At 35.7% G+C, this 72,089-nt stretch overlaps 1 protein-coding gene and 1 pseudogene across 1 annotated transcript; one reads left to right on the top strand and one right to left on the bottom strand.

Annotated features, from left to right (window-relative positions):
• Nucleotides 1-12,128: 12,128 nt before the first annotated feature.
• Nucleotides 12,129-13,794, bottom strand: LOC139842305 (uncharacterized). The gene is made up of 2 exons (XM_071832458.1): nucleotides 13,759-13,794; nucleotides 12,129-12,923 (listed from the first exon to the last, which is right to left on the bottom strand). Exons 1-2 carry the CDS (start codon nucleotides 13,792-13,794, stop codon nucleotides 12,129-12,131), a joined length of 831 nt encoding a protein of 276 aa, XP_071688559.1.
• Nucleotides 13,795-15,377: 1,583 nt separating this feature from the next.
• LOC139842304 (3-oxoacyl-[acyl-carrier-protein] synthase I, chloroplastic-like) lies at nucleotides 15,378-52,839 on the top strand (annotated as a pseudogene).
• Nucleotides 52,840-72,089: the final 19,250 nt, after the last annotated feature.

Below are 72,089 nucleotides of genomic sequence, written 5' to 3'. Positions count from 1 at the left end.
AAAAAATTGTGTTTGATGTGTTTTGCAGACTGAAAGGGGTGAATCTTCATCCCAAGCTCGCAATGCTCCTGCTGAGAATGCGGAACAACAGGAGGTGGATAACTACTACAAACAGGATATACCTCATCCAGTCATGACATTTTCTGATATGCACTTGGAAGAGTTGCACCCGAACCTGAGATTTGACAGACTTTGGATAGATTATCCAAAATATCAAAGGGGTTTGCATACTCTTCATTCTAAGGTTGTTGAGGTACCGAGGGTCATAGAATGGGGACCCTTAGAAGCTGTAGAATTGGCCGGGCCAATTAGGGAATTACTTGTACAGAGGTATGGTAATTCTACTTTTAATAACTGGGTACGTTTATTCACCATGCGTAGACCTGTATATAAAGTATGGTGTGAAGAATTGTTATGTAGTATAGAATTAAATGATCAGGTAGCCAGTTTAACCGATCGATCTTTTATTAGATTTTTGTTAGGAGGTTCGATGCGCCACATGTCTTTACTAGACATGGCTCAGGCTTTACGTATATATACGCCTGAGGAGTTAGCATCTGCCGATTGTAGAGGGTTGATACTAAAAGGTAGAAAGATAGATGAAAATTTTGATACACACGGTGTGTGGAGTCAAATGACAAGCCATCACCATTTCAAAGGGGGAAATTACTCTTATTTGGATATAGATAGAGCTGAATTAAGAGTGATTCATAGGTTTTTAGCTAATTCGATTACACAAAGAGGTAAGAACAAGGAAAAGGTAAATGAACAGGATTTGTTTTACCATATGTGTATTCGAGACCCACAAAGCGCTGTAAGTATACCTTATTGTGTGGGTTATTATTTATCAGCTATGGTTAGGGGGATGCGACCGCATAGCATAATAGGAGGTGGTATTTTTATTACTTTGATTGCTGAATATCTCGGTGTGGATATAAGTCGGGGGGGATTATTAGTAGAAGAACCAGAACCCCGCGATACTATAGGTTTAAATGTATACCATGGTGCGAAAGTTTTGAAAAGGCGAAATAACGCCGCAGTACAATACCATGGTAGACATCCACAGGTTGAGAGAAACCAACAGCAAGGTAATGTAGGAGGGGGAAATGAGATGCAAGAAATGCAAAGGTTTATAGCTTCATAGGAGTACGAAAATGCTAGACAGAGAGCATTTGAAGATTGGCAAGTTCATCAGAACCAAATCATAGCTCATTGCCAACATATAGGTAGAAACTATATTCCTACACCAAAACCCATCTTCCCTCCCTGGTCTATAGAGATGCAGCCACCGTATCCTACGTATAACCCTGCCGAAGCATTCTATAGCACCTATGGTTATGCTTGGAACCCCTATTGGTACCAGTATCATCCCTAGTCTACTTAGTTTTATTTATTTTGTAATTTGTAATATTGATACGTTTAATACTTATGTTAATATTGTAATAGTTGTTATAATTTTCTAACTTTTATTCTTAGATTTTAATAATTTTTGAATGTGGGGTAATATACCAAACTTCAAAAATATGTATATATGTTTGCAGTTTATCTTATGCACACAACAGGGTAAAACAACGCATTTTCAAAGACTGGCATTAAGTTCAGCAAAAGCAACTAATTTTGACGACAAGATGCAAAATATATGTGAAATAACAACAAGACGGAATGAACAAATGATGTGCACCATTTATCATTCATCAAACAAACGCCAATATATTTGGAAACTTTGGTAAAAATTTAATCATTTTCACACAAATCACCCTCAATAATTTAAATTGTTACTGATTTCTTGCAAATGAGGGCATTGCAAGATCTTAAGTGTGGGAAGAGGTTAAATTCTTTCGGATTTTTAAAAAAATTTTACTTTATACACTTGGTTATCATTAAAAATACTAGTAAAGCAGTAGTTGTATTAGAATCTAGTGGTTTCTGATAATAAAGAACATCCCTAGTCTTATATACTGACTACCTAATTCTAGTAAAAAATTTTAAAATTTTCAATTAAATGAACTCAAAATCATGTTTATACATATTTATGAACGATAAAACTAGGCTTTAACACCGAAATTATTGTTACCTCGGAAAGGACATAAATTGAGAAACAAACCAAAATGTTAAAATTCATTTAAAATGGAATAGAGGACGATAAAAAGGAAAATAAAAGCCAAGTGTGGGAAAATTTACCAAGTTATCTTAAACATTTATCACATATTTTTGTACAAATAACTAAAAATGCTTTTGCTTTGGACTAAACTAAAAAGTTTTACCCGATGAAAGAAAAGAAGAGATGGATCTACACGATGAATCAATTCCATCATTAAAAGGAAGTAAAGTCTTCCGAAAAAGACACGCGCTTCTTGATTTAGGTCATGAAGTTGTCGTCCAGACCAGCTGTAGGTTGACGAAAAATCTAGAAAAGTCATCACTAAAATCAGCAGGAAATCCATGGACCTCAGCATTAAACAGGGTCGCCAAGTGGTCAGATTTATCCTAACCATGAGAAGGATTTATCTCGTACAATGGAGGGGCACCATGCAAATTAGCTTGATAAGACTAATGAATCAGATCCCCAGAAAGGATAATCTCCTTAAAAGATCAAAAATCAGCTTTTAAGACTGATATTACTCAATCCTAGAGATTGACCTTAAAGATTGAGAATTACAAACTCATGGAATTCAATGATATCTAAACTCGAGCTTGAACGAGAAAATATTTTGATCAAAATTACAAACCGATTTGTTTTCTGAAAACCCTATTTTCAATGCGTTCATTACCATTGAACGTAAAATCCTAGGAATTCACCTGGAATTCATTAGGTCACCTGAACCAAATCGGGTGTCAACCGTAAGAACGGTAGTTGCATAGTGGTCAAAGACAGGACCTTGTGCCAGACCGAAAAATTATAAGGGTAAGCTTTACTATTGCTCCTACCAAGGATAGTAATTGCGTTCGACACGTTATAGACCATAATTAAAAGCATGTCAGGGGACATTGCCTTAACAGTTGCTTGTTCAACGCTTTCCTTTACAACCGGACGGTAGTTTACCGAAAGGTAATATACGGGACAAGTAAACTGGACGTGTTGCTTTCCTAATACAAGGTTAGCAAGTGGGTAACACAAAACAATAAGTGTTGAGCTAAAATTTTCAAATCTGAAACCCACACAACCCACAAAAATATTTTGCAAACACCGGTGAAGGGTTATTCTGGAAAACTTATCTAGGGTAAAAACTAGATTTAATTTTCAAAAGATCAAATGTTTTCATAAAGATCCAATTTCCTTAATGGATCTAAATTTTATAGTCATGTGGGACTGTAAACCATATCGTTACTACCATTGTTTATACCGCCGTATAGAAATCACTGATGTACAAAGTGTGAAGAATAAAGAAGTGATTCTAGTATTTCAAGACGATATTGCTTGAGGACAAGCAACGCTCAAGTGTGGGAATATTTGATAATGCTAAAAACGAACATATATTTCATAGCATTATTCCTCAAGAAAGACAAGCTTTTAGTTGCAATTGTTCTATTTACAAGTGATATTCGTTTAAATAATAAAAGGTGAAGACAAAAGACAGATTCGACGAATTGAAGACGCAAACGACCAAAAAGCTCAAAAGTACAAAAGACAATCAAAGAGGTTCCAATTATTGATAAGAAACGTCTCGAAATTACAAGAGTACAAGATTTAAAACACAAAGTACAAGATATTAAAATTGTACGCAAGGACGTTCGAAAATCCGGAACCGGGACCAGAGTCAACTCTCAACGCTCGACGCAACGGACTAAAAATTACAAGTCAACTATGCACATAAATATAATATAATATTTAAATAATTCTTATAATTATTTAATATATTATATTTATTTAAAACCGTCGGTAAACAAAGAGCCAAACTCCTCTGAGCTTTAAAAGCAAACTCCGCGACTCGCGGAGTTTGAAGGCCAAAAATGCCGCGAGTCGCGGAGCCCCAATTTCTGATAGTCCCTATAAAGCTCGCACATTCTGATCGTAAAAATTCATCTTTTTTCTTCTTCTCTCATAATACTACGTAAATATTTATATTTATATTTTAATTTTAATTTTAATTTTAATTTTAATCCTAATAATAAGGGTATGTTAGCGAATATTGTAAGGGTGTAAGTCGAAATTCTGTCCGTGTAACGCTACGCTATTTTTAATCATTGTAAGTTATGTTCAACCTTTTTACATTAATGTCTCGTAGCTAAGTTATTATTATGCTTATTTAATCCAAAGTAATCATGATGTTGGGCTAATTACTAAAATTGGGTAATTGGGCTTTGTACTATAATTGGGGTTTGGATAAAAGAACGACACTTGTGAAAATTAGACTATGGGCTATTAATGGGTTTTATATTAACTAAACAATACCTTGTTAATTTAATATACAAACTTATAATTTGACGTATTTATATATAACCACATACGCTTGACTGGGTACGGTGGGCGGGATATCTATAAATACCAATAATTATTCATTTTACCGGATACGGAACTGGATTAATAGTTAATAGACTTGTTGAAACATGGGTGAATTATATTCAAGGGTAATTGGTGTAATTGTTAACAAAGTAGTAAAACCTTGGTTTACACGTAGTCGATAACCTGGTGTATTCATTAAACAAAGTATTAAAACCTTGTTACAATTCGAATCCCCAATTAGTTGGAATATTTGACTTCGGGAATAAGAATAATTTGACGAAGGCTTTCGCTCTTTATATTTATGACTGATGGACTATTATGGACAAATCCGTATGGATATATTAAATAATCCAGGACAAAGGACAATTAACCCATGGGCTTAAAATCAACACGTCAAACATCATGATTACGGAAGTTTAAATAAGCATAATTCTTTTATTTCATATTTAATTTCCTTTATTTTATATTTAATTGCACTTCTAATTATCGCATATTTATTGTTATTATATTTAATTGCACTTTTAATTATTGTACTTTTAATTATCGCAAGTTTATTTTAGCGCACTTTTATTATTCGCAATTTCATTATCGTTATTTACTTTACACTTTAAATTAAGTCTTGTATTTATTTTTGGTATTTTACATTTGGTTTTAACTGCGACTAAAGTTTTAAAATCGACAAACCGGTCATTAAACGCTAAAAATCCCCCTTTATAATAATAATATTACTTATATATATATTTGTATTTTTATAAAAGTAAACTAATATAGCGTTAAGCTTTGTTTAAAAAGATTTCACATGGAACGAACCGGACTTACTAAAAACTACACTACTGTACGATTAGGTACACTGCCTATAAGTGTTGTAGCAAGGTTTAAGTATATCCATTCTCTAAATAAATAAATATCTTGTGTAAAATTATATCGTATTTAATAGTATTTCATTGTAAAAAATTAATAGCTATTTTATGTATACCTCGCACGACATCACATACCCGAATTCATCGATGCTCAACAATTAATCATAAGGCATATTTGTATTAAAACGAAACTACCCGAGGCAGCGTCGTTGGACTTCCGTGCTTCACTATCCATCGAATACTCGTGCTCTAACCTCTTAACCCGATCGGAAAACGATTCAGAACACTCTGACTTTCGGTGTCCCTCCTTCTGGCAAATAAAGCACTTGATCGTGCTCAAAGGTATACTCGCACAATCTCGTGCCAAATGACCTCGTTGTAGATAATTATAACACGTAGGCGCGAAATCTTCCAACTTACAAATCTGTCTAACAACCAATTCGAGACATTCTGACTTCCGGTGCCCTTCCTTCCGACAGTAAAAACATATTGTCTTGCCCGACGGACACTCGTGAGACTTATGTCCCTTTTGCCCACAATTGTAACATCTTGACACACTGGATCCCGACATTCCCTTCACCACACTACCCGTGCTCTCCACTACACTTTTACCTTGATCATTAAACAAATCGGGACACTCCGCCTTTCGGTGTCCCTCTTTTTGACACTTAAAACATGTCTCGTTGTTAGAAGGTGCATTTGGGCAATCACGCGACAAATGACCCCGTTGCGCACAATTATAGCACGAAGGTACGTAACCTCTCTTACTCTTATTTTTCATGTTTCCGACGTCTTCAGGCGCACTTCTCGTCCTCTTACCAAGAGCACTTAACTCTAACCTTGCAAGTACTTCTTCATCACCACTACCTCGAGGTTCGGAAAACCTCTTCTCAAACTTTTCCCTTACAATCTTAGTCACTTGGTCTCGGACTAATTCGGTTACTCGTCCTTCGATTGACTCCTTGACTACTTGTCTAACTTCGTTGGCCAAACCCGAGACATAACGTCCGAGTACGGCCCCAACCCTCACCGTTAACTCATCCTTCCTTTCATGAGTAGGCGCGTCTATTCCTATCCCATCTTCCGTCTTCATTCTAAAGAATGCACATCGATTAAACAACGAAACGTAAAGGAAACGACATATATACCACACCGCCCCATCTTGCTTGACACTCATCGTACATCGCTCGTTTGACACGATTTAAACCCGTAACAATGGTAGCTAAACATTGTTACGCGTGCACGTCACATTAACTTGCTAGTACAACGTCTATCTCGCTTGATGATTGCAACCACAACACAAAACAATTAGCGCAAGGTTAGTTCACATAAACCTAGACACTAACCACTCCCGGTCCGACCCGAAATACTACAAGTCCCGCATAAAGCGCACACACAATCAAGTCTAAATCTAGGCACCAATCTCAAGTCGCCAAAATCCCTTAGACCATGCTCTGATACCACTTGTAACGACCCAACCCAATATCCAACCAAATACATGAAATATTTTTTTTATTCAGCATAGGTGCGCGGCGCGCAGCACCCTAGGGTGCGCGGCGTGCACAAGCTCCAACAGCTTCTGTCCGGTTTGTCAAATTTCAATTAAATCCCACTTCCCGACATATTTAGACGAAACGCTTTTTACAACATGTTCTAATATGTAAAACTAACACGTTTCAATAATAAAACAAGTATTACAAAACCGGGCACATATATGCCGTAATACGAGTTTCGTACAAAGTATGAGTTTCGACCACACTAGTTTAAATTCCAAACGACACTATGAGCATGGTGTTTGGGGGTTAAACTACCTAAATGTCGGTCAAACTCCAAAAGCTATATGCCAAAAGCGTCTCTTATCAAAACAAAGTGGGGTCACTAATCCGAACGAACGCCCTTACCCTTGTCCACGCCAGAGCCTATAAAAAGGTAAACAATGAGAGGATAAGCAAAGCTTAGTGAATGCAATAATTATACATATACATATATAATATACCTACTTACATACACTTACACACACCGTATAATCGCTAGTAATAAAAATTAGCATACCAACTCCGAGTATAAGCTAATAACCTCCAAATATCACAACTAGCCTAATCAATAACATATTCACCGAAATAATATATTATGTTATACAACAACACATACACAAACTATATGGTTAACCATAAACGCTTCATGTTGCTACCGGCTCCGTGGTTCACACCATACGCAATGCTATGACGCTACCGGCTCCGTGGTTCACGTCACTACGCATTTGAGTCATACCCTTTTATAGTGCTACCGGCTCCGTGGTTCACACTTTGGTGTTACCGGCTCCGTGGTTCACACCTCATTTTATAGTGCTACCGGATCCGTGGTTCACACTTTGATGCTACCGGCTCCATGGTTCACATCACAACTCGAGTCATACTCTTTTATAGTGCTACCGGCTCCGTGGTTCACACTTTGGTGTTACCGGCTCCGTGGTTCACACCTCATTTTATAGTGCTACCCACTCCGTGGTGCACACTTTGACGACTCGTGCTATAGTGCTACCAGCTCCGTGGTTCACACTACAACACATGTACCATGATGCTACTGGCTCCGTGGGTCACATCATGTCACACTCGCACATTCTATGGCACTACCGGCTCCGTAGTTCATGCCATAGCATACAAATAAATAAACTATATACATACATGCATAATTATTCCACTCACCTTAACGCCTTCGGTGAATGTTTTATACTTCCGCAAGCTTCAAGGCAAAGTACCTAATACAATAAGTACTCAATCAACACACAAATTAGTTGGACTAAACACAAATCATTCACTCACGTGCATTTAATGACTTAAATGCATTAAATGCCCCCTTTTCACCAAAATCGTCCATTCAAGGTCAAGACCATCCCATATCACTAAAAGCTAGTGACTAAGGTCAAACAACACTAACTATTTCACAATTAGGGTATTCCATACCCATCTTTCCCAACTAGGTCAATTATTACCCATTTAACTATTTTAAGTCACACACCTATTTCGGGTCATCCACTAACCCCATTAACACCTATTTGCTTAATAACTAGGTGTGCTAGTAATTAACTAACCAATTATGACTCATAAGTTCATTTAACATTTTCAAAACCCTAGGTTAGTCATCCTTGGGTCCTCATGACCCAATCTTACCCAAGAACACCCAAAATCACCAAATATGGGTTTTATGTTCATCACTAACCCAAACCCTAACCCTTAAACAAATTAAAATAAGGAAATCAAAGTTAGAACTTACCACCACAATCACAACGTAGCTAGTGATTAGATGAACAACTTTAACACACGCGCTTTGACCCGAAATCAACTTCCTCCTTCTCGATTCGAGCTTTCTTTCTCTTAAATGGGTTTCTCACTCTAGGAATTCAACTTGGAGAGAAGAGGTGTTTGGTGGAGTGTTGAATGTATTTTTCAACCACACACAACTGGCCACTAATGCCCTAAACCGGCCTCAAGTGAAAAGACCAAAATGCCCCATCATTTAACTTAATTTAAAAAGCTGGAAAAACTGTACCCAGGTGTAGTGCGCCACGCGCACCCTTAAGTGTGCGCTGAGTGCACCATGGTCTGGAAAGCCCCAGACCTCTGTTTAATTACACCAAGTTACCCACACTTCATGTACCCTATTTATACTTCTGTAAAATAAATAATCGGGTCTTACATAGTGGCATAGCCTCTCCTTTGTATGGAGCAGAAACAACATCGATCTATTAACTATCCAGAGGCCAAAGGCAAAAAAAGAGCTGGACATCTAAAAAAGGACCAACGGCCAAAACAAAGAGCAAAAATAGAGGAGATGTATGATATATTATTTATGGTGCATTTGATAAAACATAATGATTAAATGTTGAATGGTTCAAATGGTTCAACGGTTCTCATTAAACTTAGTTCTGAATAACAATAAACTATTTGATAATTAGTTTGAATAAATTCTATAAATGGTGTAAAGTTAATATATAAACTTTTTAACTTAGTAACTAAAAAAATATAATTGCTTGATATTTCAACTTTGAATGGTTCAATACTCTTAGTATACTTGTGAACCTTCATCATTTCTCCAAACACTATAATACGTGTTGTTAGTATTATGTGAACCTTAGAATCCTTTGAGTATATTGAGATGTCATGTCATCCTGTGATGATCTACCACTACTACCAAAATCGCCAATTAGACGTATTAAATTTTTTTGTATAATCTTGAAATTAAGCATAAAATACCTTAAATTAAACATAACTGTATAATCAATAAAAAAACTCTAAAAATATAATCGACATAAAAGTATAATCAATAAAAAATACCTTAAATTAAACATAACTGTATAATTAATAAAAAAAAACCCTAAAAGTATAATAAACATACCAGGAGCAAAGACAGTAGCAATGGTAAGAACAATTGAGTCGTTCCTTTTAGGCTCCACGTTCAAAGCCTTAATCGCCATAACTCTAATTTTTTCCCAAACTGAGAAAATCTTCACAAAGATTGACAATTGGAAAACGTGAAACAACTACTAATAAGCAACAATTGTTCGATGGTTAGAAGAACCCAAAGAGGTGGCGAAGATGTGGGAAATGAAGATTAAAGAGGTGGTGAAGATGATGGAGGAGAAGCCTAATGTAAACAGGTAACGAAGAGAAGGGGGAGAGTTTTTTAAAAAACGCGTAAATGGATTGCTTTGGTGGGGCAGGTTTTGGAAAACGGTTTCTAAGCGAATCAGTAAGCTAGTTATAAAAATGGGTAATTAAATTAAATTAAACGTGTCAACACGTCTAAATATTTACATATTTAGACGTGTTCCTTCTTTTTGATCAATTAGATGTGTTCCTTCTTTTTGATTAATTAGACGTGTCAACACGTCTAAATAGTAATATATTTAGACGTGTTCCTTTTTATGGTCGTCAACACATCTAAATGGTAATGTATTTAGACGTGTTCCTCATTTTTTTCGTGTTAACACTTCTAAATAGTAACGTATTTAGACGTGTTCCGCCCTTTTTTTAATTAGACGTGTTCATTTGTTTATATAGACATGTTAATTTATTAACACGTCTATATAATGAGGTCCAAATGAGGATAAATGTAGTAGTGTACAACATCCTAAGCACGATTCAAGATTCCATGATTGCTCTTCCGTGATTCTTAAATCGATCTTCCTTTTATAAGATCGAGATCGTACCATCTTACTAATAGAGGATATCTGATTAAAATTTTATATTATTACTTTTTAGCTAACTTTAGTAGTAGTATAAGCAGCACGCATTGTAGCGACCAAACACATTCATTTATTCATGTTCGATGCTAATCGGACCTTACAACAAAAGTTATACCTAATCTAGAGGCGAAATTCACTAGAAAAGAGTTTAATCGAATAAACATTAACTTTCGAGTTTGAAGAAACAAACCTACAAGAGATTAGATCGACACCTAGAGTTGTTATTCGTATTGGGATTGAATGGAAACGAAAACCTCAAAGAATACTTGGCTAAGGTTTGTGCAAAGTGTGTAACATTAGAATGAAACCCGTAACCCTTATTTATATATTGTCAGCTATTTTTCGTGCGATAGACTCTGTCTGTTGTACGTCAGATTTATGCGATTAACAATATTATTTAATATTCCACCGACTTAACTCTATCGTGAAACAAAGTCACTCCATCATGTGACAGCCTCCGACTATCATGCGATGGACAAGTCAGTTTAACTTTGAATTAAACATTTCATCTCGTTACATAACCGACCAACGATTAAATATAAGCATGCGATATATACAATCATCTAAGTAACACAATAAACCAATAGTCAAAGTCCGTCGTTCGGTTACAATAGAGTATTGGGAAAAATGGCCCCAACTAGTTCACAAAACCCAGTCCAACAGTAGAGAAATTAACAACACAAGTATTTACGTGGAAATCCCGAAACGGAGAAAAACCACGGCCTCCCAAAGAGAAAATTTCCACTATATCACAAAATCGTTACAATGACATAGACCGACCACTCTCTTTAAACTGACTACACTCTCTAAAGATTCGACTCTACTCGACTTAAACTTAAAGTGTATTGTTTTTTTGGTGCATTTTGGAATGAAGGTTAACCTCCTTTTATAGCAAACTTGAACTTGGCCATCAAGTGTAACTTGACCATCAAGCACAACTTGACCACCAAGCACAACTTAGCCATCAATCACAAAATCACCCTACACCTTAATTTCCACATGTTAATCCCATATTAATCCCTAATTAATCAGTGTTTAACCCATAAAATTACATGTGCCTCTATACAATTGATCTCTGAAAACATTACGGAGCAAAAAAACCCTAACCCAAACCGTCGCTCCTACACCCACACCATTAACACCGCCCATTATTGCCTCCGACGCCTTTGATAAACCTCGCCGCCACAGCAGATTTAATCGCTGCAATTTTACGCACAAAACGGCACTAATTTTGTATAATATTTCCAGTACACAGAAACTCGTCGGCACGTTTTCCAGTTAAGGTTTTTCGATTTTGGGCGACCTTTTATATACTACGAAGTAATAAGTAGCGTGCTTAAAGCAGGTATGATTTTAATTGTGTTGAATCCATGTTATAATTGAACCCATATGATATTCAATTTTTTTTTTTTTTTTTTTTTAAAAAAAGCAAGAAGGACTTATATTAAACAATCACGAATAGTACATGGTTGACTGGGCAACCTTAACAACACGATACATCACGAAAGAAATAGAGAAAACAAATTACACCGCCCTAAGCTAATTGCAAAGATTGCAACTAACAAAAGGAGAAAAAAAACTAAGGGTGTGAGAACCATTGAAGCCAATCCATAATATGACCCTTGCAATGTCGTGAAATCCAATCGTATGAAAGAACTTGAACCTCGTTAAATAAAGATGGTACCGTCTCGAGCTTATTCTTGAACACCTTTGCATTTCTATTCTTCCATAGAATGTAGCAAACCACCCAACAAACCGCTTGCCATTGGTTCCTTTTGTGATCATGTGCTACGTAGCCGAAGGTACCATTAAAAATATCCTCATACCCGAATAAAGCCGAATTATACCCCCACCATTTAAGGACTTTAGCCCATATGTCTTTTGCCATTTGACAAGAAAAAAGTATATGCTCCACCGTCTCAATGTTACCATCACAAATCGGACATCTCACGCTGTTCAAATCGATGCCCCGTTTATCTAACTCGAACCTTACCGGTAGACGACCTAATCTCGCCCGCCAAATAAACACCTCTACTTTTTTTGGAACCAAACCATTTCGCAACGACTCAATTGAATTAACCGCACGTGGTAGGATGACTTTGTCCACTAGAACCGAACAGTCTTTGACCGTATATGTACCCTTCGAATTGAGATTCCAGTTCCAACAGTCTTTTTTATCTTCGACCAGCTGCAAGTTTCGAACAGTATCTCGCAACTCAATTAGTTCACTATTCGTTCGGCCCATAGGTGGATAGGCCCAATTGCTGAGCCCATCTCCCTTAAATTCTTCAATTTTGTTACTGATGTTGATATCTTTGTCAATCTCGAGCCTGTATAATCTTTTGAATCTGTCTTTGAAGCTTGCGTTCCCCACCTAAATGTCATTCCAAAAAGAGGTGCTGTTCCCGTCCCCGATCAAGCGTATGAACGACTTAGAGAAAGAAATCCCTAATCCGTCCACATGTTTTCCTGCAACACAAATAGAATTCCAAAGGCTAGCGTTTGATTTCCGAACAAGCCTGTTTCCAAGCACAAGACCACCATTAGAACCATAAATGCTACTAATTACGGTGACCCACAAAGTGTTAGTTTCGGTTTTAAACCTCCACCACCACTTACAAAGAAGAGCTAAATTTTTACTTTTTAAGGACATGATATTTAAACCTCCTTTTTTGTGAGGAAGAAGGATTTTTTCCCACTTAACCCATGACATTTTAGAGTTAGAACCCGTCCCGCCCCAAAAAAAATTCCGTCTCACACTCTCGAGAGAATTTAGCACACAAGTGGGGGCACGAAAGAGCGAGAAGTAATACAGAGGTAGGCTAGAGAGAACCGACTTAAGTAAAGTTAACCGTCCACCGAATGAAATCATTTTTGCTCTCCAATCCGCTAACCTCTTGTTAAATTTCTCGATCACCCGGGACCAATCATTCAATTTTTCATCTTATTACCCACGGGAATACTCAAATACATGAAAGGCAATCGACCGGCAAGACACGAACACCAAGACGCAAGAGCTTCCATGTTATCATTACTAATGCCTATCCCAAATAATTGACTTTTATTATAATTAACCTTCAACCCCAAAGCCCGTTCAAAGCATTCCAACAAGTACATTAAATTTCGTGTATTACGTCTACTCCATTCGCCAAAAAAATCATATCATCCGCATATTGTAAATAAGAAATGACGACTTTATCTTTACCCACCTCCACCCCTTTATACATCCCTCTCTCAACCGCCATTTATGAACTTTCGGGTTGTTGAGCTCAGATCGGTAGTAATAAGCATGAATTATGAATTATTGAATACCCATAAGAGATTTCAAACAAACGGGTAGCAATAAAAGATCTAAAGATTATTAAAAGAAATATAAGATCTAAAGATTATTAAAAGAAATATAATGAAAAAATAACACCTGACAGATCAAGAACAGCAAATTTGATGAGTTGATTTTAACATAGAGACAAACTTGAGTTGATTTGATGGTAGATCGGAGTTTTTGATTCACAAACAGGAAGGTGTGTCTCTACAATACCGAGTACATTAATTTGATATAGGGATGATTCCGATGATATATTGGATAACGATTGATTGTTATTTGATTTGAAGGGAGGTCTCATTAAAAATGAGGATTATTGGACACAAATTATGCAGCTTCTCAACGAAATGAAATTGATGTTCTCATAAAGAAAACATTTGATCGGATTCCGAATTGGAAAGAATAGATCAGAAGCTAAGAAAGCAGTTCCACCCATATGATATTCAAATCCATTGAATATGATTTGTATGATTTCCGTTATATTGATTGAATCCCTTATTTTCCGTTATATTGATTGAATCCCTTATTTTCGTTGTATGATTTCCGTTATCGCAACCCAAATCAACTTTATGATCAATTAACCTGAAGATACTATCGTGCAAACATCAGTTACACCAAGCTCTTCTTGCCCTTCAAACTTTTCTTGCTCTCCAAATCCACCTTGCTCTCCAAATTAACATGTAGAACCTTCCAGAATTCAGGATACTTTAAATTAATATCTAATAAAAACTCCATAACCAAATAACCGAATTATATATGTATATATTAAATTCGAATTAAGAACACTATAAATTTCTAGGTCCATAAGTGTAGAGGCGGGGTAGAATTCAGAATTAGTGGGGCTTGATCTTTAACGATATTGTATCTATAAATATTACTCCTAGTATCTTATACTTTAAAACGACAAACAAAATCATATAATCAAAAAGTGAAATGCATAAGTAACTAGAATAATTATGTTAACTAAGTTTAAGAAATCTATCTCAGTGTGAACTACAGTAGTACAGTACGTAATAAGCAAGAGGGGGCAGCAGTGGCGGTACCAGGTTTTTTTTTCATCGGGGGAAAAAAAAAAATTAAAATTGTAGCAAATTTTTTGGTCAAAATATGGAGGTTTTGGGGCAAAAAATGAAGTTTTTTAGGCAAATTATGGAGGTTTGAAGGCAAAATTTGAAGGTTTTGGGGTAAAATTTGGAGATTTTTGGGAAAAATTTGAAGGTTTTAAGACAAATTATGTATGTTTTTGGGCAAAAAAAAATTCACCGGGGCAAAGTCGAAAAATCCAAAACTTTTACACTGAAAATTGTAAATTCACGGGGGCACCTGCCCCCGCTTGTCCCTCCATAAAATCGCCCCTGAGGGCCAGCCTTCCTCAAGCTCCACTCCTTTCTAAGTAGTACTACTATAAATAAACCACTTAATATTTGGGTTTATTTATATGTTTCTAGTTTTACACTTTTTAAAACACACTAATGCCATGTTTATCATTACCTCATAAACACAACCATGCAAGCTAAAATCTTGACTAAAACCCAAATTTGGGTCTCCCCATATGACCCGGTCCGACTCCGACCCACTTCTTCATCACCCATGAATGTCAAATCCCACAGCACACTCACCGTAAAAATGTCCACAGTCGCAGTCCCGAAACGTGAAACGGACCCTAAAAAACGGGTTGTGATTACGGGTATGGGAGTGGTATCTGTATTTTGGAACGATGTGGAGACGTACTATGAGAAACTTTTAGCAGGGAAAAGTGGAATCGGGTTGTGTTAAAATATTATAATGTTTTTCTAGATTAATATAGATTAGTCTAGAATTAGTAAGTTGTAACGACCCTAGAATCTCCAACATTTATTTATTAATAATTATTATTATTAATACGTGTGATTAAACGAATGTACGTTATTACATTTACATGTTGCCATGATTGCCCGAACTTGACTTTAATGGCCCGAAACGTCTTTGTGACACCCGGAACTTTCACGAATAATATTTTTAGATATTATTTACATTCATGATTAAATTTATTAATCATTTTAATTAACTAAGGCTATTAGTTAGTTACTTGGGCTTTAATTGATTTAACTTGTGATTTATTTGAACTTGGGCTTTGATTAGTTAATGGACTCATGAATTAAGACTTGTAAGCCCACCCTACCTTTAAGTGGGCTTAGTTAGCCCACTCTTTCAAAGTGTAAGTATCAATTAAATGGTGACTAGTTAGTTTGTAAGGATTGAAATCTAGTTATGTCTTAATCCCCATGCACATACATCTAATATCCAACTTTTGTAAAGCTTTACATGTAAGTGACTAGAGTGTAATCTCCTTCCCTTGTTCCCATCCTAAGCCGCCGGCACCCCTTGTCTAAAGGGATTCAAAAATCTTATTTTTACTCACTTGTTCACTTGCTCACTCATTTCTCAAAAACACACACACAAAAACACTTTCAAGTTTCTCTCTTTTCTCTCTTGCTTTTCTCTCAAATCTAGTAAGTAGCAAGATAACTTTTCTCTCCTTTTTACTTCTAAAAACCGAAATCTACATCTTCATCATCATCATTCTTTTATTTAAATGTTACTTGTCTTTGATTACTAGTTATTTAAATCATGTTGTTGTTACTTACTTTGTAGTTTCTTGTTACTTAATTACTAGCTTTCAAGAATCAAACTTACTAGTTTGAATTCTTCATAATATCTTGTGTTTTCAAGAACAAACAAGAACTAAGCTTACTAGTTTATGTTCTACATATGTTGCATCAAAAGATTTAAGTTCATGGGTTTATAAAATCATACTTGTAAGTCATGGAAGTAAACTTAAAGTTTACTTTACTTAAAGATCAACTTTGGTTGAATCTTTAAAAAGTATGAACAACCATGAATCTTTTTCTTGTTTATTTAAGTTTACTTCTTCAATTTATGCACTTTAATTTCATGTAGTTAGTTATATGGTCAAGTACTACAAGTTAGTCTTGATCTCATATCTCTTGAACAAATTAAGTTAACTTTGAAAGTTCAAGAACACACAAATAAGTTTTCTTTAAATATAACTTTGGATCTAGACTTTTGAGTCTTGGATCTTCAAGATCAAACTAAGAACTATGTTCTACTACTTATGATCTTGATTAGTTAGTTAACTTTCAAGTTTATAGTTCATGTAAGTGTCAAACCTAAGACTTTGATGTAACTTTGGTTCATCAAACTACATGCAACTCTTAAGTGAGTTGTGCTTCATGTCTTAGACTTGCACTAGTGTTATGATGGTCAAGACTTGGTTAAGATGATGTAACCACATCCATGAGTTGTACACTTGAAGCTATATGCATCAAGGATGAGAACCATGATGAACATCAAGCACCAAGACCACCGGAACCCTTTTAAACTCACTGCTTCTGTCCAAAACCTACTGACCTGATGCTTCTGGAACAGACCAGTAGACCTGGGCTGTTCTAACCTTGATTTTTAGATAGAACTATTCGAGTAGATAACTTTTCATATAGGACTCGTCTTAATCCGAGTTACGGTTTAGGATTTATGGCCCTCCGATCGTTACTATGTCCTTTAACGTTGTGCATAAATTTCTGACCTACTCGCACTTAGACCGTCGCCACGGTCAAACCAAGACGATTTTGCTTCTGTAAATTTTACCACACTTAAGGGACTCATAGACGGAGCCATGGCCACTGGTCTAACCTTAATTCAGTAAGGGTAGAGGCCGTGGTGACTGACTGAAGTCAGACTTTGTTTTAAGCTACTTTCATAAACGAAACCTACTTTACGCCTTTTGTTTAATGATGATTGATGATGACCCTTAAGACCTTAAATACATACTTTTAAACCTATTAAGAAGATTTACTGACTTAGTACTATTTGACTTAGGTTGAGGACTTCGGACCATTTACTTGCACACCTTTCCCGACTACTACTTTACCACTACATATCATTGTGAGTTATAGCATTCCCTTTTTACTTTAACTTATTTTGGGAACTGAGAATACATGCGGATTTTATGTTTTACATACTAGGCACGAGTACTTAAACTTTATATATGTGTGGGTTATATAACGGCAAAAACATTCCCTTTAGCTCGGTAACGTTTAATCATTGGTTTATGAACCGGTGAACGCGAATCTTAGATATGGATCCATAGGGTTTGACATCCCCACTCGGGCTAGTAGCGCTAGCATTTAACGAGTGTTTAATACTTCGTAGACATACGCACTTGCCAAGTGTACTTTCAGGGGGTATAAACGTTAAGTTAGTTACCAAGTGCCCACGGTTAACATATACTTTATCATACTGCTTTGAAACGCTCTTTGTAGCACTGAAATCTCGTGGCCTACCTTACATACTGTTATACTTAAACTATAGCTCACCAACCTTTGTGTTGACGTTTTTAAGCATGTATTTCTCAGGTGCTTGAGGTTGCTTCCGCTGTCTTACTTGTTGTGCTGTAGACACCCGCTGCTTAGAGTTGTCCACGCATGAACTACTTTACTTTGCATTCAAACATTCGTACTTTTGAACTATGACTTGTAACGACCATTGTGGTCACATACACTTATTATTTGCTTCTACTTAGTGAAGCATGCTTTTGAAATGTAAAACATTTGATGTCGGTTATGACATCACCTTTTTATCGTGAATGCAACTCCTTTAATTACAGCATATAGTACTTAACCTTGTAATGATCCTGTTGTTGATGATTCGTACACGATGGTTTTGTACGGGGCATCACATTTGGTATCAGAGCATTGGTTGTAGGGAATTAGGTTGCATTAGTGAGTCTAAGACCGACCCGAGTAGGATTCACTAATAGGACTAATCTACAACTTGCTAGTTTACTTGTTTCCGCTGAATTTACTGCATGATACTGCTTACTTTTTCCGCTATATGCCGTATGCTACTACATGATTTCACTATTGCATGATGCTACTTGCTTTCGATTGCATGCTACCTTCATACGAATTACTGTTAATGCCATGCTAGTTACCGTTATACATGATTTAAACTGTTGGCCTATTATTTGCTTGCTTTATGACATACTGACATGAAAAATTTATTTTTCCTTGTTCAGATGTCGGATGTTCCACCTGCTGGCATTTCGGGCAGTACAGACTCAGACCCCGTCGCCCTACCTACTGCTACACCTGCTGCTGCTACTGCCGATACACCGGCCCCGACACCCACTAGTGATCCCGGCGTTTCTACTTCCGGAGCTGGTACTAGTGCACCTGCCCCAGTGTCTGCTCCCGGACCCTCGTGGTCACAGCCCCGCATTGGTGGTATTGAGATCCCCGCGGAGTTCGGGGAAGGGCCGTTTCGTAACCACATGCGCACGCCTTGCCGACGCACTCCCGACGGACGTTTAGTCGTGATTCCGCCAGGCAGACAAGACAGATGTTGGCCGCCTTCGGACGCTTCGGATTACCAGCTCAGCCACCAGTGTCACCACCACACGATTCGGATGACTCATCATCCGCCGATTCATCATCATCAGACGACTCCAGCGATGATGAGGATCCTGCTGATAGACCTATTCAGGCACCCTCCACCCCGCCGAAGAAGCGGTACCGTTCCGACGGCACCGTCATTCCAGGGGTGAATGGAGGTCGTGCTTTTACTGACGCTTTTGGCCATCGTCGTAGGGTTACTGCTCGTAAACGAGTTGTGCCTTACCCTGCCGACCCACAGATACGTAAGGTTCCCCGTTACGTATTGACTATTCCTGGAACCGTACCACCTAGATTTGGATACGGACCACTTACATCTAGGGACGTACCGTCTACATCCGGAGCCGGACCATCTACATCAGCACCACCGGCACCACCCGCCCCACCTGCACCGCCTGCCCCACCAGCTCCCTCTAACGAGGAACTGATGAGGGAGATTGAGACTCTCCGAGCTCGAGTCACTGAGCTCGAGGAGCAGTTGGCTCGAGGAGCAGTTCACCCGCCTTCACCGTAGGAATTTGTATTTAGATTTCATGATGTAATCTAGCTATCGTTTCATGTATTTCATATGTATTGGACGAACTTATTCAGATGTATGAAACTTATTATTATTAATGAATGGAACTTTGCGTTATTTAATTCTTGCACGATGTTCTATTTACATTACTGTACAATGATTCTGTGGTATTTGTACCTAGATGCATTATTTAATAACATGTGACGTTTTGATTCCATGTTGGTCACTATATACTGTATTATTACTACTTGCATATTGGATTTTGACTTGAGTCAAAAATTTTGTTTAGAATACCATGGCTAACGGAATATCCACACCTACCGCCGCCCAGATTGAGGACATGATCAATGAACGGGTCGCTGCAGCCCTAGCAGAAAGAAATCTCGAAGCTCCACCGCCACCACCACCGGTTATTCCACCCGTTCGAAATGGGTGTACATACAAGGAATTCCAGAGCTGCAAACCGCATAACTTCAGCGGCATCGAGGGACCAGTTGGTCTCACCAGATGGTTCGAAAAACTTGAATCAGTATTCCGAGTTAGCAACTGTTCGGAGGACAATAAGACCAAGTTTGCATCTTGCACGCTATCAGACGGCGCGCTAACGTGGTGGAACACGTTAGCTCAAGCGAAAGGTATCGATGAGGCGTATGCTACGCCATGGGAGGAATTCAAGGCGGCTATGATTGATGAGTATTGTCCGAGAACCGAAATTCAGAAGATGGAAATTGAATTTATGCAGTTAAAGGCCGTAGGGAACGACCTTAACAGTTACAACCGTAGGTTTTTGGAGTTGGCTCTTATGTGTCCTACCATGGTCACCCCCGAGTTCAAGCGCATGGAGAAATACTTCTCGGGACTCCCTAAGTCCATCAAAGGAAATGTCACCTCATCCAAACCGCCGAATGTTCCCGAAGCAATGCGCATGGCGCATACTCTCATGAATCAGATTCTTATTGATGAGCCGGAGAAGGCTAAGTTTGAAGCTGGTAGTAGCGAAAAGAGGAAATGGGATAATAACCACAACAACCACAACAACAACAATAACAACAACAGGGGGAGAAACTACGATCAAACCCCCGCCAAGAGGCACAACAATGGTGGAAACCCTAATCACAACAACACCAACACCAACCCGAACTACAAAGGAACCTTACCTCAATGCAAGCGATGTTACAAGCACCACACTGGGTATTGCAATGTTGTTTGTGAGAAGTGCCAACTGGCTGGGCACATCGGGAAGGACTGCAAGGTCACTACTCTGAATGGGAAGCCGAACACCAATGGACCTAAGAAGTGCTACGAATGTGGACAGACGGGCCATTTCAGAAACGCATGCCCCAACAAGCGAAAAGATGGCGGCCCACCCCGAGGTAGAGCCTTCAATGTTAATGCAAGGGATGCATGCGATAACCCCGACTTGGTGACAGGTATATTCACAATCAACAATCTTTTAGCTTCTGTCTTGTTTGATACTGGTGCTGATAGAAGTTATGTATGTAGACATTTTTGCGATAAGATTAATTGGTCATTAGTCCCGTTAAAAGAAAGTATGCTTGTCGAGGTCGCCAATGGAAAACTTGAAAAGGTTGACCATATTATTCGTGGAGCTATTATCAACATAGCTGGTGCAGATTTCGAAATTGATTTGATACCTATCAAAATGGGAAGCTTTGACGTGATCGTTGGTATGGATTGGTTGAGCAAGATAAAGGCCGATATTATCTGTGGAGATAAAGCACTTCGCATACCACAAGGAGATGGCGAACCACTGGTTATCTATGGAGAGAGATGTACCTCGAAGTTGAACCTCATTAGTTGCGTGAAAGCGCAAAAGATTATGAAGAAGGGACGTTTTGCTGTCCTAGAACATGTGAAAGCGGTAGAAACTGAGGTGAAGAGCGTGAACGACGTTCGAATTGTGAACGAATTTTCCGATGTCTTCCCAGAGGAATTGCCTGGATTGCCGCCGCAGAGAGCCGTTGAGTTTCAGATTGATTTAGTGCCAGGAGCAGCACCTGTAGCTCGCGCACCTTATAGACTCGCACCTTCCGAGATGAAAGAATTACAGAGTCAACTACAAGAGCTATTAGACCGAGCAGCACCTGTAGCTCGCGCCTGTAGCTCGCGCACCTTATCTTGAAGAAGTTATGGGTAAAACAAGATTGGATAATTTTTCTCATTTTAGCTACGTGAAAATTGGTAACAAATCTATTCCAACCATAACTTAATCAACTTGTATTGTATATTATGTAATCTTGAGATACCATAGACACGTATACAATGTTTCGACCTATCATGTTGACACATATATATATATTTCGGAACAACCATAGACACTCTATATGTGAATGTTGGAGTTAGCTATACAGGGTTGAGGTTGATTCCAAAATATATATAGTTTGAGTTGTGATCAATACTGAGATACGTATACACTGGGTCATGGATTGATTCAAGATAATATTTATCGATTTATTTCTGTACATCTAACTGTGGACAACTAGTTGTAGGTTACTAACGAGGACAGCTGACTTAATAAACTTAAAACATCAAAATATATTAAAAGTGTTGTAAATATATTTTGAACATACTTTGATATATATGTATATATTGTTATAGGTTCGTGAATCAACCAGTGGCCAAGTCTTACTTCCCGACGAAGTAAAAATCTGTGAAAGTGAGTTATAGTCCCACTTTTAAAATCTAATATTTTTGGGATGAGAATACATGCAGGTTTTATAAATGATTTACAAAATAGACACAAGTACGTGAAACTACATTCTATGGTTGAATTATCGGAATCGAATATGCCCCTTTTTATTAAGTCTGGTAATCTAAGAATTAGGGAACAGACACCCTAATTGACGCGAATCCTAAAGATAGATCTATTGGGCCTAACAAACCCCATCCAAAGTACCGGATGCTTTAGTACTTCGAAATTTATATCATATCCGAAGGGTGTCCCGGAATGATGGGGATATTCTTATATATGCATCTTGTTAATGTCGGTTACCAGGTGTTCACCATATGAATGATTTTTATCTCTATGTATGGGATGTGTATTGAAATATGAAATCTTGTGGTCTATTGTTACGATTTGATATATATAGGTTAAACCTATAACTCACCAACATTTTTGTTGACGTTTTAAGCATGTTTATTCTCAGGTGATTATTAAGAGCTTCCGCTGTCGCATACTTAAATAAGGACGAGATTTGGAGTCCATGCTTGTATGATATTGTGTAAAAACTGCATTCAAGAAACTTATTTTGTTGTAACATATTTGTATTGTAAACCATTATGTAATGGTCGTGTGTAAACAGGATATTTTAGATTATCATTATTTGATAAACTACGTAAAGCTTTTTAAACCTTTATTGATGAAATAAAGGTTATGGTTTGTTTTAAAATGAATGCAGTCTTTGAAAAACGTCTCATATAGAGGTCAAAACCTAGCAACAAAATCAATTAATATGGAACGTTTTTAATCAATAAGAACGGGACATTTTAGTTGGTATCCGAGCGTTGGTGTTAGAGAACCAGAATTTTGCATTAGTGTGTCTTATCTAGTTTGTTAGGATGCATTAGTGAGTCTGGACTTCGACCGTGTTTACTTGAAAAATGATTGCTTAACAAATTTTGTTGGAAACTATATATTTTTAACATGTGAATATTATGTGATATATTAATCTCTTAACGCGTTTGATATTATGTGATAGATGTCTACCTCTAGAACAAGTCCCATTGACTCACCTAATAATAATGAAGAGTCAAATGTAAATTGGAATGATTCGTGGACTGATTCACAAGTTCCCGAAGAGGAACCGGAAGAAGAGTCGGAACCGGAAGAAGAATCGGAACCGGAAGAAGAATCGGAACCAGATGAAGAAATAGAACCGGTGGGGGAAATAATAAAACGGTTAAGTAAAATAAAATCCTCAACCAACCGACCAAGGTTAATTATGGTCAATGGTGTTTCCGCCAAGGAAGCAAAATATTGGGAGGATTACCAATTCTCCGATGAATCAGATTCCGACGAGAATTCCGATGATGTTATAGAAATTACCCCAACTGAATTTAAAAAGACAAAAGAAAATAATAAGGGAAAGGGCATAAAAATAGAGAAATCTAATTCCAACCCCGATGAACTTTATATGTATCGTCAACCCCCGAAGTCCTTAAGTTGTAACAATGACCCGGGAACCTCTAAACCACCAGGTTTTTCTAAACCAATGTGGATAACGACGGCTCGTATTAGGGGAACATCATATATCCCTAGAAACTTGGCAAAACGAACCAAAACCGAAGAAGAAGAAACAAGCGAGTCGGAATAAGATAGTTGTATTCGTGTGGTGTAATATAAGTAATATAGTGTGCTTATGCTTTATGATATATGTAAAAATTGCTTGTATTAATAAGTATTTTTTTTATGAATCTAACTCTTGTCTATTTTACAGTATAAAAACACAAAATGGATAGACAACCCAATATTTTAAGAGACCTACCCGGAGACATGATTGATGAAATCTTGTCTAGAGTCGGTCAGAATTCTTCGGCACAACTATTTAAGGCGAGATCAGTTTGTAAGACATTCGAAGAACGTTCCAAGAATACCTTGGTTTATAAAAGGCTTTCGTTCGAAAGATGGGGGATATCACATTGGGAAATCCATAAGTTACGATGTGTTTACTTTGACGCATATATTGCGGGGAACCCAAATGCTATTTTACGCAATGGGTTAAGAAATTATTTTGACTCAATATATCCGAATATTGGACTTCGTGATTTAGAAAAAGCGGCTAACATGCAACATAAAGAAGCATGTTATGCTTACGGATTAGTAATGTTCGCTTCTCACCAAAGTGAGAACAAGAACATCGGCCTACAACTATTAAACAAAACGTTCTCACAAGTGACGGAGTCGGTAATTGGGGTAAGAAATGAGGTTTTTAGATTGTTACGGGACTGTTGGACATTACGTAACCCTCGTCCCTTTGACGACGTTACAACACGCTGTCTTATCAACGGCCATAGCGGTTATGTTCCACAAGACCAAGGATGGGAAGTAATCCTAGTAAAACCAGAATGCATGACTTGTTTCTGGACGTATGAATTACGTGTCTTTATTGCCTTTGCTGAACGACTTGTGTACTAGCTAGAATTATCTTCACAACCATCTTGTATCAAATTTATTGTGTGCTATATTTCATGCTATATGTAAAATAAGTGGTATTGTAAGTTTGTAAAATATTGTGTAAAAGTTTGAACGCGAAATATTATTATAATCAGTTTTTCATATAGAATTGTAGTAGTTGAATTGTATATTAGCTACTAAGTATGAACTTAACGGGTAGGTACTACCCGAATTTAAACTTATAAAACGCTAATATGAAGAAAAAGCTTTTATAAATGAGTTCATATTATGCTACGAAATACTATTAACTACTCTTAATATTCTGTATGATTAACTTGTTCCATTTGACTATTTTGAAGGAAATGGCACCGACTACTCGATACACCGTGAATATGAATGAAGAGGAATTCCATACTTTTCTAGCTTCAAACATAGCCGCAGTACAGGCTGCGCTACATACCAACAATAACCTTGGATCTAGCAGTACAGGAAATCGTGTAGGATGCACCTACAAAGAATTCACTGCCTGCAAACCTTTGGAATTTGATGGAACCGAAGGACCGATCGGATTGAAACGGTGGACCGAGAAGGTCGAATCGGTGTTTGCCATAAGTAAGTGTACTGAAGAGGACAAAGTAAAGTACGCTACGCATACCTTCACAGGTTCTGCGTTAACATGGTGGAATACCTATCTAGAGCAAGTGGGACAAGACGATGCGTACGCACTACCGTGGTCAGCATTCAAGCACTTGATGAACGAGAAGTACCGTCCCAGAACCGAGGTCAATAAGCTCAAGACAGAACTTAGAGGGTTACGAACCCAAGGATTTGATATTACCACGTACGAAAGATGATTCACAGAATTGTGCCTATTGTGTCCGGGAGCATTCGAAGACGAGGAAGAGAAGATCGACGCGTTTGTGAAAGGATTACCGGAAAGAATCCAAGAAGATATAAGTTCACATGAGCCCGCCTCCATACAACAGGCATGTAGAATGGCTCACAAACTAGTGAACCAGATTGAAGAAAGAATTAAAGAACAGACTGCTGAAGAGGCCAATGTGAAGCAAGTCAAAAGAAAGTGGGAGGAAAACGGTGATAAGAATCACCAATACAACAACAACAGCAATTACAACAATAATCGCAACAATTATCCCAACAATCGGAACATCAATCGCAACTACAACAAACGGCCCAACAACAACAACAACAACAACAACAACAACAACAACAACTACAACAATCATCCCAACAACAATAATAACCGCAACAACAACAACAATCAGAAGCAGCTATGCCAAAGGTGTGAAAAGTATCACTCGGGGTTCTGCACCAAATTTTGCAACAAGTGTAAAAGAAACGGTCATAGCGCGGCGAAGTGTGAGGTCTACGGACCAGGGGTTAATAGAACGAAAGGAACAAATGGTGTCAGAATGAGTAATGGTAGAGCAAGTAGTGTCGGAGCAAGTTATGCCAATGTAGTTTGTTATAAATGTGGAAAACTGGGCCACATTATTAGAAATTGCCCGAACCAGGAGAACACGAATGGACAAGGCCGCGGAAGAGTTTTCAATATTAATACGGCAGAGGCACAGGAAGACCTGGAGCTTGTTACGGGTACGTTTCTTATTGACAATAAATCTGCTTACGTTTTATTTGATTCGGGTGCGGATAGAAGCTATATGAGTAGAGATTTTTGTGCTAAATTAAGTTGTCCATTGACGCCTTTGGATAGTAAATTTTTACTCGAATTAGCAAATGGTAAATTAATTTCAGCAGATAATATATGTCGGAATCGAGAAATTAAACTGGTTAGCGAAACATTTAAGATTGACTTGATACCAGTAGAGTTAGGGAGTTTTGATGTGATAATCGGTATGGACTGGTTGAAAGAAGTGAAAGCAGAGATCGTTTGTTACAAAAATGCAATTTGCATTATACGAGAAAAAGGAAAACCCTTAATGGTGTACGAAGAAAAGGGCAACACGAAGCTACATCTTATTAGTAATTTGAAGGCACAAAAACTAATAAGAAAAGGTTGCTATGCTGTTCTAGCACACGTCGAGAAAGTACAAACTGAAGAAAAGAGCATCAATGATGTTCCCGTCGCAAAAGAATTTCCCGATGTATTTCTGAAAGAATTACCGGGATTACCCCCACATCGATCCGTTGAATTTCAAATAGATCTTGTACCAGGAGCTGCACCAATAGCTCGTGCTCCTTACAGACTCGCACCCAGCGAGATGAAAGAACTGCAAAGCCAATTACAAGAACTTTTAGAGCATGGTTTCATTCGACCAAGCACGTCACCGTGGGGAGCTCCTGTTTTGTTTGTCAAGAAGAAAGATGGTACATTCAGGTTGTGTATCGACTACCGAGAGTTGAACAAACTTACCATCAAGAACCGCTACCCACTACCGAGAATCGACGACTTATTTGATCAACTACAAGGCTCGTATATTTATTCAAAGATTGACTTACGTTCCGGGTATCATCAAATGTGGGTGAAAGAAGATGATATTCCAAAGACTGCTTTCAGAACACATTACGGTCATTACGAGTTTATGGTCATGCCATTTGGTTTAACTAATGCACCAGCTGTGTTCATGGACCTTATGAACCGAGTGTGTGGACCATACCTTGACAAGTTTGTCATTGTTTTCATTGATGACATACTTATTTACTTAAAGAATGACCAAGAACACGGTGAACATTTGAGAAAGGTGTTAGAAGTATTGAGGAAGGAAGAATTGTACGCTAAATTTTCAAAGTGTGCATTTTGGTTGGAAGAAGTTCAATTCCTCGGTCACATAGTGAACAAAAAAGGTATTAAGGTGGATCCGGCAAAGATAGAAACTGTTGAAAAGTGGGAAACCCCGAAAACTCCGAAACACATACGCCAGTTTTTAGGACTAGCTGGTTACTACAGAAGGTTCATCCAGGACTTTTCCAGAATAGCAAAACCCTTGACTGCATTAACGCATAAAGGGAAGAAATTTGAATGGAAGGATGAACAAGAGAAAGCGTTTCAGTTATTGAAGAAAAAGCTAACTACGGCACCTATATTGTCATTGCCTGAAGGGAATGATGATTTTGTGATTTATTGTGACGCATCAAAGCAAGGTCTTGGTTGTGTATTAATGCAACGAACGAAGGTGATTGCTTATGCGTCTAGACAATTGAAGATTCACGAGCAAAATTATACGACGCATGATTTGGAATTAGGCGCGGTTGTTTTTGCATTAAAGACTTGGAGGCACTACTTATATGGGGTCAAAAGTATTATATATACCGACCACAAAAGTCTTCAACACATATTTAATCAGAAACAACTGAATATGAGGCAGCGTAGGTGGATTGAATTATTGAATGATTACGACTTTGAGATTCGTTACCACCCGGGGAAGGCAAATGTGGTAGCCGATGCCTTGAGCAGGAAGGACAGAGAACCCATTCGAGTAAAATCTATGAATATAATGATTCATAATAACCTTACTACTCAAATAAAGGAGGCGCAACAAGGAGTTTTAAAAGAAGGAAATTTAAAGGATGAAATACCCAAAGGATCGGAGCAGCATCTTAATATTCGGGAAGACGGAACCCGGTATAGGGCTGAAAGGATTTGGGTACCAAAATTTGGAGATATGAGAGAAATGGTACTTAGAGAAGCTCATAAAACCAGATACTCAATACATCCTGGAACGGGGAAGATGTACAAGGATCTCAAGAAACATTTTTGGTGGCCGGGTATGAAAGCCAATGTTGCTAAATACGTAGGAGAATGTTTGACGTGTTCTAAGGTCAAAGCTGAGCATCAGAAACCATCAGGTCTACTTCAACAACCCGAAATCCCAGAATGGAAATGGGAAAACATTACCATGGATTTCATCACTAAATTGCCAAGGACTGCAAGTGGTTTTGATACTATTTGGGTAATAGTTGATCGTCTCACCAAATCAGCACACTTCCTGCCAATAAGAGAAGATGACAAGATGGAGAAGTTTGCACGACTGTATTTGAAGGAAGTCATCTCCAGACATGGAATATCAATCTCTATTATCTCTGATAGGGATGGCAGATTTATTTCAAGATTCTGGCAGACATTACAGCAAGCATTAGGAACTCGTCTAGACATGAGTACTGCCTATCATCCACAAACTGATGGGTAGAGCGAAAGGACGATACAAAAGCTTGAAGACATGCTATGAGCATGTGTTATTGATTTCGGAAACAGTTGGGATCGACATCTACCATTAGCAGAATTTTCCTACAACAACAGCTACCATTCAAGCATTGAGATGGCACCGTTTGAAGCACTTTATGGTAGAAAGTGCAGGTCTCCGATTTGTTGGAGTGAAGTGGGGGATAGACAGATTACGGGTCCGGATATTATACAAGAAACTACCGAGAAGATCATCCAAATTCAACAACGGTTGAAAACCGCCCAAAGTCGACAAAAGAGCTACGCTGACATTAAAAGAAAAGATATAGAATTTGAAATTGGAGAGATGTCATGCTTAAAGTTGCACCTTGGAAAGGCGTTGTTCGATTTGGTAAACGAGGGAAATTAAATCCAAGGTATATTGGACCATTCAAGATTATTGATCGTGTCGGACCAGTAGCTTACCGACTTGAGTTACCTCAACAACTCGCGGCTGTACATAACACTTTCCACGTCTCGAATTTGAAGAAATGTTTTGCTAAAGAAGATCTCACTATTCCGTTAGATGAAATCCAAATCAATGAAAAACTCCAATTCATCGAAGAACCCGTCGAAATAATGGATCGTGAGGTTAAAAGACTTAAGAAAAACAAGATACCAATCGTTAAGGTTCGATGGAATGCTCGTAGAGGACCCGAGTTCACCTGGGAGCGTGAAGATCAGATGAAGAAGAAATACCCACATCTATTTCCAGAAGATTCGTCAACACCTTCAACAGCTTAAAATTTCGGGACGAAATTTATTTAACGGGTAGGTACTGTAGTGACCCGAACTTTTCCATGTTTATATATATTAATTGAGATTGATATTTACATGATTAAATGTTTCCAACATGTTAAGCAATCAAACTTGTTAAGACTTGATTAATTGAAATATGTTTCATATAGACAATTGACCACCCAAGTTGACCGACGATTCACGAACGTTAAAACTTGTAAAAACGACATGACGATATATATATGGATATACATATGGTTAACATGAGATTATGATAAGTAAGTATCTCCATAAGTATATTAACAATGAGTTATATACATATAAACAAGACTACTAACTTAAGGATTTCGAAACGAGACATATATGTAACGATTATCGTTGTAACGACATTTAAATGTATATATATCATATTAAGATATATTAATATATCATAATATCATGATAATATAATAATTTAACATCTCATTAGATATAATAAACAATGGGTTAACAACATTAATTGAGATCGTTAACTTAAAGGTTTCAAAACAACACTTACATGTAACGACTAACGATGACTTAACGACTCAGTTAAAATGTATATACATGTAGTGTATTTAGATGTATTAAAATACTTTTGGAAGACTTCAAGACATATATCAAAACACTCATACTTAACGAAAATGGTTACAGTTACTTTCCCATTCTTTTCTTTCATCAAGAATTCTAGTCGTATTCTTACCCGTATTATACACAGCTTCAAAACGTACTTACTATAGGTATATACCAATAGGAACTAGCATGGGATTCCACTCTTGATTATGTCATGTATGACTAATCAATTTTAACTTCTACCATGAGCTAGTCAACTAACTAGAACTCCTTTTAACCCCACTCACCACTCACCAATTACCACTCATCATTCACTCCATTTCACTTCCAATTCTCTTTCTAATTCTCTCTCAACACACACACACTATTATGAACGTATTTTTCCAGTAGTTAATCATCGTCTTCATCAAAAATCACTTCAAGAATCAAGCTATAATCATCATAGGAAGAACACTTCAAGAACACTTCAAAAATCCCTTCAAGTTTACTAATTTACTTCCAAGCTTTCTAATCCATTCCAAGTAATCATCTAAGATCAAGAAACCTTTGTTATATACAGTAGGTTATCTTTCTTATTTAAGGTAATATTCATATTCAAACTTTGATTCAATTTCTATAACTATAAACTATCTTAATTCGAGTAAAAATCTTACTTGAACTTGTTTTTGTGTCATGATCCTACTTCAAGAACTTTCAAGCCATCCAAGATCCTTTGAAGCTAGATCATTTCTTGTCACTTCCAGTAGGTTTACCTACTAAACTTGAGGTAGTAATGATGTTCATAACATCATTCGATTCATATATATAAAACTATCTTATTCGAAGGTTTAAACTCGTAATCACAAGAACATAGTTTAGTTAATTCTAAACTTGTTCGCAAACAAAAGTTAATCCTTCTAACTTGACTTTTAAAATTAACTAAACACATGTTCTATATCTATATGATATGCTAACTTAATGATTTAAAACCTGGAAACACGAAAAACACCGTAAAACCGGATTTACGCCGTCGTAGTAACACCGCGGGCTGTTTTGGGTTAGTTAATTAAAAACTATGATAAACTTTGATTTAAAAGTTGTTATTCTGAGAAAATGATTTTTATTATGAACATGAAACTATATCCAAAAATTATGGTTAAACTCAAAGTGGAAGTATGTTTTCTAAAATGGTCATCTAGACGTCGTTCTTTCGACTGAAATGACTACCTTTACAAAAACGACTTATAACTTATTTTTCCGACTATAAACCTATACTTTTTCTGTTTAGATTCATAAAATAGAGTTCAATATGAAACCATAGCAATTTGATTCACTCAAAACGGATTTAAAATGAAGAAGTTATGGGTAAAACAAGATTGGATAATTTTTCTCATTTTAGCTACGTGAAAATTGGTAACAAATCTATTCCAACCATAACTTAATCAACTTGTATTGTATATTATGTAATCTTGAGATACCATAGATACGTATACAATGTTTCAACTTATCATGTCGACACATCTATATATATTTCAGAACAACCATAGACACTCTATATGTGAATGTTGGAGTTAGCTATACAGGGTTGAGGTTGATTCCAAAATATATATAGTTTGAGTTGTGATCAATACTGAGATACGTATACACTGGGTCGTGGATTGATTCAAGATAATATTTATCGATTTATTTCTGTACATCTAACTGTGGACAACTAGTTGTAGGTTACTAACGAGGACAGCTGACTTAATAAACTTAAAACATCAAAATATATTAAAAGTGTTGTAAATATATTTTGAACATACTTTGATATATATGTATATATTGTTATAGGTTCGTGAATCAACCAGTGGCCAAGTGTTACTTCCCGACGAAGTAAAAATCTGTGAAAGTGAGTTATAGTCCCACTTTTAAAATCTAATATTTTTGGGATGAGAATACATGCAGGTTTTATAAATGATTTACAAAATAGACACAAGTACGTGAAACTACATTCTATGGTTGAATTATCGAAATCGAATATGCCCCTTTTTATTAAGTCTGGTAATCTAAGAATTAGGGAACAGACACCCTAATTGACGCGAATCCTAAAGATAGATCTATTGGGCCTAACAAACCCCATCCAAAGTACTGGATGCTTTAGTACTTCGAAATTTATATCATATCCGAAGGGTGTCCCGGAATGATGGGGATATTCTTATATATGCATCTTGTTAATGTCGGTTACCAGGTGTTCACCATATGAATGATTTTTATCTCTATGTATGGGATGTGTATTGAAATATGAAATCTTGTGGTCTATTGTTACGATTTGATATATATAGGTTAAACCTATAACTCACCAACATTTTTGTTGACGTTTTAAGCATGTTTATTCTCAGGTGATTATTAAGAGCTTCCGCTGTCGTACTTAAATAAGGACGAGATTTGGAGTCCATGCTTGTATGATATTGTGTAAAAACTGCATTCAAGAAACTTATTTTGTTGTAACATATTTGTATTGTAAACCATTATGTAATGGTCGTGTGTAAACAGGATATTTTAGATTATCATTATTTGATAATCTACGTAAAGCTTTTTAAACCTTTATTGATGAAATAAAGGTTATGGTTTGTTTTAAAATGAATGCAGTCTTTGAAAAACGTCTCATATAGAGGTCAAAACCTCGCAACGAAATCAATTAATATGGAACATTTTTAATCAATAAGAACGGGACATTTCACAACACCTCCGATTAGTGCTTGAAATCTTAAGACAAGAGCAACTTTACGCCAAATTCTCCAAGTGTGAATTTTGGTTAAAGGAAGTACAATTTTTGGGTCATGTTGTAAGCGACCAGGGTATCAAAGTTGATCCCGCCAAGATTGAAGCCATCAGCAAGTGGGAGACCCCCACTACTCCGACGCATATTCGCCAATTCCTAGGTCTCGCAGGTTATTATCGAAGGTTCATCGAAGGATTTTCTCTGATTGCGCGTCCTTTGACCGCACTGACTCACAAGGGCAATAAGTTCATTTGGGAACCCGCACACGAATCAGCATTTCAAACTTTGAAGAAGAAGTTAACCACCGCACCAATCCTATCACTTCCTGAAGGCAGTGACGACTTTGTTGTTTATTGTGATGCATCGAAGAGTGGTTTTGGTTGTGTACTGATGCAACGATCAAAAGTTATTGCCTATGCCTCCCGACAATTGAAGATTCACGAGCAGAACTACACTACACATGATCTTGAACTTGGAGCCGTTGTCTTTGCACTCAAATTGTGGAGACATTATTTGTATGGAACTAAGAGCACTATTTTCACTGATCACAAGAGTCTCCAGCACATCTTTGATCGGAAGCAACTGAATATGACACAGCGTCGATGGATCGAGACGCTCAACGACTACGATTGTGAACTCCGTTATCACCCTGGCAAGGCCAATGTTGTAGCTAACGCTTTAAGCTGAAAGGAGAGGACGGCACCTCTTCGTGTTAGGGCTCTGAACATCACCATCCATTCGAACCTCAATAGCCAGATCAGAGTAGCCCAAGTTGAGGCTCTCAAGGAGGAGAATATATCTCACGAACATTTGAACATACTTGTCTCTCGATTCGAGGTTAGGGAGTCTGGACTCCGATGTTATGCCGGAAGAATTTGGGTACCTTGTTATGGAGATCTACGAAACCTGATACTTGATGAAGCACACAAATCGAGATATTCGATTCATCCTGGAGCGGGCAAAATGTACCACGACCTTAAAGAACAATATTGGTGGCCGAATCTTAAGAAGGACGTTGCGACTTATGTTGGTAAGTGTTTGACTTGCTCGAAGGTTAAAGCCGAGCATCAGAGACCTTCTGGTTTACTTCAGCAACTGGAGATCCCACAATGGAAGTGGGAAAGGATAACAATGGATTTCATTACTTAGCTACCAAAGACGGTGGGCGGCTACGATACTATTTGGGTTATTGTTGACCGCCTTACCAAATCCGCACACTTTCTAGCGATGAAGGAAACTGATACAATGGAGAGACTTTCTTAGTTATACATCAAAGAGGTTGTATCTCGTCATGGTGTACCTTTATCGATCATCTCCGATCGCAATCCCCGTTTTGCTTCTAGATTTTGGCGTTCTTTGCAAGAAGCCATGGGAACTCGTCTTGACATGAGTACTGCTTATCATCCTCAGACTGACGGACAAAGTGAACGAACGATTCAGACCTTGGAGGACATGCTGCGTGCATGTGTCATTGATTTTGGAAAGGCCTGGGAAAGGCATTTGCCACTCGCCGAATTCTCGTACAACAATAGTTATCACTCTAGCATTAATGCTGCACCTTTTGAAGCATTGTATGGCTGTAAGTGCCGATCTCCTATTTGTTGGGCCGAAGTAGGCGAAAAGCAAATCACCGGACCCGAGGTAGTCCACGAAACGACGGAGAAGATTGCTCAGATTCAAGCTAGACTTAAGACTGCCCGTGACCGCCAAAAGAGTTATGCCGATCTTAAACGTAAGGACTTTGAATTTAATGTTGGTGATCGTGTAATGTTGAAGGTTGCACCTTGGAAAGGTGTGATCCGTTTTGGAAAACGTGGAAAGTTGAACCCACGATACATTGGTCCTTTCGAGATCTTGGAACGTGTTGGACCAGTTGCATACCGTTTGGATCTACCAGCACAATTGAGCTCAGTTCATCCTACCTTCCATGTATCAAACTTGAAGAAGTGTCTTGCTGCACCCGAACTTATCATACCATTGGAAGAACTTACTATTGACGACAAACTCCACTTTGTGGAGGAACCTGTTGAAATTATGGATCGTGAGATCAAAACTTTGAAACGCAACAAGATTCCGATTGTACGGGTACGATGGAATGCCAAACGAGGACCTGAGTTTACTTGGGAACTAGAGGATCAAATGATGCGAAAGTATCCTCACCTTTTCCCGACTCCTCCATCAACCTCAGCTTAAATTTCGGGACGAAATTTTCTTTAACAGGTGGGTAATGTAACGACCCTGGAATCTCCAACATTTATTTATTAATAATTATTATTATTAATACGTGTGATTAAACGAATGTACGTTATTACATTTACATGTTGCCATGATTGCCCGAACTTGACTTTAATGGCCCGAAACGTCTTTGTGACACCCGGAACTTTCACGAATAATATTTTTAGATATTATTTACATTCATGATTAAATTTATTAATCATTTTAATTAACTAAGGCTATTAGTTAGTTACTTGGGCTTTAATTGGTTAAACTTGTGATTTATTTGAACTTGGGCTTTGATTAGTTAATGGACTCATGAATTAAGACTTGTAAGCCCACCCTACCTTTAAGTGGGCTTAGTTAGCCCACTCTTTCAAAGTGTAAGTATCAATTAAATGGTGACTAGTTAGTTTGTAAGGATTGGAATCTAGTTATGTCTTAATCCCCATGCACATACATCTAATATCCAACTTTTGTAAAGCTTTACATGTAAGTGACTAGAGTGTAATCTCCTTCCCTTGTTCCCATCCTAAACCGTCGGCACCCCTTGTCTAAAGGGATTCAAAAATCTTTTTTTTACTCACTTGTTCACTTGCTCACTCATTTCTCAAAAACACACACACAAAAACACTTTCAAGTTTCTCTCTTTTCTCTCTTGCTTTTCTCTCAAATCTAGTAAGTAGCAAGATAATTTTTCTCTCCTTTTTACTTCTAAAAACTGAAATCTACATCTTCATCATCATCATTCTTTTATTTAAATGTTACTTGTCTTTGATTACTAGTTATTTAAATCATGTTGTTGTTACTTACTTTGTAGTTTCTTGTTACTTAATTACTAGCTTTCAAGAATCAAACTTACTAGTTTGAATTCTTCATAATATCTTGTGTTTTCAAGAACAAACAAGAACTAAGCTTACTAGTTTATGTTCTACATATGTTGCATCAAAAGATTTAAGTTCATGGTTTTATAAAATCATACTTGTAAGTCATGGAAGTAAACTTAAAGTTTACTTTACTTAAAGATCAACTTTGGTTGAATCTTTAAAAAGTATGAACAACCATGAATATTTTTCTTGTTTATTTAAGTTTACTTCTTCAATTTATGCACTTTAATTTCATGTAGTTAGTTATATGGTGAAAGGACCCGTTCATATACATTATAAACGATTCACAATAGTTGATTACATCGCGAGGTATTTGACCTCTATATGATACGTTTTACAAACATTGCATTCGTTTTTAAAAGACAAACTTTCTATACATCAAAAATTGATGGCATGCATACCATTTCATATTACATCCAACTATAATTGACTTAATATTAATCTTGATGAACTCAACGACTCGAATGCAATGTCTTTCAAAGTATGCCATGAATGACTCCAAGTAATATCCTTAAAATGAGCTAATGCACAGCGGAAGATTTCTTTAATACCTGAGAATAAACATGCTTTAAAGTGTCAACCAAAAGGTTGGTGAGTTCATAGGTTTATCATAACAATTATTTCAATATATTAATAGACCACAAGATTTCCGTTTATAAATATATGTACACTCGCAAGTGTATAAAAGTATTCTATAAGTTGTAGGCACCCGGTAACAAGCCTTAACGTTCATGTTTTACCCTCTGAAGTACACCAGATCAGGTGTGTTTAAAATAACCTCGAAGTACTAAAGCATCCCATAGTCAGGATGGGGTTTGTCAGGCCCAATAGATCTATCTTTAGGATTCGCGCCTACCGTACATAGACAAGTAGTTTAATGTTACCAAGCTAAGGGTATATTTCTGGTTTAAACCCACGTAGAATTAATTTTAGTACTTGTGCCTATTTCGTAAAACATTTATAAAAACAGCGCATGTATTCTCAGTCCCAAAAATATATATAAAAAGGAGCAAATGAAACTCACCATATTTTATTTCGTATTAAAAATACATATAACGTCATTTAATAAGTGCAAGGTTGGCCTCGGATTCACGAACGTATCAATATTGAGATTCAATATTGCAGGAAAGTACATAGACGCAACGGAGATGATAAACACTAGATTGACCTCACGAGCATACCCATGAACCATACCCATCACCTCCATAGCTATAACCCATAATTTCCTTAGCTTCGACTCATTCAAAAAAACTATTTTGAAATCACTCGGACAGCACTCCGTCGTAATATTTTATGTATACTAATAATATCTTGAAATAATACAAAGAAAATATATATATGTAATTCGATTGAGAGAGTTTATAGAAATATATTTTCAAGTTTCTATGAAACCTATTGAATTCTATTTATAACAGATTTTTGAATTATTAAAGTGAATTATTAAAGTATGAATTATTAAAGTGAATTATTAAAGTATGAATTATTAAAGTGAATTATTAAAGTATGAATTATTAAAGTTAAAGTAAAGTAAAAGTAAAGTAAAGGTAAAGTTAAAGTATAGTAAAAGTATAAAAAACTATGTATGTATAATACGCGTATAAATATATATAATATTAATTTAAATCGTTATATATATTTAATAAAATAAAATATAAATATCGTTATCTTTATCATACTGATTAAGTAATGAGTTGTCAAAAGTGGTTCTAGATATTTATAAAAGATATATATGTTTTAATAATAAAGTTCTTTTTAAACTGAAAACGTTTTTTGTACTTTTGAAACTAAATTAATAGAATATTATGGAAACCAATTCTCCACTAACTTTTATCTAACTTTCGTAAATGACACTTTTTGTTTTTATTTATAAATAGCTTTACAAATTATTCTGAATATCGTTAAGAGGAATAGATTTTCTCAAATCATAGTGGACCTCTCAACAGAGACTTGTAATCATAATTCAATGTTTCTGATAATTCAATCATTTAATATATTTTTTTTTCGTCGAAAATCATATTGAAACAAATACGTTCATGTAAAGTATTATACGTTTAATACTTTATTAATATTCTCAAGTTATAATATATATATACATATACATATCTATTTATATATAACGGTTCGTGAATCGTCGGAATTTGGTCGAGGTTATAATGAATGTATGAACACAGTTTAAAATTCTTGAGATTTAACTTAACAAACTTTGCTTATCGTGTCAGAATAATATAAAGATTAAAGTTTAAATTTGGTCGGAAATTTCCGGGTCGTCACAGTACCTACCCGTTAAAGAAATTTCGTCCCCGAAATTTGATCGAGATCGTCATGGCTAACCATAAAAATGTTTTCATGACGAATATGAGTTGATAAATAGAGTTTTATAATCATTGAGTAATATAGATAAAACAATTTGATTACGCGAAGAGTATAAGTGAAGCTATCACAAAAGAGTGAAATGAATAAATGCAGATTCGTTTTAACCAGTGACGTTGTCATGGTTGATTTTCAGATTTAGAGGAAATCTTCGTCATAAGATTTGGGTTCTTCGATAATTAAGGAAATTAGAATCCTCTTTGGTTAAATGCGATGATCTGTCCTGATTGTTCTGTCTGGTACTTCACTATAAATCCACCATCTTCATTTCCTTACACCTTCTATTCTTTCTCCCTCAACTCATATTTTAAAGTATTTGTCAATATGCTCCATCCAGTGCTGATTCTTGATATACTCCTCACTTTCATATCTTTCGTTCTTCTTTTTCATCTGCCGCCAAAAGAATCTATTTACTTCTACTATACTCTTGGTTTTATAGTGTTTTTAGTTCTCCCCTGTCTTTATATTGCTATATGCATTGATATATACGGTTTGTGATTTCTGGGTTGTTGTTGGGTTTTATATCTTCCCTTATATTTCAAAGTCCTTGCTTCTTCTATAATCATTGTCATCCACAGTTAATGCTCTCTTCTATTTGCTATGATTTATACTCCCATTTCTAGTTCGGAGCTTTGTCCTTCCGTTTCTTCTTCTTGCGATTAAGCACCGCTTGTAATGGTCCAGAATTTGCAGATATAAATTTCGGAATGAACATTGTTAATGTTCTAGGAAGGAAATTGTAATGACACGATCTTGACTTGTCAAATTACCAGAATACCTCGGAAAAGGCCGAATCATCAAGAAATATTTTCTTGATATTTAGAGATCAAAGAGAATACAAAAGTCGTGTAACATAGCACATGATGACGTTATGATCTGTGAATCATCATGTTTCATTTAGAAACTCAGCATGAATTACTGTAATATAATCACGTTGATCAAGTGTCATTATATTATACTAACTCATGCTTCAGCTCCCAACACTTCTTCAAGAATATTCCTATTTTAAACTCGAATGTTTCAGAATTTAGAAACTAAAATAGTTTCTTTTATGATATAATACAGATAGCGCGAAGAGGTAAATGATTTCAGATAAGAATAATTATAAAAATATCTTCAGAAGTATGGATGATATTTATAATGAAAGATACGATAATATCTTAGAATGTCTAATATCAGAGGATGATGAAGGATATTGTCCGCAAGGGTTTAGAGTCAGGAGCAAGGTATTCGTTAATGACTTCAGCAAGTACTGAATCATTTGAATTCTTTAAAGGCAGGTTTAGTCTTTGTGATTTGTCCACAGCCTCCTTCATACTTTGCTCAATCCGTTTTCCAGTTCCAAACCTTCTCTTTTTTCTGAGTTTTGCCAACACACTATTTTTTATCATCAAACTTTTTACTGTTAAGATCGTTGACAGTTTCTGCTGCTTCATCAGCATTTTTTTAAAATTTCGAGAACTAGTTCGCAGTTTAGGCGTTTTTCAGAAACTTCACATTCGAAGTATGTAAGTCTTGGAGGTAGACGTTATATGTATATATAACTGTTGATGTAGACATGCTGCAAGATTTCAAAATACTGATTACTGATTCTCAATAATTGGTATGGCAATTCTTGTTACAAAGTGCGGATGAGTATATGATAGGGTTCTAATGAATATATCGATTTTTCTGAAAATCAAAGATCAGTGAAATTGTTGGTAAGTTTATTGCTAATGTGATGGGACATAAACGGTTCTCCAGTAACGATGGCGAAAGGGCATCGTATATATCGAGATTATAATAAGACTGTTTTAATTGAAAAGTCGAAGTTGACTTGTGGAGCTGTGACACAACTGTCTACTTTGGTAAGGAATTGAAAAGTCATTTTTGCTAATAAATGCCAAAGAGTCTGACACGGACACGTGTTAAACTATGACTTTAGTTTCGATAGTTTTTCAGGTGTATACTGTGGGTAACATGTGGTTGGATCATCATCTCAATTGTTCATTATTTGAAGCGTCTTCAGGAATTTCGAAGAGTTTGGACACAGATTGTAATCGTTAATATACCTATGATGTTCTAACACAGTTTTGAAGTCAAAGTATAGCTTTGAAAGATGTAAGGATTTAAGAGTGATGATTTCTGGCTATATCTCGAATTAAATTTTGCGATTTCAAAATCAGAATATGTAATTGAATTTGAATGAGTATGGTTATTTTGATTTCTATAAAAGAATGTATATTGTTGTGAAAGTGGGGAGTATAATGGATGATTTGCTGAATCAGATTCGAAGAATGTAATATATTAATTGTGAATTTATATATCTCTCGGGTATTACCTACCCGTTAAAAAAAAATTGTCACAATTAATATTTTGTACAAAAGAATTTTATTACAGTCTTTATGGAAATATATGTGTATATTTCTTCAGATGTAATATTGATTTAATGAGTTAATATTAAATTAAACTCACTTAATTTATGGTTAAGGCTAGGATAGATAATTTCTAAACTTTAGAAATTACATAATCGTCATAGAATGTTTTCCCAATGAAGTTATGAATCAATACTTCATCGTTGTGGTATTCCTTAGTATCTACAGGGCGTATGACGTCGATGCTCATGGGACAGATTGTGAAGTTGAGGTTTGCGATGCGGTTGTTGTTGGTGGTGGTAATGGTACTGTTGATGTTGTTGATGGTGGTACTGGTTATGTTGTTGGTGCTGCTGCTGGTGTTTGTAACCTTTGCACCATATTCTACAAAGCCACTACCCGAGCGCGAAACTCGTTGACTTCTTCTATTACACCGGGGTGATTATCGGTTCGGACGAGCGGATAAATAAGATCTAGAATTTGGTGTAGTATATAATCATGACGAGATACTCTGGAAATGAGAGAGAAAATGGTGTTTCGAATAGGTTCGCCGGTAAGAGCTTCAGGTTCTTCGCCAAGAGGGCAATGTGGTGGATGGAAGGGATCACCTTCTTCTTGTCTCCAATGATTAAGGAGGCTACGAACCCATCCCCAATTCATCCAGAATAGATGATGACTAATTGGTTGATCCATTCCGGTCACACTGCTTTCGGAACTTGAATGGGATTCCATTTCGGAATCCGAGGGACTTGAACTAATGACGAATTCCATTTCGTACGATTGAATAAAGAATTTTTCGATATGAAATGATTTTCCGGCTATCAGGTGGTATTCTAATTATATAGAGCAAAAGGTTTCGTAGATTACGGAGGAATTTACGGAATATGTCAGGCAAAGTTTACAGTAACAGATACGCTAAGATATGAATTAGCAGATACGCTAAGATATGAATTTTGTCTATACACTATTCATGTAATCAATGCAATAAGATGTGTCTAGACTAAGAATGATAAGCAGATAATTTCCGACAAAAATGATGAGCAAAACTTTTGACATGCAGACACGGTCGAAGTCCAGACTCACTAATGCATCCTAACGACTATCAGTTAGACACACTAATGCAGACCTGGTTCGCTAAGACCACCGCTCTGATACCAACTGAAAGGACCCGTTCATATACATTATAAACGATTCACAATAGTTAATTATATCGCGAGGTATTTGACCTCTATAGGATACGTTTTACAAACATTGCATTCATTTTTAAAAGACAAACTTTCTTTACATCAAAAATTGATGGCATGCATACCATTTCATATTACATCCAACTATAATTGACTTAATATTAATCTTGATGAACTCAACGACTCGAATGCAACGTCTTTCAAAGTATGCCATGAATGACTCCAAGTAATATCCTTAAAATGAGCTAATGCACAGCGGAAGATTTCTTTAATACCTGAGAATAAACATGCTTTAAAGTGTCAACCAAAAGGTTGGTGAGTTCATAGGTTTATCATAACAATTATTTCAATATATTAATAGACCACAAGATTTCCGTTTATAAATATATGTACACTCGCAAATGTATAAAAGTATTCTATAAGTTGTAGGCACCCGGTAACAAGCCTTAACGTTCATGTTTTACCCTCTGAAGTACACCAGATCAGGTGTGTTTAAAATAACCTCGAAGTACTAAAGCATCCCATAGTCAGGATGGGGTTTGTCAGGCCCAATAGATCTATCTTTAGGATTCGTGCCTACCGTACATAGACAAGTAGTTTAATGTTACCAAGCTAAGGGTATATTTCTGGTTTAAACCCACGTAGAATTAGTTTTAGTACTTGTGCCTATTTCGTAAAACATTTATAAAAACAGCGCATGTATTCTCAGTCCCAAAAATATATATAAAAAGGAGCAAATGAAACTCACCATATTGTATTTCGTAGTAAAAATACATATAACGTCATTTAATAAGTGCAAGGTTGGCCTCGGATTCACGAACGTATCAATATTGAGATTCAATATTGCAGGAAAGTACGTAGACGCAACGGAGATGATAAACACTAGATTGACCTCACGAGCATACCCATGAACCATACCCATCACCTCCATAGCTATAACCCATAATTTCCTTAGCTTCGACTCATTCAAAAAAACTATTTTGAAATCACTCGGACAGCACTCCGTCGTAATATTTTATGTATACTAATAATATCTTGAAATAATACAAAGAAAATATATATATGTAATTCGATTGAGAGAGTTTAGAGAAATATATTTTCAAGTTTCTATGAAACCTATTGAATTCTATTTATAACAGATTTTTGAATTATTAAAGTGAATTATTAAAGTATGAATTATTAAAGTGAATTATTAAAGTATGAATTATTAAAGTGAATTATTAAAGTATGAATTATTAAAGTGAATTATTAAAGTATGAATTATTAAAGTGAATTATTAAAGTATGAATTATTAAAGTTAAAGTAAAGTAAAAGTAAAGTAAAGGTAAAGTTAAAGTATAGTAAAAGTATAAAAAACTATGTATGTATAATACGCGTATAAATATATATAATATTAATTTAAATCGTTATATATATTTAATAAAATAAAATATAAATATCGTTATCTTTATCATACTGGTTAAGTAATGAGTTGTCAAAAGTGGTTCTAGATATTTATAAAAGATATATATGTTTTAATAATAAAGTTCTTTTTAAACTGAAAACGTTTTTTGTACTTTTGAAACTAAATTAATAGAATATTATGGAAACCAATTCTCCACTAACTTTTGTCTAACTTTCGTAAATGACACTTTTTGTTTTTATTTATAAATAGCTTTACAAATTATTCTGAATATCGTTAAGAGGAATAGATTTTCTCAAATCATAGTGGACCTCTCAACAGAGACTTGTAATCATAATTCAATGTTTCTGATAATTCAATCATTTAATATATATTTTTTTCGTCGAAAATCATATTGAAACAAATACGTTCATGTAAAGTATTATACGTTTAATACTTTATTAATATTCTCAAGTTATAATATATATATACATATACATATCTATTTATATATAACGGTTCGTGAATCGTCGGAATTTGGTCGAGGTTATAATGAATGTATGAACACAGTTTAAAATTCTTGAGATTTAACTTAACAAACTTTGCTTATCGTGTCGGAATAATATAAAGATTAAAGTTTAAATTTGGTCGGAAATTTCCGGGTCGTCACATATGGTCAAGTACTACAAGTTAGTCTTGATCTCATATCTCTTGAACAAATTAAGTTAACTTTGAAAGTTCAAGAACACACAAATAAGTTTTCTTTAAATATAACTTTGGATCTAGACTTTTGAGTCTTGGATCTTCAAGATCAAACTAAGAACTATGTTCTACTACTTATGATCTTGATTAGTTAGTTAACTTTCAAGTTTATAGTTCATGTAAGTGTCAAACCTAAGACTTTGATGTAACTTTGGTTCATCAAACTACATGCAACTCTTAAGTGAGTTGTGCTTCATGTCTTAGACTTGCATTAGTGTTATGACGGTCAAGACTTGGTTAAGATGATGTAACCACATCCATGAGTTGTACACTTGAAGCTATATGCATCAAGGATGAGAACCATGATGAACATCAAGCACCAAGACCACCGGAACCCTTTTAAACTCACTGCTTCTGTCCAAAACCTACTGACCTGATGCTTATGGAACAGACCAGTAGACCTGGGCTGTTCTAACCTTGAGTTTTAGATAGAACTTTTCGAGTAGATAACTTTTCATATAGGACTCGTCTTAATCCGAGTTACGGTTTAGGATTTATGGCCCTCCGATCGTTACTATGTCCTTTAACGTTGTGCAGAAATTTCTGACCTACTTGCACTTAGACCGTCGCCACGGTCAAACCAAGACGATTTTCCTTCTGTAAATTTTACCACACTTAAGGGACTCATAGACGGAGCCATGGCCACTGGTCTCACCTTAATTCAGTAAGGGTAGAGGCCGTGGTGACTGACTGAAGTCAGACTTTGTTTTAAGCTACTTTCATAAACGAAACCTACTTTACGCCTTTTGTTTAATGATGATTGATGATGACCCTTAAGACCTTAAATACATACTTTTAAACCTATTAAGATAATTTACTGACTTAGTACTATTTGACTTAGGTTGAGGACTTCGGACCATTTACTTGCACACCTTTCCCGACTACTACTTTACCGCTACATATCATTGTGAGTTATAGCATTCCCTTTTTACTTTAACTTATTTTGGGAACTGAGAATACATGCGGATTTTATGTTTTACATACTAGGCACGAGTACTTAAACTTTATATATGTGTGGGTTATATAACGGCAAAAACATTCCCTTTAGCTCGGTAACGTTTAATCATTGGTTTATGAACCGGTGAACGCGAATCTTAGATATGGATCCATAGGGTTTGACATCCCCACTCGGGCTAGTAGCGCTAGCATTTAACGAGTGTTTAATACTTCGTAGACATACACACTTGCCAAGTGTACTTTCAGGGGGTATAAACGTTAAGTTAGTTACCAAGTGCCCACGGTTAACATATACTTTATCATACTGCTTTGAAACGCTCTTTGTAGCACTGAAATCTCGTGGCCTACCTTACATACTGTTATACTTAAACTATAGCTCACCAACCTTTGTGTTGACGTTTTTAAGCATGTATTTCTCAGGTGCTTGAAGTTGCTTCCGCTGTCTTACTTGTTGTGCTGTAGACACCCGCTGCTTAGAGTTGTCCATGCATGAACTACTTTACTTTGCATTCAAACATTCGTACTTTTGAACTATGACTTGTAACGACCATTGTGGTCACATACACTTATTATTTGCTTCTACTTAGTGAAGCATGCTTTTGAAATGTAAAACATTTGATGTCGGTTATGACATCACCTTTTTATCGTGAATGCAACTCCTTTAATTACAGCATATAGTACTTAACCTTGTAATGATCCTGTTGTTGATGATTCGTACACGATGGTTTTGTACGGGGCATCACATAAGTTTTATTAGATATTTAATAGTAGATATTTAAGTAGAAGTGACTAGAAATTGTTAGAGAATTAGTTAGTCAAAAAAATCAAGATTTGCTAGAATGATCTAGTAGACTTATTGAGCCTATAAATAGGCTAGTGGTCTTGCAAAATGTAACACAACAAAACACAAACAAATTGAAGTAATAAAACAACTTTCTAAAAACTCTTTTCCATTCTAATTTCTAAAATACCCCCTCAACATTATAAATTATAAACACTATAATACTTCATACTAATCTATCACTTCTAAAAAATCTAAACCTACACTAAATCTTACAAGTGGTATCAAGAGCCGTGTTGGGCGTTGTTCGAATACACCATGACTACCGTCGGTGCGTACAATATTCCCGTCTCCATCTTTGATGGTGATAACTATGATTTTTGGAGTATCCGAATGAAGACATATTTCCAAGCACAAAGCTTGTGGTATATTGTCGAAGTCGGGTTTACAACTCCAAAAGACGTCGAAACTCTGTCCGCAGAAGAACAAGAAAAATACAACAAAAATGTTGTAAGAAATGCTACTGCTCTAGGCTACATTCAACAAGCCTTGACACCGTCTATATTTCCACGAATCATGGGAGCTACGATAGCCAAAGAGGCGTGGAAGATCCTTCAAGAAGAATTTCAAGGAAATGCCAAGGTGAGATCTGTAAAACTACTAACTCTAAGACGAGATTTTGAAAATTTAAATATGAAAGAGACTGAGACCGTTAAAGATTACTATTCTAGAATTAAAGAAATAGTAAATCAAATGAGAGCCTATGGAGATAATATAACTGACAAAAGGATCGTAGAAAAGATACTTATTAGTATGACCGAAAAATACGATCATGTCATTACTGCTATCGAAGAGTCAAAAGACATCGAGACTCTGTCGGTACCAGAATTAATTGGCTCTCTTGAAGCATATGAGGCTAGATTGAGTCGGCGTAGTGAAAACTCACTAGAAAGTGCCTTTCAGTCTAAACTCAAAATAAGGTCTCAGAAATCTAATAATGAGGGGAAAAGAAATCTCGAAGAAAAGTCGAGAGGAGGAGAAAAACTCAGAACCGGGTTTGATCAGAGAAGAAAAAACTATCCTCCATGTGGTATCTACAAAAAGACAAACCACTTGGAGAATGATTGTTTCCACAAAGGGAAACCACAATGCAATAACTGCAAAAGATTTGGACATCTAGAAAAAGATTGCTGTTTAAAATAAAATCATCGAGCTAACTTCACGGAAGAAAGTGAAGATATTCCGGAGAACAAAAATCAGCTATTCTATGCCTGTCATGTCGCAAATAAACAGAGGGACGATACTTGGTTGATCGACAGTGGGTGCAGCAATCACATGACAGGAGATGAGAAGCTATTTCAGAGTATCAACACCTCCGTAAAGTCCCGTGTCAAGTTAGGGAATGGAGAACTCGTGGATACTAAAGGCAAAGGTACTATTACTGTTCAAACTAATAACGTCACTTGATCTATCAATGTCGTTCTTCTAGTACCAAGCATAGCAAGTAACTTGTTAAGTGTTGGTCAAATGATGGAGCACGGATACTCTTTACTCTTCGAAGACAAATCATGCGTTATTCGTGACAAGAAAAATAACTATAAATTAATAGCCGAAGTGCCAATGGAGAACCGCAACTTTCCGCTTCGTTGGCAGTATATCCAAGACACAGCCATGAAAGTTCAAGTTGAAAAATCATGGCTATGGCATCGAAGATTTGGCCACTTTAACTTTCACGCACTAAAAATCCTCCAACAGAAGAATATGATGAGAGACTTGCCTAACATAGAAGAGATCACCGACACGTGTGAAAGCTGTGTGATGGGCATGCAACATTGAAAACCTTTCCCTCTTGACAAAACTTGGAGAGCGAAAGGTATACTGGAGCTGGTGCACACCGACGTTTGTGGACCAATGAGAACTCCGTCACTTAACCAAAACAGGTACTTTATTCTCTTCATCGATGATTATTCTAGAATGACGTGGGTTTATTTCATGCGTGAAAAATCAGAAGTATTTACAATATTCAAGAAGTTCAAGAACTTCGTCGAAAAGAGTAGTGGCCATTATATAAAAACGCTAAGGAGTGATAGAGGAAAAGAATACACCTCTACACAGTTTAACAAATTCTGTGAAGATGAAGGAGTTAAACGCCAACTTACTGTTGGTTACGCCCCTGAGCAAAATGGCGTCTCTGAACGCAAAAATAGAACTGTAATGGAAATGGCCAAAACAATGATACATGAAAAAGGCCTTCCAAACAGTTTTTGGGCTGAAGCTGTATACACGGCTGTATATATATTAAACCGATGTCCAACGAAAGCAGTTGAAAACAAGACTCCAATTGAGGCATGGAGTGGAAGGAAACCGTCGGAAAAACATTTACGAGTATTTGGATCTATCTGCTACATTCATATTCCAAAGGAGAAACGTCACAAACTCCAAGAAAAATCAGAGAAAGGAATATTCTTGGGCTATAGCACACAATCAAAAGGTTACAGAGTCTACAACTTGAAGACCAATAACATCGTGATCAGCCGAGACGTGGAGTTTGACGAAGAAGCTTCTTGGAACTGGGAGAAAGACAAAGTTGAAAAGCAAACATATCTGCCGCGGATATCTATAAAAACTCCAGCTCAACATCCACTACAAACAGAGCATTCTGGTCATGAAAGCATAGGAGAAACGAGCCCTGATACGCCAAGTTCTCCTTCGGCAACATTACCTTCAGCGCAAGAAGATTCAAGTCCGGAGTCAACACCGGGAAGAGTTAAAAAGTTAGCAGAGGTGTACGAGACTTGCAACTTCACAACTATAGAACCTGAAAGCTATGAAGTTGCATCGAAAGATGAAAAGTGGGTGGCTGCTATGAATGAAGAAATAAGAATGATTGAGAAAAACAACACATGAGAGTTAGTTGATCCTCCAGAAAATAAAGAAATCATTGGAGTTAAATGGGTTTACAAAACAAAGCTCAACCCTGACAGTTCTATACAAAAACACAAAGCAAGGCTAGTAGCTAAAGGTTACTCACAACAACAAGGAGTCGACTACAACGAAACTTTTGCACCAGTAGCTCGACTAGACACTATAAGAGCACTTGTGGCATTAGCAGCTCAACGAAGGTGGAAGATTCACCAACTAGATGTAAAATCAGCCTTTCTAAATGGGTTTCTCGAAGAAGAAATATATGTAGAGCAACCACAAGGGTTCATCCAGAAAGGAAAAGAAGATCCAGTCCTAAAACTCAAGAAAGCCTTATATGGACTTAAACAAGCGCCGCGTGCTTGGTATAGCCGCATTGACAGCTACTTCACAAGTTCAGGTTTCAGGAGGAGTCAAAGTGAGCCCACACTCTACATCAAAACCCAAGGTAACTCTGACACTCTCATTATTTCCTTGTACGTCGATGATCTTATATATACGGGAAACAATGAGAGAATGATACAAGAGTTTAAGGAAGACATGATGAAAACGTTTGAGATGAGCGACCTTGGTTTGATGCGTTATTTTCTTGGCATCGAAATTAGTCAAGAAAATGAAGGCATCTTCATATGCCAAAAGAAATATACATAAAATCTTCTAAAAAAGTTTAAACTATACGGTTGTAAAACCGTAGCCACGCCGCTAGTTGCCAATGAGAAGATGAGATAAGAAGATGGATCGGAGAAAGCAGACGCTTCAAGATTCAGAAGTCTCATTGGAAGCCTACTCTATCTGACAGCAACAAGACCAGATATTATGTACGCAACCAGTCTACTATCCAGGTACATGAAAAACCCTACTCAAATACATTACGGAGCTTCTAAAAGAATTTTAAGATACTTGCAAGGTACCATGGACTATGGAATATGGTACAATCCCACTATAGACCTGAAGCTTCATGGATACACTGATAGTGATTGGGCCGGATTGGTAGATGACATGAGAAGTACTTCAGGATACACATTCACACTTGGATCTGGTGTATTCTCATGGACATCAAAGAAACAAGAAACGGTGGCACAATCGTCAGCTGAAGCCGAGTACGTCGCAGCCGCAAACTCAGCTAATCAAGCTATATGGCTAAGAAGAATACTAGAAGACATGGGCGAGAAACAAGATGAAGCTACAAAAATATTCTACGACAACAAGTCGCTCGATCGCGATGGCAAAGAATCCAGTGTTCCATGGCAGAACAAAACATATTGACATCAAGTATCACTTTCTGCGAGAAAGCTCAGCCAAGAAAGATATTGAATTAAAATACTGCAAGACCGAAGAGCAGATTGCAGATATTTTCACTAAAGCACTACCAAGACCCAAGTTCGAGTTTCTACGCAACATGCTCGGAGTAACACCGAAAAACATTAAGGAGGAGTATTAAACTATTATAATGTTTTTCTTGATTAATATAGATTAGTCTAGAATTAGTAAGTTTTATTAGATATTTAATAGTAGATATTTAAGTAGAAGTGACTAGAAATTGTTAGAGAATTAGTTAGTCAAAAAAATCAAGATTTGCTAGAATGATTTAGTAGACTTATTGAGCCTATAAATAGGCTAGTGGTCTTGCAAAATGTAACACAACAAAACACAAACAAATTGAAGTAATAAAACAACTTTCTAAAAACTCTTTTCCATTCTAATTTCTAAAACACCCCCTCAACATTATAAACACTATAATACTTCATACTAATCTATCACTTCTAAAAAATCTAAACCTACACTAAATCTTACAGGTTGATTGTTAGATTTGACGCTTCAATGTTTCCGACCCGATTTGGTGGACAGATTCATGGGTTTGAATCAGAAGGGTATATTGATAGGAAAAATGATAAAAGACTTGATGATAGTGTACGGTATAGTATAGTTGCTAGTAAAAAAGCTCTTGAAAGTGCTGATCTTGGTGGTGATAAAATCTCAAAGGTTTAAATTTATAATAAAATAAAAAATTTGGTTTAATTAATTACTTAATGTTTTAAATCAATTGCTTATGCATATGATGTTTACATGATTCATAGATTAATAAAGTGCGTGCTGGTGTGCTCATTGGATCGGGTATGGGAGGTTTTACTGTATTTTCTGATGGAGTAAAAAACCTAACTGGAAAAAGTTATAGACAAATCTCTCCTTTTTTCATTCCTTATAGCCTGACAAACACAAGTTCATCCTTGGTTGCTATTGATCTTGGATTTATGGGACCAAATTACTCAATTTCGACTGCGTGCGCTACTTCCAATTATTGCTTTTATGCTGCTGCAAATCACATCCGTACAGGGAAAGTTGATTTGATGATTGCTGGTGGCACCGAAGCTGCGATTCTTCCAATTGGGTTGGGAGGTTTTGTAGCGTGCAGAGCACTCTCTCAGAGAAACAATGATCCGAAAACGGCTTCTAGGCCGTGGGACCAAAATAGAGATGGTTTTGTCTTAGGTGAAGGTGCTGGTATTTTGGTATGTATCTTCCATAATTTTAATTTAATTAAAAAAAAAAAAAAAAAAAAGAATCACCTTTCAGTTTTGTGACGAACAACTTAAAGAAATTAATGTGTATCTACCTTTGTATTTGTAGGTGATGGAGAGCTTGGAACATGCAATAAAAAGAGACGCACCTATATTCGCTGAATATTTAGGAGGGGCTATAACCTGCGATGCTTATCATATGACAGACCCACGTTCTGATGGACGTTGTGTTTCTTTTTGCATTGAAAACGCTTTGGAGGATGCTGGTGTGTCATTAGAGGAGGTATATATATATATATATATATATATATATATATATATATATATATATATATATATATATATATATATAAAATACAATTATAGTATATGATATTCAAATCTGGTTAAATAAATTATCTACACACACATGCATCTTCATAAATTTTATATAGGGTAACTACATAAACGCACACGGAACTTCAACACCGGCCGGTGATATGGCTGAGATAAGTGCTCTGAAGAAGGTATTTAAAAGTAGTGATGGGATCAAAATTAACTCAACTAAGGTACGTACGTAAATCATATTTTAATTAATTTGTCCTAGTACAATTTTTTTTTATCATGTACGTACGTCCATATTGTTAGCATTAGTCACATGTACGGTTGTTCATTTCAGTCTATGATTGGACACTGCCTAGGTGCTAGCGGAGGTCTGGAAGCCGTAGCTACTATCAAAGCCATTCAAACAGGATGTCTGCATCCCACCACTAATCAATTTGTATGTGTTACATTTTCTTAATTATGTAGTAACTTATTGTGTTTTTCTAGAGGTGGCGCGCAATTAATATATATTTGACTTATTTTACCAGTTAATGGCTCGAGTTATGGCTTATTAATTAGTGGGGAAAATGGGTCAAACTACCTAAAGTACGTGTTCATCTATATTGTTGAAACCTCCTAACACAATTAGATCAATGAAATAATACAATATTTCCAATAAAAGCTTATTAATTAACATGGCTCGGGCATGTTACGTTTTTGTGTTTTTAGAACCTATAACCTGGAGTTGATTTTGACACAGTTGCAAATCGAAAGCAACAACACGAAATTAACGTTGGTGAGTTACTTGTGATTTTACTACATTCATTGATCTTCTTCAAAGTTTTCAAATTTCACTAATTCTAACTATTATTATGCGTAGCCATTTCAAATTCATATGGTTTTGGTGGACACAATTCTGTGGTGACATTCTCTGCGTTCAAACTTCAAACCATGATATGATCGAGACTATCTGGGCAACACTGTGTAATTTTAGAGCTTCATCAATTGATTAAAGCGCTCGTTCTTGTTCCTTATTTGTATGTTATCTATATAATATTTAGCACTTACATTTTTGTTTGATTTGATTACTTATAATCGAAAATGTATGCTATGAAGGGCCTTTGTGGCCAACATTTGGAATATAGTATTGTTTAAAATTTTATAGTAGTTGGAACAACATTTGGAATATAGCATTGTTTAAGGATTTCTAATAAATTGTAGCTTTTAATTGGAAACGTATAGTATTCAGTATTGATAATATTATACACAATGAATGAATGAACCTCTCATTTGAATCTAACTACGTATATCATAACGTGTTGCTGGTTCCCCATTTATTATTTCTCTCACTATTTGGGTATATTATTGACAATGAGGCGTCTAATGTATAAATCTTTAGTTGGGTTAAAATGGGTTAAGGTGTTTCAAACCACTTTTGAATTCAGCTGAAAGCCATCTATGTACATAGTCTATAAAACTCTAAAATAAAGATGTCATCATTAAATTAATTATTTTTAAATTTTCATAATGATAATATTATAATTTTATATTAATTTAATTAAAAAATAATACGAAATCTTTTATAAATAGAAATACTAATCTCTCATAAATTGTAAAATATTCAAAAGAACACCTAAATTTTAAAGCATATTGTATAATTTTTATATAATAATTGTATTTTAATTTTTTTTTAAAATTTAAAAGACATTTATTATTACTAATAATAATAATAATAATAATTATTAAAAATATAAATAAGCGAACTATATTATTATTATTTACTTTTAATATAATAATTATAATTGTAATTATTATATTATTAATATTCAAATATGGATTCTTTTTACGAAATTAATTACGTTACATATGTATGCGAAAATACATGTCTCTATATATTTGTAAAAACAACGACAAGTTTCTTAGTCAAACGGGTCATTAAAATATATGACTGATAATGCTAAAAACGAACATATATTTCATAGCATTATCCCTCAAGAAAGACAAGCTTTTAGTTGCAATTTTCTATTCACAAGTGATATTCGTTTAAATAATAAAAGGCGAAGACAAAAGACAGATTCGACGAATTGAAGAAGCAAACGACCAAAAAGCTCAAAAGTACAAAGTACAATCAAAGTGGTTCAAATTATTGATGAAAAACGTCTCAAAAATTACAAGAGTACAAGACACAAAACGCAAAGTACAAGATATTAAATTGTACGAAAGGACGTTCGAAAATCCGGAACCGGGACCAGAGTCAACTTTCAACGCGCGACGCAACGGAGCAAAAATTACAAGTCAACTATGTACATAAATATAATATAATATATAAATAATACTTAAAATTATTTATATATTATATTTATTTATTAAAACGTCGGCAAAACAAGAAAACAAAACCATGTGACTGGAACCAGCTGGCCATGCGATCGCATGGCTAGGAAGAACAAATGTCATGCGGTCGCATGACCCCAATATGCTGGCCACATCTATAAATTTCGCGTGTTTTGGCCAAAATAAACACATCTTTTCTCTATCTCTCTATCTCACGTATATATATATATATATATATATATATATATATATATTATAATTATAATTTTAATTTTAACAATAAGGGTATGTTAGCGAATGTTGTAAGGGTGTAAGTCGAAATTCTGCCCGTGTAACGCTACGCTATTATTAATCATTGTAAGTTATGTTCAACCTTTTTAAATTAATGTCTCATAGCTAAGTTATTATTATGCTTATTTAAATTGAAGTAATCGTGATGTTGGGCTAAATATTAAGATTGATTAATTGGGCTTTGTACCATAATTGGGGTTTGGACAAAAGAACGACACTTGTGGAAATTAGACTATGGGCTATTAATGGGCCTTATATTTGTTTAATTGAATGATAGTTCGTTAATTTAATATAAAGATTTACAATTGGATGTAATTATAAATAACCATATACATTCGATCAGACACGATGGGCGGGATATTTATAAGTACAAATAATCGTTCATTTAACCGGACACGGGAATGGATTAATAGTCAATGGACTTATTAAAACAGTGGTGAATTATATACAAGGAAAATTGGGGTAATTATAGTTTAAGTCCCCAATTAGTTGGAATATTTGACTTCGGATATAAGAATAATTTGACGAGGACACTCGCACTTTATATTTATGACTGATGGACTGTTATGGACAAAACCAGATGGACATATTGAATAATCCAGGACAAAGGACAATTAATCCATGGTAATAAACTAAAATCAACACGTCAAACATCATGATTACGGAAGTTTAAATAAGCATAATTCCTTTATTTCATATTTAATTGCACTTTTAATTATCGCACTTTAATTTGTTGTCATTTTAATTATCGTACTTTTATTTATCGCAATTTTATTTATTGTTATTTTAATTATCGCACTTTTATTTATCGCACTTTAATTATTTGTCATTTACTTTACGCTTTAAATTAAATCTTTTATATATTTAATATTTTATATTAGGTTTTAACTGTGACTAAAGTTTTGAAATCGACAAACCGGTCATTAAACGGTAAAAACCCCCTTTTATAATAATAATAATAATACTTCTTATATTTATATATATATTTATATAAAAATATAGTTTTTAAAAAATATAGCGTTAAACTTGGCTAGTTCCCTGTGGACGAACCGGACTTACTAAAAACTACACTACTGTACGATTAGGTACACTGCCTATAAGTGTTGTAGCAAGGTTTAGGTATATCCACTCTATAAATAAATAAATAACTTGTGTAAAATTGTATCGTATTTAATAGTATTTCGCAGCAAAAATACTACTATTTTGTACCCCTTCGCTTTAACATCAAGTATTTTTGGCGCCGCTGCCGGAGAAAAACAACGCCGAAAGTGAAACGCTATATATAAAAAAAAAATTTAGTTTACTTCTGTAAAAATACGCTTTTGAAAAAATACGTTTTAAATATTGAAAATATAAAAATATAAAAAGAAAAACAAAATATATATATTTTTAAGAGTTTGTTTAAAATGTATAAATTATAAAATATTTCTATTTCTATTTTAGTTTGTAAAAAAAAATAATAATAATAATAAGTAAAAAAAATCGGGCTACACTGTAGCAGCCCAAATTGTAACCTGAATATTTGGGCCATGCGATCGCATGGATCCGTAGGCAAAAACTCATGCGACCGCATGACAGGTTCTGACACGCCCAATTTGACCTAATTCTGCATTAATTACGGGTATAATTTAATTATAATAATTAATAACCCTAATTAGGTTTAGTATATTTTAATATTTAATTTAGTTTTATTTAATTTATAATATTTAGTTATAATTAGTTTTAATAATTACTAAATTAATACTTTTATAAAATAAAAAAAATATAAAAATAATATTTTTATAAAAATTGTATTTTTATAACTTTAAGTTTATTTTTATATTTTGTATCTTTTTATTTTTTTAGCATAATATTTATATTTTTCGTTCGTATTTAGTTTTAAGTCATAGTTTTTGCCATAGTTATTTTTATTTCTAAATTTTTAGGCTTTGCCGTAAAATCCCTTAAGTACTTTTTCTTTAGACTAAGATTTAGGTGCTTTAGAATTTTGCGACGCCGTTTTATAAATTTTAGTACTTTTTAAGTTATTGGCGTTTTGGATATAGAATTTCGCTTAGCTTAAATACCTTTAGACGTAACTTTTAATTCTTAGTTTTTAGACTTTTAAGTTTCGACGCGCTACTTTCTTATTTTTATTTTTTGACCTTTTATTTTTTGATGTTTTTCGACGCACTCTTTTTCTTTCTTATTTTTCGCCGCTCTAGTTTTTAAGACATAGAATTTTCTATTTCTTATCTAAAATTTCTTTAAATTTCAACGAAAAATTATTTTAAGCGGTTAAATTGATAGACATCCAAAATTTTCTGGTTCGTAGTAATAGTTGGATTTGTTTGTGGCGAGTTGTGGGCTTCCGATTTAAAGGGTCCTGGCTACCTGCTGCATCTATTGGCTATTCGAAACGTGGGCAAAATCAGAAAAGTCTATTAATTTGATAACTTATATAATTTTTATTTTTTTATAACTAATAGGATATTCAGTGAATGCACCGAGCAAAACGTTCACCACCTTTCATATGTTCACCACCTGTAACTCGATCAAGACATCTAGCCAACATTGTCGCCGTTGATTTTTCTTTAGAATCGTCATCCAGTCGACCAAGTACTCCAATTCAAATTTCCGATAATCCATTTTTTGAACCCGACCTCACAATTGAGAATCTGGAGGATATTCAGGGACAATTCAGAGATCCTGAACCACTAATCTTTCCTCCGGAACCACCAATCATTCAAACAGAGACTGTCGAGGAACAAACCATTAAATCAGAATCCTCTAGTGATTCAGATTCAACAAACTCAATAATGGAGAATCTGGAACCTCTAAGTATGGAAGATCGAATGAGAGCTAAACGCACTGGCTGTAACAACCCGACCAAAACCGTTATTGACGGCGCCGTTAACTTAGGTCCCGTTGCGTGGTCGTAGTCCCTATATGAGACTCGTTTGACCAAAATTATGTCGCATTCATTTGAAAGGTACAAGACTTGCAAGTTTAGTTTACAAAACCGTTCGACAACAAGTCTAAGTTTACAAAAGTCATAAAGTATAAATGAAATAACTTGCGACATAATTAGTTTAAAAACACAGTTGCTATAAATAGCGTAAGTATGTAAACAAAAGTTTGAATCCAAAGGTGCTATCACTAGCGTATGTATGTATGTATCTTGACTCCAAGCAAATAATCAGAGTGTATGCATGTATGCTTGACCCCAAGCAAGTATGAGTGTACGCGGAAGCATGTATCAAATAGCCAAGTATGAACCTGAGAAACATATAGAAAACTGTCAACGAAAAAAACGTTGGTGAAATCATAGGTGTTTGTAATAAACGTTGTTTTTGAACCACAAGATTTAGTATTCCCATAACGTTGATTATCATAATCGTTTACATTCCAAAAGTATTGTTCGCGAGCACCCAATTATCAAGACTTAACGTTTCCTTCCATAGAACCCCATCACAATAGTGTTAGAACATACACTGTTTCTCGAAAATATATTTCATCCGTAGACGGTAGCGAACCGTCCGTAATGAGGGTTTGTCAAACCCGTATGGCCACACAATATAAGTTCTCGCTTACACCCTGCAAGTGTAACTAATGATAATCGAATTGAGGATTTTTGTTCTAACTCGCTGTGGAATGTTTGTTTTCCTTGTACTTGTGTTCAAAGTATAAAAGTAAGTAGTACAAAATGTAACAAAGTATATGTTTCTCAGCCCACAATTTAAAAGTATAAAAAGTTGTTGAAAAGGTGGGACTATGATCTCACCTCGAGTGCACGAGTATAAAAGTACTTCACAAAGTAACGTATGCATGAAAGTTGCTTAGCCTTGACCTAAACAAGTAAGTTGTGTCAATTAACCGGTTACGATACAAGGTCGGGTGAAATGTGTTCAATTAGTCCTATGGCTCGTTACGACTCGATTAAGTATAGCATGTGAATCACGTTGTCAAGTTTCATACAAGAAACAAGTATAAAAGCATGTTAGAATGATTGTATAAAAGTTTGGTTAAGTTTGACTAAAAGTCAAACTTGGTCAAAGTCAACGAAAAAGTCAACATGTTCGGGTCGGACCCCGGACTATTTTTCTATGCTAGTTATTCATATACAAGTATATTAAAACAAGTTTCATGTGAATCGGAGGTCGATAGCTAGTCAAACATTTCGCGTGAAATGCGCCAAACAAAGCAGAATCTGGCCAGGCCAATCCGCGCGCCGCGCGGGGATGGGGCGCGCCGCGCCACCATCTGGGCAGAGATTTCTGGTCAGTTTTTCAAAGTATGCACGAACCAAAACATTTTCCAACCCAACTCTTGACCCGCAAACACTTATAATGCCTATCATATATCGTCGAAAAGGTATTTTGACGAGGAATACAACTAACTACCTTTCACAAGCAAAAACATCAATTACAATAACCGAAAACTCGTCAATTGATCAAGAAAGGTTTATTTTCAAAGTTTCAAGTTCGTAAAACGTATTTTAAGTTTCGGGAATCCAATTCACACATATGATATGCCGTTTTGAAGGTAATGAAGCATACATTACTACTAAACACTAACAATTTACATTTCATGGCATTCAAGCATCAAAAGTTCATGTCAAGAATTATCAAACCCTAGTCAAACATCACAAATTCATTAATCGGGTTTTTGAAGTTTTCTTAATCAACCTACACATCAAAATGTGGCTAATGATACTAGTAACACAATTAAAACATGCACTTTAACAATCTAACAACATTAACTCAATCAAAATCAAGGATTAAGCAAACCCATTTCAAATGTTCAAACTAGTTACTCAAAACAACAAATCGAGCAAGTAAGTCATATATTCATGCTAGACACGAGCCATAGACACTAACTAACACAATTTCAAATCAAAAACACGAATTTAAAGAAAAATTAGTGATTTTAGAAAGTTACCCAAAATGGATGAAATTGGTACCAAATCGAAGAGGATGATGAGAGGATCACGAATATGTAATTTGTTTTGAAGTTTGCTTCCCGATCCGGATTTAGATGATGATTTATGTTTGTGTTCTTGAGAGAAAAAAAAGAAAGAAAGAAAAAAAAGAAATGGATGAATGGAGTGGATGGAGGTGGTGAGTGGTTGACTAGTCAACTACTAGCCACCTCTTTGGTCAAGTGGCGGAACTAGTCCCTCAAGTTTCAGAGCGGGTGCGGGAATTAACCAAACGAATATTTTTAAAACGCTCGAGTAAACGGGTGATGTCAAAATTGAATAGCGGAAATATTATGAACGTTAGTCAACGGAAACTGGGAATTTAAATAGCGAAAGATATTATTAAAAAAAAAAAAGACGGTGTTAAAAATAAATTTAACGGAAAAACGCGGGATGTTACATTATCCACACCTCAAAAGAAATTTCGTCCCGAAATTTAGTTGGAAGTAGTAGTTGTTGAATCTTACTCGAGATCTTGCATTGTAAATTCTACGAATAAGTGAAGGTACGTCCTTGAGTATTTCCACGAATTTTGACGGTCGGGATCATATGTTGTTTTAAGGTTTGGTTCCATGATTTTATGGTTTCCGGTCCTCCTAGGAAGTGAGGTTTATCGTCGATAGTGAGTTCATCAAAGAAGATAACAAGTTCTCGTTTCGCAAAACACGTCTTTGAGTTGGTACATCAAATGTAGAATAACGGAGACCCAAAATGAGTCGGAAAAGTCTAAACGGCTAGCAACGGGTCCAAAACACCCCAAGAATTTAAAGGATCAAAATATCGCAGATTTAGCTTCCTACGTTTTCCCGAAACGGATTGCACCTTTCCAAGGTGCGACTCTTAACGTGACGCGGTTTCCCACGTGGAATTTGAAATGTTTACGTGTAACATCGGCATAGCTCCTGGTGATTACGAGTCGCGTTGGGTCTTGCTTGAATATGAATAAATCCTCTCGATTGCTCATGAATAAGCTCGGCCCCGGTGAATTGATCATCGTTTACTTGGTTTCGACATAAAGGAGGATGACGTTTCCGGTCACATGTGGTTTCAAAAGGTGTGACGTTAAAACTCGAATGAAAATCATTGTAGTACGAGGATTAAGCTAAAGGAAAATACTTTTCTCAAGTAAATTTGAAGTTAGTAATACAAATTCGTATTATGGTTTTCAAGACTTAAATCGTATGTTTGTTCGGTCTGTCGGGTTGTGGATGGTACGCGGTACTCATGTCTAAACGCGGTCCCGAGGCTTTTTGTAAGGTACTCCAAAATCTAGAAGTGAAACGAGGATCTCGATCCGAAACGGGGTACATTTCCCTAAGGCATATTGAACAAGTTTGCTAGGAATTGAAAACGTTAGCTAGGAAAAGTTTCTCAAGACATTCGCGTCGCGGAAGATTCATCGGTTTCCAAAAACGTTCGTCGGGGCAAGTTCTCCTCGGTTTCTGAAAGAAAAACGTTCGTCGGAACTATTCACCCTCGAGGTGAATACTAGTATAACGTGGAGAGTCTCTCTCCATTGAGAATTTAAAATAAAAGATTTCCTGAACCAGAATTACGAGTGTAAGGCGAGAGAAGTTTCCGCCTCGATGCGAGCATAACGAGTAAATTGTAGTTAGTCAATAAGACTGCGCGAGGACGAGCTAGTATACCCGTGTGACATACGGTTGAAGTCGAATGGAATCGGTAATTCATTCGGAAGTATAAATATAATTTTGACAATAATTGAAGGTGTGTCCCCGGTATGGTTGTTATAAATATTCTCGGAGTTTTCGGATGTCCAAACCTGAAAAGATGAAGTCATGTACATGGCACATGGTGGTGTTTAGGTTGATCGAGTCTAACCACCATCACGCGTCACTAGAACTTTGGTATGTCTTACCGTAATATAACCACGTTGATCGAGTGTCGTTATATTACGCTAACTCATACCTCCATTCCCACATCACTCCATAGATTCAAGTTCGTGTCATCGTGAAGACCTAAAATGAACAAAATGTAACGACGTCTCAATCGTGACTCATATTAAATCGAAAGAATTTCTGCAAATCTAAGGAAGCGTTTCCCCGTGGGAAGTGTATAAATGATTGTTCACGTCAAATCGGTTCGATTCAAACAATATTGTATTTAGGTATGAAAAGAGTAACGAGTCATGATAACAAGTAATACGCAACCGTAGCGATAAATGTTGATGACGATACTCACCTAGAGTAGTGATGGTAGTAACACCAAAAAGTAGATAGTAAGAAACACCAGTGGAAAACCGAGAGTAAGTTGAAACGGTGGCAAATAACAATCCGGGAGACAGAGTTCCCGAACGAGTGTGACTAATGAAGTCGTCGTCATTCATACGTGTATGAATCATGAATTTACGTGTGTTACCAAAAAGTGGCGGAATACGAGTTCGTATGATGAAGGTTGGGTACCATTAAAAAGTTTGCCTAAGAATGATTCAAGTATAATGCACAAGTAGTCAAGTAAGTGCTATCTATAGCAAATGTATGTCAGAATGCAATGATTAACTATCCGGTTGTAGTCTAGACTTACTAATGCGTCCTAACGACTCTGTTAGACACACTAATGCATCCTAGTTCCCTACAACCAACGCTCTGATACCACTTGTAACAACCCGACCAAAACCGTTATTGACGGCGCCGTTAACTTAGGTCCCGTTGCGTGGTCGTAGTCCCTATATGAGACTCGTTTGACCAAAATTATGTCGCATTCATTTGAAAGGTACAAGACTTGCAAGTTTAGTTTACAAAACCGTTCGACAACAAGTCTAAGTTTACAAAAGTCATAAAGTATAAATGAAATAACTTGCGACATAATTAGTTTAAAAACACAGTTGCTATAAATAGCGTAAGTATGTAAACAAAAGTTTGAATCCAAAGGTGCTATCACTAGCGTATGTATGTATGTATCTTGACTCCAAGCAAATAATCAGAGTGTATGCATGTATGCTTGACCCCAAGCAAGTATGAGTGTACGCGGAAGCATGTATCAAATAGCCAAGTATGAACCTGAGAAACATATAGAAAACTGTCAACGAAAAAAACGTTGGTGAAATCATAGGTGTTTGTAATAAACGTTGTTTTTGAACCACAAGATTTAGTATTCCCATAACGTTGATTATCATAATCGTTTACATTCCAAAAGTATTGTTCGCGAGCACCCAATTATCAAGACTTAACGTTTCCTTCCATAGAACCCCATCACAATAGTGTTAGAACATACACTGTTTCTCGAAAATATATTTCATCCGTAGACGGTAGCGAACCGTCCGTAATGAGGGTTTGTCAAACCCGTATGGCCACACAATATAAGTTCTCGCTTACACCCTGCAAGTGTAACTAATGATAATCGAATTGAGGATTTTTGTTCTAACTCGCTGTGGAATGTTTGTTTTCCTTGTACTTGTGTTCAAAGTATAAAAGTAAGTAGTACAAAATGTAACAAAGTATATGTTTCTCAGCCCACAATTTAAAAGTATAAAAAGTTGTTGAAAAGGTGGGACTATGATCTCACCTCGAGTGCACGAGTATAAAAGTACTTCACAAAGTAACGTATGCATGAAAGTTGCTTAGCCTTGACCTAAACAAGTAAGTTGTGTCAATTAACCGGTTACGATACAAGGTCGGGTGAAATGTGTTCAATTAGTCCTATGGCTCGTTACGACTCGATTAAGTATAGCATGTGAATCACGTTGTCAAGTTTCATACAAGAAACAAGTATAAAAGCATGTTAGAATGATTGTATAAAAGTTTGGTTAAGTTTGACTAAAAGTCAAACTTGGTCAAAGTCAACGAAAAAGTCAACATGTTCGGGTCGGACCCCGGACTATTTTTCTATGCTAGTTATTCATATACAAGTATATTAAAACAAGTTTCATGTGAATCGGAGGTCGATAGCTAGTCAAACATTTCGCGTGAAATGCGCCAAACAAAGCAGAATCTGGCCAGGCCAATCCGCGCGCCGCGCGGGGATGGGGCGCGCCGCGCCACCATCTGGGCAGAGATTTCTGGTCAGTTTTTCAAAGTATGCACGAACCAAAACATTTTCCAACCCAACTCTTGACCCGCAAACACTTATAATGCCTATCATATATCGTCGAAAAGGTATTTTGACGAGGAATACAACTAACTACCTTTCACAAGCAAAAACATCAATTACAATAACCGAAAACTCGTCAATTGATCAAGAAAGGTTTATTTTCAAAGTTTCAAGTTCGTAAAATGTATTTTAAGTTTCGGGAATCCAATTCACACATATGATATGCCGTTTTGAAGGTAATGAAGCATACATTACTACTAAACACTAACAATTTACATTTCATGGCATTCAAGCATCAAAAGTTCATGTCAAGAATTATCAAACCCTAGTCAAACATCACAAATTCATTAATCGGGTTTTTAAAGTTTTCTTAATCAACCTACACATCAAAATGTGGCTAATGATACTAGTAACACAATTAAAACATGCACTTTAACAATCTAACAACATTAACTCATCCAAAATCAAGGATTAAGCAAACCCATTTCAAATGTTCAAACTAGTTACTCAAAACAACAAATCGAGCAAGTAAGTCATATATTCATGCTAGACACGAGCCATAGACACTAACTAACACAATTTCAAATCAAAAACACGAATTTAAAGAAAAATTAGTGATTTTAGAAAGTTACCCAAAATGGATGAAATTGGTACCAAATCGAAGAGGATGATGAGAGGATCACGAATATGTAATTTGTTTTGAAGTTTGCTTCCCGATCCGGATTTAGATGATGATTTATGTTTGTGTTCTTGAGAGAAAAAAAAGAAAGAAAGAAAAAAAAGAAATGGATGAATGGAGTGGATGGAGGTGGTGAGTGGTTGACTAGTCAACTACTAGCCACCTCTTTGGTCAAGTGGCGGAACTAGTCCCTCAAGTTTCAGAGCGGGTGCGGGAATTAACCAAACGAATATTTTTAAAACGCTCGAGTAAACGGGTGATGTCAAAATTGAATAGCGGAAATATTATGAACGTTAGTCAACGGAAACTGGGAATTTAAATAGCGAAAGATATTATTAAAAAAAAAAAGACGGTGTTAAAAATAAATTTAACGGAAAAACGCGGGATGTTACACTGGCCAAGGTAACGCAATTACTCAACCTGACATTAATGCGCCAGATTATGAAATCAAAGGACAAATCTTACACATGGTAACTAATCAATGCCAATTTAGTGGTGCGCCGAAGGAAGATCCAAACGAACATCTTCGAACCTTTAATAGGATTTGTACTTTATTCAAAATAAGAGAAGTGGAGGATGAATAGATATATCTCATGTTATTTTCCTGGACTTTAAAGGGAGAAGCCAAAGATTGGTAAGAATCGTTACCTGAAGGGGCGATTGATACATGGAATTTTTTAGTTGAAAAATTTCTTAAACAATTCTTTCCGGCATCTAAAGCCGTGAGACTTCAAGGAGAAATTGTTACGTTCACACAAAAGCCAAATGAAACTCTATATGAGGCATGGACAAGATTTGGAAAGTTGTTGAAAGGATGTCCGCAACATGGTTTAGATACTTATCAAATAGTACAAATATTCTACCAAGGATGCGATATTACTACACGAAAAGACATCGACATAACAGCTGGTGGTTCCATTATGAAGAAAACCGCTACCGAAGCTCACAAAATCATTGATAACACAGCCTCCCACTCACATGAGTGGCACCAAGAAAAAGATATTTTTTGATCATCTAAAGCGGCTAGAGCCGATTCTAGCCATGACTTTGATTCCGTTTCCGCAAAAATAGATGCTTTCGAGAGACGAATGGAAAAGATAAATAAAGATATTCACGCACTACGAATCAGTTGTGAGCAATGTGGTGGACCACACTTAACGAAAGATTGTTACCTTGAGCAAACCATGGAACAACGTGAAAATGTTTCCTATATGAACCAAAGGCCGGGAAATAATTATCAAAATAATTATCAACCGCCAAGGCCAAACTTCTATCGAAATCAAAATATTCTTTACAATCTAAATGGACCCAACAATAACTCGTATAACCAACAAGGTCCGAATAACCAACCAACTCAAAACAACACTTTCAATCAACAAAGACCTAGCTTGTATAAACCACCACAACAAATCGAAGAGAAAAAGTCAAATCTGGAAGAAATGATGGCAAAGCTAATGGAATCTCAAACACAATTTATTACATCTCAAACCCAAACAAATGAGAGGTTTGATCAGTCATTAAGAACTCAACAAGCTTCCATTTTGAATCTAGAAAAACACGTAGGTACTCTTGCTAGCATGATGAGTGAGAGGGAACAAGGAAAGCTACCGAGTAATACTGAAGTAAATCCTCGGAATGAGAATGTTAATATGGTCTTAACAAATTCTGAAAAACCAGCATCAGAAGATGGGAAGGTTTTAGACGTGAGTAACAATGAAGAAGTTACAACACCACCAAACAAACCACCCATCCCGTTTCCAAGAAAAGGAGTTGAGTATGAGAAAGTTATAGGTAATAAAGTTTGTGATACCTCTGGAAAGAAGAAGAAGAATACGAAAGTACAAGAAACAAAAATCGTAGAGATAAACCCGGTGAAGACAGTTCCACCAAAACCTCCACCCAGGGTGGGTGATCCGGGTGAATTTATTGTTCCTTGTCTACTTAGTGATTGTTTCATGTATGATGCACTAGCAGATTTAGGTGCGAGTGTGAGTATTATGCTTCTTTCATTATATAAGAGATTAGGAGTAGGTGAGTTAAGTCCAACAGAGATGAGTGTTCGACTTTTTGATCAAACCATTAAGCACCCAGTTGGAATTACTGACGACCTACCCATTCAAGTGGGTAATTTAACTGTTTTAGTCGAATTTATTGTCATTGACATAGAAGAGGACCCAAACATTCCTCTAATTTTAGGTCGACCATTCTTAGCATCTACCGGGGTGTTATTTGATGTAAGAGAGGGTAGAATGACGCTTAGTAATTGTAGTGACCCGAACTTTTCCATGTTTATATATATTAATTGAGATTGATATTTACATGATTAAATGTTTCCAACATGTTAAGCAATCAAACTTGTTAAGACTTGATTAATTGAAATATGTTTCATATAGACAATTGACCACCCAAGTTGACCGGTGATTCACGAACGTTAAAACTTGTAAAAACTATACGATGACATATATATGGTTATATATATAGTTAACATGTTTTTATTATAAGTATGTATCTCATTAGGTATTTTAACAATGAGTTATATACATAAAAATGAGACTATTAATTTAAGAAACTCGAAAACGATATATATAACGATTATCGTTATAACAACGTCTTACTAGGTACATATGAATCATATTAAGATATTGATACACTTGATTAATTATGTTAAATGATAAGTAAATATATTATTAAGTGTATTAACAATGAAATACATATGTAAAAATAAGACTACTAACTTAATGATTTCGAAACGAGACATATATGTAACGATTATCGTTGTAACGACATTTAACTGTATATACATCATACTAAGATATATTATATATCATAATATCATGATAATATAATAATTTAACATCTCATTTGTTATAATAAACAATGGGTTAACAATATTCAACAAGATCGTTAACCTAAAGGTTTCAAAACAACATTTACATGTAACGACTAACGATGACTTAACAACTCAGTTAAAATGTATATACATGTAGTGTTTTAATATGTATTCATACACTTTTGAAAGACTTCAAGACACTTATCAAAATACTTTTACTTAACAAAAATGCTTACAATTACATCCTCGTTCAGTTTCATCAACAATTCTACTCGTATGCACCCGTATTCGTACTCGTACAATACACAGCTTTTAGATGTATGTACTATTGGTATATACACTCCAATGATCAGCTCTTAGCAGCCCATGTGAGTCACCTAACACATGTGGGAACCATCATTTGGCAACTAGCATGAAATATCTCATAAAATTATAAAAATATGAGTAATCATTCATGACTTATTTACATGAAAACAAAATTACATATCCTTTATATCTAATCCATACACCAACGACTAAAAACACCTACAAACACTTTCATTCTTCAATTTTCTTCATCTAATTGATCTCTCTCAAGTTCTATCTTCAAGTTCTAAGTGTTCTTCATATATTTTACAAGTTCTAGTTACATAAAATCAAGAATACTTTCAAGTTTGCTAGCTCACTTCCAATCTTGTAAGGTGATCATCTAACCTCAAGAAATATTTGTTTCTTACAGTAGGTTATCATTCTTATACAAGGTAATAATCATATTCAAACTTTGGTTCAATTTCTATAACTATAACAATCTTATTTCAAGTGATGATCTTACTTGAACTTGTTTTCGTGTCATGATTCTGCTTCAAGAACTTCGAGCCATCCAAGGATCCGTTGAAGCTAGATCCATTTTTCTCTTTTCCAGTAGGTTTATCCAAGGAACTTAAGGTAGTAATGATGTTCATAACATCATTCGATTCATACATATAAAGCTATCTTATTCGAAGGTTTAAACTTGTAATCACTAGAACATAGTTTAGTTAATTCTAAACTTGTTCGCAAACAAAAGTTAATCCTTCTAACTTGAACTTTAAAATCAACTAAACACATGTTGTATATCTATATGATATGCTAACTTAATGATTTAAAACCTGGAAACACGAAAAATACCGTAAAACAGGATTTACGCCGTCGTAGTAACACCGCAGGCTGTTTTGGGTTAGTTAATTAAAAACTATGATAAACTTCGATTTAAAAGTTGTTATTCTGAGAAAATGATTTTTACTATGAACATGAAACTATATCCAAAAATTATGGTTAAACTCAAAGTGGAAGTATGTTTTCTAAAATGGTCATCTAGACGTCGTTTTTTCGACTGAAATGACTACCTTTACAAAAACGACTTGTAACTTATTTTTCTGACTATAAACCTATACTTTTTCTATTTAGATTCATAAAATAGATTTCAATATGAAACCATAGCAATTTGATTCACTCAAAACAGATTTAAAATGAAGAAGTTATGGGTAAAACAAGATTGGATAATTTTTCTCATTTTAGCTACGTGAAAATTGGTAACAAATCTATTCCAACCATAACTTAATCAACTTGTATTGTATATTATGTAATCTTGAGATACCATAGACACGTATACAATGTTTCGACCTATCATGTCGACACATCTATATATATTTCGGAACAACCATAGACACTCTATATGTGAATGTTGGAGTTAGCTATACAGGGTTGAGGTTGATTCCAAAATATATATAGTTTGAGTTGTGATCAATACTGAGATATGTATACACTGGGTCGTGGATTGATTCAAGATAATATTTATCGATTTATTTCTGTACATCTAACTGTGGACAACTAGTTGTAGGTTACTAACGAGGACAGCTGACTTAATAAACTTAAAACATCAAAATATATTAAAAGTGTTGTAAATATATTTTGAACATACTTTGATATATATGTATATATTGTTATAGGTTCGTGAATCAACCAGTGGCCAAGTCTTACTTCCCGACGAAGTAAAAATCTGTGAAAGTGAGTTATAGTCCCACTTTTAAAATCTAATATTTTTGGGATGAGAATACATGCAGGTTTTATAAATGATTTACAAAATAGACACAAGTACGTGAAACTACATTCTATGGTTGAATTATCGAAATCGAATATGCCCCTTTTTATTAAGTCTGGTAATCTAAGAATTAGGGAACAGACACCCTAATTGACGCGAATCCTAAAGATAGATCTATTGGGCCTAACAAACCCCATCCAAAGTACCGGATGCTTTAGTACTTCGAAATTTATATCATATCCGAAGGGTGTCCCGAAATGATGGGGATATTCTTATATATGCATCTTGTTAATGTCGGTTACCAGGTGTTCACCATATGAATGATTTTTATCTCTATGTATGGGATGTGTATTGAAATATGAAATCTTGTGGTCTATTATTATGATTTGATATATATATAGGTTAAACCTATAACTCACCAACATTTTTGTTGACGTTTTAAGCATGTTTATTCTCAGGTGATTATTAAGAGCTTCCGCTGTCGCATACTTAAATAAGGATGAGATTTGGAGTCCATGCTTGTATGATATTGTGTAAAAATTGCATTCAAGAAACTTATTTTGTTGTAACATATTTGTATTGTAAACCATTATGTAATGGTCGTGTGTAAACAGGATATTTTAGATTATCATTATTTGATAATCTACGTAAAGCTTTTTAAAACCTTTGTCTATGAAATAAAGGTTATGGTTTGTTTTAAAAATGAATGCAGTCTTTGAAAAATGTCTCATATAGAGGTCAAAACCTCGCAACGAAATTAATTAATATGGAACGTTTTTAATCAATAAGAACGGGACATTTCAGTTGGTATCCGAGCGTTGGTCTTAGAGAACCAGAATTTTGCATTAGTGTGTCTTATCGAGTTTGTTAGGATGCATTAGTGAGTCTGGATTTCGACCGTGTTTACTTGAAAAATGATTGTTTAACAAATTTTGTTGGAAACTATATATTTTTAACATGTGAATATTATGTGATATATTAATCTCTTAACGCGTTTGATATTATGTGATAGATGTCTACCTCTAGAACAAGTCCCATTGACTCACCTAATAATAATGAAGAGTCAAATGTAAATTGGAATGATTCGTGGACTGATTCACAAATTCCCGAAGAGGAACCGGAAGAAGAGTCGGAACCGGAAGAAGAATCAGAACCGGAAGAGGAGGAACCGGATGAAGAAATAGAACCGGTGGGAGAAATAATAAAACGGTTAAGTAAAAGAAAATCCTCAACCAACCGACCAAGGTTAATTATGGTCAATGGTGTTTCCGCCAAGGAAGCAAAATATTGGGAGGATTACCAATTCTCCGATGAATCGGATTCCGACGAGAATTCCGATGATGTTATAGAAATTACCCCAACTGAATTTAAAAAGGCAAAAGAAAATAATAAGGGAAAGGGCATAAAAATAGAGAAATCTAATTACAACCCCGATGAACTTTATATGTATCGTCAACCCCCGAAGTCCTTAAGTTGTAACAATGACCCGGGAACCTCTAAACCACCCGGTTTTTCTAAACCAATGTGGATAACGACGGCTCGTATTAAGGGAACATCATATATCCCTAGAAACTTGGCAAAACGAACTAAAACCGAAGAAGAAGAAGAAACGAGCGAGTCGGAATAAGATAGTTGTATTCGTGTGGTGTAATATATGTAATATAGTGTGCTTATACTTTATGATATATGTAAAAATTGCTTGTATTAATAAGTATTTTTTTATGAATCTAACTCTTGTCTATTTTACAGTTTAAAAACACAAAATGGATAGACAACCCAATATTTTAAGAGACCTACCCGGAGACATGATTGATGAAATCTTGTCTAGAGTCGGTCAGAATTCCTCGGCACAACTATTTAAGGCGAGATCAGTTTGTAAGACATTCGAAGAACGTTCCAAGAATGTCTTGGTTTATAAGAGACTTTCGTTTGAAAGATGGGGGATATCACATTGGGAAACCCATAAGTTACGATGTGTTTACTTTGACGCATATATTGCGGGGAACCCAAATGCTATTTTACGCAACGGGTTAAGAAATTATTTTGACTCAATATATCCGAATATTGGACTTCGTGATTTAGAAAAATCGGCTAACATGCAACATAAAGAAGCATGTTATGCTTACGGATTAGTAATGTTCGCTTCTCACCAAAGTGAGAACAAGAACATCGGGCTACAACTATTAAACAAAACGTTTCCACAAGTGACAGAGTCGGTAATTGGGGTAAGAAATGAGGTTTTTAGATTATTACGGGACTGTTGGACATTATGTAACCCTCGTACCTTTGACGACGTTACAACACGCTGTCTTATCAACGGCCATAACGGTTATGTTCCACAAGACCAAGGATGGGAAATAGTCCTAGTAAAACCAGAATGCATGACTTGTTTCTGGACGTATGAATTACGTGTCTTTATTGCCTTTGCTGAACGACTTGTGTACTAGCTAGAATTATCTTCACAACTATCTTGTATCAAAGTTATTGTGTGCTATATTTCATGCTTTATGTAAAATAAGCGGTATTGTAAGTTTGTAAAATATTGTATAAAAGTTTGAACGCGAAATATTATTATAATCAGTTTTTCATATAGAATTGTAGTAGTTGAATTGTATATTAGCTACTAAGTATGAACTTAACGGGTAGGTACTACCTGAATTTAAACTTATAAAACGCTAATATGAAGAAAAAGCTTTTATAAATGAGTTCATATTATGCTACGAAATACTATTAACTACTCTTAATATTCTGTATGATTAACTTGTTCCATTTGACTATTTTGAACGAAATGGCACCGACTACTCGACACACCGTGAATATGAATGAAGAGGAATTCCGTACTTTTCTAGCTTCAAACATAGTCGCAGTACAGGCTGCGCTACATACCAACAATAACCTTGGATCTAGCAGTACAGGAAATCGTGTAGGATGCACCTACAAAGAATTCACTGCCTGCAAACCTTTGGAATTTGATGGAACCGAAGGACCGATCGGATTGAAACGGTGGACC

The sequence above is a fragment of the Rutidosis leptorrhynchoides genome, chromosome 4 (assembly GCF_046630445.1).
Source record: "Rutidosis leptorrhynchoides isolate AG116_Rl617_1_P2 chromosome 4, CSIRO_AGI_Rlap_v1, whole genome shotgun sequence".
Taxonomy (NCBI): domain Eukaryota; kingdom Viridiplantae; phylum Streptophyta; class Magnoliopsida; order Asterales; family Asteraceae; genus Rutidosis; species Rutidosis leptorrhynchoides.
Note: the sequence above shows the minus strand (reverse complement) of the source record. Positions and strands in the feature narration are given on the sequence as shown.

What these genes read in the sequence shown, in the direction of transcription:
- LOC139842305 (XM_071832458.1), bottom strand. Translation starts at nt 13,794, where the DNA reads ATGGCGGTTGAGAGAGGGATGTATAAAGGGGTGGAG. An exon ending in GGATGTATAAAGGGGTGGAG is followed by an intron (nt 12,924 to 13,758) that starts GTGGGTAAAGAT and finishes AATGACATTTAG; the next exon opens with GTGGGGAACGCAAGCTTCAA.